The 72,089-nt window shown below is 45.1% G+C and overlaps 2 protein-coding genes across 3 annotated transcripts; one reads left to right on the forward strand and one right to left on the reverse strand.

The window, feature by feature from the left end:
- The first annotated feature begins 6,082 nt into the window (after positions 1 to 6,082).
- Positions 6,083 to 12,970, forward strand: LOC307244314 (mannose-1-phosphate guanylyltransferase regulatory subunit alpha-A). 2 transcript variants are annotated; one of them, XM_080019462.1, is made up of 13 exons: positions 6,083 to 6,177; positions 6,679 to 6,776; positions 6,858 to 6,961; positions 8,374 to 8,566; positions 8,701 to 8,760; positions 9,234 to 9,364; positions 9,531 to 9,545; positions 10,578 to 10,712; positions 10,822 to 10,919; positions 11,010 to 11,056; positions 11,187 to 11,279; positions 11,377 to 11,545; positions 12,011 to 12,970. In XM_080019462.1, the coding sequence occupies exons 1-13, from the start codon at positions 6,138 to 6,140 to the stop codon at positions 12,109 to 12,111; spliced, it is 1,284 nt and encodes a 427-aa protein (XP_079875588.1). In that variant the 5' UTR covers positions 6,083 to 6,137; the 3' UTR covers positions 12,112 to 12,970. The 2 variants fall into 2 exon arrangements, with proteins under 2 accessions (XP_079875588.1, XP_079875589.1); XM_080019463.1 differs by lacking the exon at positions 9,531 to 9,545.
- Positions 12,971 to 13,306: 336 nt separating this feature from the next.
- Positions 13,307 to 46,043, reverse strand: LOC307244371 (rac GTPase-activating protein 1; the record flags this gene model as incomplete). The annotated part of the gene is made up of 21 exons (XM_080019520.1): positions 13,307 to 13,352; positions 13,478 to 13,556; positions 13,777 to 13,873; positions 14,156 to 14,288; positions 18,221 to 18,326; positions 19,509 to 19,707; positions 19,831 to 19,926; positions 20,142 to 20,303; positions 20,739 to 20,884; positions 20,999 to 21,128; positions 22,828 to 22,923; positions 23,027 to 23,080; positions 23,246 to 23,318; positions 23,490 to 23,626; positions 24,123 to 24,325; positions 25,025 to 25,199; positions 41,416 to 41,469; positions 41,841 to 42,076; positions 43,092 to 43,280; positions 44,164 to 44,206; positions 45,936 to 46,043. The coding sequence occupies 21 exons, from the start codon at positions 46,041 to 46,043 to the stop codon at positions 13,307 to 13,309; spliced, it is 2,562 nt and encodes an 853-aa protein (XP_079875646.1).
- Between the last annotated feature and the right edge of the window lie 26,046 nt (positions 46,044 to 72,089).

The raw sequence follows: 72,089 nt of genomic DNA on the forward strand, positions 1-72,089 counted from the left end.
TGGGCGATTCATGGATCAAACACCTGTTGTGAATTTTGCCGTTCAGCTCCTTGTTAGAGAACAGCAAGTTGTGCAAAAAGCACTGAAACATTGACCAGTTGGACATGTGCATTCAAAAGTTTAGAGAAGGTTAAATGAAGTTCCCCTGTAAAGGTTATAGTGCATTTTAAGTTCATCCTGAAATTTCACCCGAATGCCGAATATCCCGAACTTTTTGTGAGTAGTGTACATATATATATAGAAGAGCTGTAGTTTTTGGAATGTGTCGCCAGAAATGTCTCAACATAGTTTTCCTTCAAGAAACACACAGAGACAGACAATGAGGTGAAGTGGGGTGTAGGGTGGAAAGGATAGTGTGCTCTTTGTCGCGGCACTGACATTTGTGCAGGTGTTGCCATCTTTCCCCCTTGAATTTAGATGTAAACATTTTATCTACGACAGAGATTGTAAAAGGCAGGGCACTGATGGTGAGGGCGGAGGCAGGTGAGAATATTTTCTACTTTGTAAATGTATATGCACCAAATCAGGGAACAGAAAGATTACAATTTTGCCTCAGAAATGCAGGGTTACACCTCCTTGGATAATAAAGTACTGCCCAGTGCGTTGCATATCAGCGGATGTTGAGTGAGTGAGAGGAGAGGGAGGGGCTACAGAACCACAAGGTCTAATCCGAAGGATGTCGTATAAATACCAAATAAACAGAAAACAGGAAATCCATGACATTGGATCCAATTTATTCACAAGTAGTAGCAATGATGGCACATTGTTAAAAAAAAAAAAACACTAATTAGGGGGCGCTCTCCAGAGCATGTTTCAGCACAGTCCATATGGACGCACCCACTAAGTTCTTGTTTAACCTTCAAAAGACTGTTTCACAAAGGAAACACATTGGGTTCTACTCCTCCCTCTTCAGTGCTGAGGACTGTGACCGGGCCAGCACTGCACAGCTCCTGCAGGATCTGCCTCAGCTTGGGACGGAGGAGCAAGCTGCCTTGGATCAGGAGATCCCTTTACAGCAGCTTAGACCTACATGGGACAGCTGAATCCCGGACGAGCACCTGGTATCGACGGCCTGCTTGTGGAGTTCTTTAAACATTTCTGGAACCTGGTGGGTACGGATATACTGGGGGTGCTGTTGGAGAGTGTCCGGAGCGGCTCGTTACCAGCTTCCTGTTGGTGTGCAGTTTTAACACTGCTGCAAAAGAAGTTTGTTTTTCTCACAGCAATTATTTCTTTTCGGCCCCAGGTACACAGATAAACAGAAAGCGGGTCCACGTTCTGAAAATTTCTGGTTTGGCATTGCCAAACTGCCTATATGGAAGACAAGGAAGAATCGGATCCAGGAGCAGGGCTCTCTGGACCCGGTCCTCATGCTGACCGGCCTATTGGCTGCTCACCTTCGGGTGGAGTTCGCATTCTGTACCCTCACTAGCAGGCGGGAGATCTTCAAGTCCACCAGGGGGATTGGACAGGTCCTATGTTCCGCACAAGACAACATCCTACAGCTGCAGCTCTGATTATGACCATTAAAAAATTACACATTTATTTTAGTGAATGACTCCAAACTGTCCCATACAGACAGTGTCAGAGATTCATACTTTTCTGACACAAGCGTTGGCGTGTATGGATGAAATGCGAGGCCTAGACGCTGCCGTAATTCCATTAGTTCAGCCTCCCGAGGAGTTCAGCTGTTTTCGAGTGGGAGAACAAGTGCCGTCTTCTTCCGCATGACCATATGACCTATATTGCACTTTTCCCCAGACTTTCTCTCTGGCCCTGACGCTTGTTCATTCATACTCTTAAACAGTGCAGTCCAGCCATCCGAAAGCTAACGACAAGGTCCTCAACTCAGTAAATGCAACCTTAAAACAGATGATCACACGCAAATTTTTTTTTTATGACTGCAGGAAAGAGGAGCAGGGACAGGAGGGCACAGAATGGCTGGCATGTGGACCAACTGACTGCACATCTGGGTTATTTCCAACTCTGAGGCTAAGGAGCTCACTGAAATCCGTGATAACTGCAATAAAGTGTGTTGTGTGTGTGTGTGTGTGTGTGTGTGTGTGTGTGTGTGTGTGTGTGTGTGTGTGTGTGTGTGTAAGAGTGTGTCACTCTCTCCCCCACTGGGAGGCCAAAACCTTGCTCTTCCAAAACAGGCAACTCCGTCCAAGTCAAACAGTTCATCTTCTTCAACTTCAGCCCAACACCGGGGAGGCAGGGATAACAGTGAACACTTTATATCCTCCAACATTTTGCGCATTCTCTGACTTTGTCAATTTTCCGGGAGAAAATAAGACCATGTCAGCAAGAGTCATTGGTGGATTGACTTTCCGAGGATACGATTTCAGCTGTTGTTTAATGCTTAGTTTTAGTACCTGTGCTATAGGGCAAAGCGCCCTCTCTGCTGTTTCAGTCAAATAAGTCAGTAGCTTCACAGAGTGAGGACGGAAAGTGCGCCGCCTTGCCCTGATCCGAGGTAGCCTGGAAGTGGAAGTGAAAGGAGGTTGGGGGAGGGTTGTGTGGGAACGCCTTGGGGATTCGGGAGGGGAACGCATCCAGGGGGGTACGGAAGAGGTGTTCAGTTCCTGAGAGAGAGTGTCTTCTGCCAGGGACACTATCTGTGACTGGAGCTCAATGCCAAGCAGGTCTTCCCCATCCGACTCCGTCTTGGCGGAGGACAGGGGCCAGCACATGTGGATTTTTTCCTCTTTCCGAGACCTAGGAAAGTTGCTCAGCAGATCGAGAGATGTTTAAAGCTGGATCGATCGATCGATTTGTCCGAACCTTGACGTTCACGCCAGAAATCCAACATCACACCGGGTATTCCTCCCAAAACAAGGACCGATCCGCTGTCTGTCCTCGGAGATCTCCTGTGGACCGGACGCTGGGACCCATCCACCCGTGGTTTCCCAGCTCCAACTGCCACGGATGGAACCGCCATGTCTTCTGGTCCTAGGACCAGGCTAAAAGGGGGGGTATACACGAGTGGGCGTGGGACTGACACCACTGGAGGTAACACCCCCTTATCAATGATGTCACTTCACTGTTTTATAGTCTTTGCTGAGAGGTGGTTTTCACTCCGAATTTTTTGGAGTCAATTCAAACTTTAAAGGCTCTGCTCGATCACAGGACTATGTGTGTGTCTGTGTGTGTGGGGGGGGCGGGGGTGGCTGCAGGCAGGGTTTTGTTGTTATCCTGTCTAGGCATACTGAAAAATAAAGAAAATACCAAAAAATATGGCCTTGGAGTCCGTCGTGGTATTTTCTAACACTCATGAAGTCATTTCCTTTCTAGGCGTTAAAGTGGATTGAGTGAGGCATGAAGGGAAATGCAACTTTTTAATCTAGCACAAGTCATATCCCTTTAACTTCAGCACTTTCGGCTCTAATGAAAAAATAATGTTGGTCAGAAAAAATCGAACTGATTGTGTCAAAATCACATTTTTTTTTATAGGTAGTGATGATACGACTCTAGTTCATTTCTGTTTGGGCTCTCTTACTACCATCCGCAGCCTCCCCTACAGACCAGGGAGACATGCGTATATGGTCGTTTGCTGTGGGAGAGCAGCTCAGACACAGCATCCGATGAGGAGCGGGAGGGAGGGTGCAGGTGGCGTTCAAAAGCACAAAAGCACAGTAGACTTCCGAGCGGTGGTCTCAAACTCAAATGACCTGGAGGCCGCTGGCCAACGTGTCTTCTAACAGGGGACTGTGTTGAACTTCAAGGGAAAACCGACCGTTTTTTTTTGTTTTTTTTTGTGCGATTTATTTATTTGTGTTTTTCCCGCTCATTAGTGAATTGCCTCATAATCCCGTTAGAAATAGCTCTCTTATGATTATATTAAATACATCTGTGTGGATTTATTAAGCATTGTGATTTCAAAAAAATTAATAGCTGGTCAGATTTATTATCACAAAATTAAAATTAAAATTGTGATGTGTCCCCCTGGGCCTGTAGTTTGAGACCCCTGCTTTAGAGACTCCTGCTGCGATGTCCACAACATCCTGTGCAAAAGGACCAAAGTGACTTTGCAACGTCAATAAAAGTAAAAGTGGTCATGTTGCTCCTTCAGTCGGTTCATTCTCTTCGTGCGTTTTGTTGTTCGTTGGAATGAACATGTGGAGAAAACACTATTCCTGCTTCATTCTCCTTCATTCTCCAAGACCATTAGAAGAAAAAGGAAAAAAGATAGTGCAAGAAGGATCAATAATACAATCATCACCCATTAGGACTCAAAGGAAGAAAGGAAAAACTGAACAATGTTCAAGGTCATAGGTAGTTTGTCTGGGTCTTAAATGTTCTTTCCCCATTTACTCACAGACTGGTTCATTTTCTATTCTCTCAGAATAATACTTTTTTTTCCTTGCGATAAAAATGTTTTATGAAGGATATCTGTAAATGCACATACTGCCACAATTTCTGGTCTGGTGGCGCTAAAGATAGATCATTTGACAAGCAAGACAATCGTGTTTTTATTATTATTTATTTTTGACATTCTATAAACAGGTTGCACAAACCTTTCTATTTTGTTTGAAACACAACATTTCCTCAGTATAAGCAAGGCCTAAAACACTGCACATTCTAAACTCTAAAACAAGTCACGTGTATCCAATGTGTACTCAGAGACTTTTCTTGAAACTTTTTTCTTTTCTCTAGCAGGCACCAGTTATGGTGCTTGCTCTTGTTCATAGTGAACTTCATTCGTTGGTCCAAACCCCAATTTGAGAGTGTGAGAACACAATCCTATGTCCCAAATTAAAATTAAAAAAAGGACACAGGAGAGAATCCGCTGTTGACCACCAGAGGACGACATGGCAACGTCTCTGCCCCATTAAAGAAAGCGTCATTCCAAATGTTGAGTTAAATCAGTGTGAATGGAGCCACAAAGGAAAGTAAGTGCTCAACGTTCTGACTTGTTATCGGGGTGATCGATGGGCTGATTTGCATAATGGTGCATCATGGGAATTCCACTCCCAATAGATTTGATTTATCTTACAATAACAGCCAACTATCAACCTCTCCATCCTTCCTTCATCTGGATCATGAGTTATTTTAAAGGCAATGTCCGTATCCAAAATGACTGTACAATAATACAATAATAATAATTTGGAGCACTAGAATAATTGCATTTAATACTTGATTTCTGATTCAACCACAATATTGCCTCTGTTGTTTATTCTGGTACATGTTCAGTCTTATTATTCTGTGATGCTTTTAATTTTATAAGTATCCTCTATCCTGTATCTATATTGATTTTCAAAATAGCAAGTCAATTACAAACACACAATTTAAAATTAAAGATTCAAGATTCAGGATTCAAGAGGTTATTTGTCACATACATATACTGTGCTAAGGTCATACATACTATATGCAGTGAAATGTCATGACAACCCGGTGGGTGATTAGGCAAAATAATCTCTAAAGTTCATGTTCAATTTAAAGTATCAATCATGTTGCTAAACGACACTTTAGCAGCAATTCAAATAGCTGTAAATAAAATAATTTTGCAATGAATGCACAATTCATCGTTAATTCATGCGAATAACTTTAAAAAAATGTTATATGAACCTGTACATTCGAATTTAGATCCTCGTTTTCACAGTGTCCAAATAGTGTTCGTTTGTGGCCTTGCTTTATTTACTTCTTTAAACAACATAAAGATACAGAAATAGTCGTAGAATAAAAATAAATAGAATATGGTGTGAAGTCCAGTCTCAGCGTCATTGAAGAGATGATTGGTTAATTGGACCGCAGGCATGATTAAACACACTAGAACGATCTGGCGACATCTTGTGGCAGCACAGGGACATCACTGGTAGTAGAGTGGTAACTTAAAGCGGTAAAACACGGAACTGGATTTCCGTTCTCAATAAAAACAGCAGAGCAATAAATGAGCAAAAAAAATAGCGTATTATTATTATTATTATTATTATCATTATTATTATTATTATTATTATTCCTTCATTCTTGTCATCGAGGTTGCTTCTGCTCCGTTCCTGATCCGATCCAAACCGCGGTTCCTTGTTTTGGCCTTCACCGGAAGCAGGAAGTGGACGGACGCGCGATCACGTGACGTCACGTTCTGCCGTCGTCGTCGTCGTCGTCGTCGGGGCACCGTGTCGGGCTCCCCCGTCGAGATGTTGAAGGCTGTGGTTTTAATCGGGGGTCTCCAGAAAGGTAATGTCCCGCATGGTCCCGCCGTGGATACGTCGCGGCCGCTGGCGTCTCGCTTGTTTTAGTAGCGGCGGTTGTTTCTCAGCGCGGGGTAAGTGAGTCCCGCTGGGCTGGGTATGAGTGACGTGGCTCTAATGAGGGCTTTCCACCAACACCCCGCTCTAGTGATAACACATGAATATTATATATATATAATATTGTATAATATATATATATATATATATATATAATATTGTATAATATTAAGAACGGTGCACCTGTTGTGCACCGGTCTTAATTGTCCTTGCGTATAAACAGTGCTAGTTATTGTTATCCTTATGTCTCCGTCCATCTGTATCTGTCTGTCTGTTTCAATGATGTTTACATTATGTTCAGTCTATACACACAACGTTATGAAAATCACAATCTTCACTGAAGAAATAATGGGACGTATCCAGCATGGCGTTTTACTACCGATTTGATTAATTTGTTATGATTATAACTGTATTTTTTTTTTTGTTGCAGGTACCAGGTTTAGACCGCTTTCATTTGAAGTTCCCAAACCATTATTCCCAATCGCTGGTGTGCCCATGCTCCAGCACCACATCGAGGCATGTGCCAAGGTGGGTGTCATCAACGTCGTCGTCGTCATCAGAGTTATGAATGACACTCATACAAAGACGACGTCGACTCATTGTTTCCAGGTGCCAAACATGAAGGAGATCCTGCTCATCGGCTTTTATCAGCCAAATGAGTCGCTGACCAGATTCCTGTTCAATCAGCAGCAGGAATTCAAAATCTCCATTAGGTAAACACATCTTTTTTTGTTCGACTCTTTGTTTTTCATTTTTTGGCTACAGTTATTGTTTAATTTTATTTTTTAATTGTACGTTTCATTTTGTTATATTTTATTCGTAAATTTCAATTTTTTTTCCCAGACTGTCAAGGTTTTTTAAATGCCGATCGTCTGTAGATACACACCAATAATTGCAATCTGGCATAATAAAATCATTGATTCTTATTAGAAAGTAGAAACATATCTTATGGGCTTCCTGAAATACAGATTATCATAGATTTGGGGACGTGAACGCGCTTCTATACCACGATTCCTTTGAATTTAAAATGCGGTGAAGCAAAGGACTTTCTGACTCTGTATCTCTGTGTTCTTAAATGTTTAATATCATGTGAATCATTTCGATAAACTGTTTACAGATATTTTTCCTCAAGTTCAAGAGATTATTTGTCACATACATACACATACGGTCGTACATATATGCAGTGAAATGTCATGACACCCGGTGATTATGCACAAGCTCTATAAGCTCGAAAATACTCAAATGTGCTTAACGACACGCGGTGCTCGCGCAGGCGGCCGCGCCACAATCGCGATTCTGGGTTCTATAATTATATAATAGGATTAATTGTCTGTGTTGTATTAAATATACATCTAAATCCTCCTAAATGTGTTTACCTTCATAACAGAATATGGAGGCCATTCATCATCGTGAATTATAGGAAAGTTTCCTTCAAAGATTCTGTTGTTTCCCCTTTATTTCCAACGATGCAATTCTTTTGTTTCCTAAAACTGTGTCCGAATTCATAACTGCAAGGTGTCACTTCACAGTTCAATACGGGCGAACACTCACATAAGTCTTGCATCTAAAGTCCATATTGACGTCTCCTCATTCTGACAAAAGGGATCACTTGTTTTGTTTTCAACTTTTTGTTAAACTGCAACAGTTAGTTACTGCAATGGTTAGTTAAAAGCATATGTAGAGCAGCAGCCATGCAGCATGTAAAGATTTGAGGTACTAGTTACAGGCCTGAATGGAGCACCATGAACTTGAATGCATTGACCTGGAAGGGAAAGCATATGAACTGCCTGTGCTTGGGAACTAGCTACAGGCACATCAAAATTAGCATCTTTTAGGTCGAGGCTTGTGAACCGGTCATCCTTTGGATTGGGCGTAACCTAACTGTGTTCAATGGAATCAAGAAATGCACTGTATAATACTGACGAGATGAAGTCCAAAGAAAACGTGTCATAGCTGTTGAACCTTCTTCCATTGGTGCCAAAGCATGTTTGTCATTACATATGTACTTCTTTAATATATGTTAATTGTTTCTTTTTACCAGAGCATTTGTAACAACATTCCTGTAGCAGTTGACGTTGCTCTCCGTCTTTTGAATTGGGCTGCTCCTCTTGAACCCGTGCCGCAGGTATTTGCAGGAGTATGCTGCCTTGGGCACCGGAGGAGGCATCTATCACTTCAGAGATCAGATTCTTTCCGGCGGTCCGGAGGCGTTCTTTGTCCTGAATGCAGACGTCTGCTCCGAGTTCCCCCTGCCGGAGATGCTCCGCTTCCAGAAGGAGCACGGAGAGCCCAGCGGCTTCGTCATCCTCGGAACAACGGTGAGACTTTTCCTCCTTTTTTTGCTTTGTCTTTTAGCAGCTTGCACATCAATACGATGGTCATTATTTTTCTGTTTTTAAAAATCCTCGCTTTGCAGTTGATCTCGGTATTTTCTTTGAATCCCTCTCTTCAGGCAAACAGAAAGCAGTCCCTGAACTACGGCTGTATCGTCGAAAACCAGAACACCCATGAGGTAACGACTGTTACCGCTCATACCATCCTGGTCTGGAGCCACCAAGCTTCACAATGAATCCAAAAATTCATGTGACAGTCAGATTCTAACCCCGAGTGGCTGCTGGGTGACCCGCCTCTAGGTTTCTCATCGAGCCGGCTTTCCTGAAGACCATATGTTCTTGCGACTTCTTTTATTCTTTTCCAAAACGAATTCCTAAAGTAGCACATTTACTGATGGTGAACATCAACATCCAACACTAATAATATAAACACAATATAAATCGCATATATGTAACTTACCCTTTGAATTAGTTTAAACTTCATACTTGGGTTGAAAAATGTAATGCGTCCTGGAGTCTTGACCTGATCCCTAATGTGCGCTGAATCCCAACTCTCTGTAGGCATGAGCCAACTTCCAGTTTGTCATCGTCGTTTGTGGGATTTGGTGTAAATCTGGCTTCAAAGCGCTGGCGCTGCCTCCTCCCCTCCCAGGTGCTGCATTACGTGGAGAAGCCGAGCACGTTCGTGAGCGACATCATCAACTGCGGGATCTACCTGTTCACGCCCGACATCTTCCAGCACATCGGGGAAGTCTTCCAGAAGAACCAGCAGGACATGCGGCTGTGAGTCTGGAGGCTCTGACCCCCGGGGACCTGGTCCCGCCGGTGCCATGAATTCCCTCCACTTTTTTTTTTTTCTTCCCTAATTTCTTCATTTGTCTCCCCCATTTTCTTCCTCCTCGGCTCTCCTTTCTCGCGCCCTTCCCACCCCACTCCATACAATCGCCAGATATCCATACGACGGGTAAGTAGGAGGTGTAGCTGTAGAGCACTTAGGGTGTGGAAGACGTCTTTGATAGACAGTTAGTAGAAGAAAGATTGGGAGATTTGATAGAGTGCACCTTTTATTTTGAGCACCATACCCATCCTGAGCTCACATCTTAAGATTTCCAATATTGTCTCTACTATTAAAGGGCTGAAACCTCCCTTAGAATTAGAGTATATATATATGTATATATATATATATATATATATATATTTTGCTGTATTTTGGATTTGTGGGAACAGCACTTCTGCACACTCACTACACGGAAACCCTCAAGCACTTTCCAGAGTTACTGTTGGCCTCCATCTACCCCTCCACCCCAACCCCCTCTGGACAAACTCCATCATGGACGTTTGACAATTCATTTTAATATTCTTTTTCATCATTTTCTTAACACTACCTTTCATCTTCGGGCTCTAACAACATCCGCTAGCGGGGATGTACTTGTGCCACATGCGGCGTAGACGCCGCCACTGTGGGTTCTTGGGATCACTGTCACTTAATCAACTTCACTTTCAACCCTGCAGACGATGCACTTCTTATTTTAATTCAGTTTGCGAACTGTCCGGTTCTTAATTCGGTGCGATCCACACCGCAGTTGGAGGATTAAAACAAAGCGACTCAAAGACGTTCACAACCGCCGTCGGGTGTGTCGCAAGGAAAGCCTGAAAGTCCTGTCAGTTGGCATTGAGCGTTTATGCATGGTTCTACCTGTTTATAATGAGCTGCTTTCAGTGCATCGATATTCCTCGGGGAGACGCGAGGCACTTATTTCATTTTTTCTAGTCTTTGAAGACAGCACTTCAATAAAAATCATATCTTGGATAATTCCATGATTGTTAATATTACAAAAATTGGATTGTATTGTTGATTTTGCCACCAATACCTTCTTTAAACCCCATCACAGGGTTGTATGTGATCTAATTAAAAAATTAAAAAAGGCCCCCAGATCTATTTTGCACATCTTTTCATCATGAAAAAGTCAACGAGTGCCGCTTTTTTTCCCTGTAGAGAGGAGCCGACCAATGGCTGGCACCGGGCAGCGGCCATTCGCCTGGAGCAGGACATCTTTACCGCTTTGGCAGGACAGGCCAAGCTCTATGTTTACAAAACCCTCAGCTTCTGGAGTCAGATCAAATCTGCCGGGTGAGGACCGAACGGACTCTTTTGGCGCCCAAAAATCAGATGAAATAAGCCATCGGAAAACGGTAAATACAAGTCTGTTATCGCTTTCTGATGCCTCTGCTTTTTACAGGTCTGCAATTTACGCCAGTCGGTTATACCTCAATCAGTACAACATCACTCATCCCGAGAGACTGGCCTTGAATGGGGAAGGAGGCCCCAAAATAAAGGGTAGGTCTAATTTGATTGAAGTTTTATTCACTTTGATTAAAAATAGACATTTGCCACAGGTCCATTGATGGCGACACTTACATTCCCTAGGTAATGTCTATATTCATCCTACGGCAAATATTGACCCGACTGCTGTGGTAAGGGACGCGGCCGTCGTACACCACACTTCATTGTAGAGATGACGGCTCTGTCATTCAAAGATGATCGTCTAGGGGTTGGACTCAAGCACTGCCTAACACCACCACTCGGTCATTTCTCTGCCTCCAGTTGGGTCCAAATGTCTCTATCGGCACCGGGGTGACAATTGGTGCCGGCGTAAGGGTCCGGGAGTCCATCATCCTACATGGCGCGACTCTACAGGTGATCCACGCTTAGGACCTCATGCCAAACGACAACATTTATACGTTTCAACCTGTCCTCCTTAATCACTTCCTGTCTCCTTGTTTTTTTCCATCAGGATCACAGCTGCGTTTTGAACAGCGTGGTCGGTTGGGACAGCACCATTGGGAAGTGGGCCAGAGTGGAGGGAACGCCCAGTGACCCCAACCCCAACGACCCCTATGCAAAGATAGACAGCGAGACCCTGTTCAGGGAGGGGAAACTTACACCGTCAATAACCATTTTGGGTAAATATAAATTTTACCCGAGGTTTATTCATCACATACATACATGCGGTGAATACCTGCTAAAAGCTTCATGGCTGAAATGGCCACAAAAGTATCACTAGTCAATGGAAGTGATAATGGAAGTAAATTAGAGCATTTAAAACATTGCACATGTGCAACTAGGGTTGTAATGACATGGTTCGCCGTTCAATTTCCTGCCACAAAGTATTGTTACACCCCGGGGCGTTTAGGGTGTGGCATGGATTGCACTGTTTCGTTTTTATTCTTTCAATGAGCAAACTGAGGAACAGTTCAAGTACATGACCTAAAATAAAAACATTTTGAAGAAGCCGAGAGGAGACGTCACACTCCCCTCCCCAGCAGATGTGGCCCTAAACAACCGCATAGAGTGCCTATGCTACGGACCGGCCCCGTTTCAAATCATTACACGCAGGCTGTAAATATTGTCGGCTTTTGTGTCCTCAGGTTGCAACGTAACCATCCCCTCCGAGGTGATCATCCTCAACTCTATCGTCCTGCCGCACAAAGACCTCAACCGCAGCTTCAAGAACCAAATTATTCTCTAGTTAATCTTCCCGTCCGCCAAGTGTCACGATGAAGGATGCGGCCAGAGGAGTGTCTGCACTGATGTTGAGTTACTGTATATAAGATGTCAAAACCGAGAAGATACGGGACATTTATTTAGCGGTTTGCCGTGATCTATTTTCTTTTTTTATACATTTGTGCTGCCGTCTTTATGCGTCGTCGGGTGTGAAGCAATATCAGGAAGTTCTTATAGAGGCCAATCATGCTTGTTGATTCACCTTGGAGTTTATATCCCAGAACTTCATATTGAATTACAATACAATTTATGAACCTGGTAAAATTACTGCAGACAACCATGTCATGTATCGGGCTGGATGAAATGTGGTTAGTGAGGACATTTTAAAGACAGCCTTTATGCTCCTCAAGGGTGCCCTTCTGATGTTTGGGAACGTTCCAATTTATACAAGTAGCTTTTTATCAAAGCGTGGCAATTTATTTGCCGTTTTTCCAAACAAAATACATCAGATCTTGGGATTTCAATGGCAATCAAGCATGGCTGCATTTTAAAAATGTCAACTTGGCAGGGGGTAAGGAGATTGGGTGTGCCCTCAAATTAAGGGCGTTTGCATTCCATTACACTGGAGGTTATAGGAATCGGAGGAAAATTTGTTTTTCCCAATTTATAGTGCTGGAACAACATTAAAGTATTTGGCTTTTGAGCACCGATTTTTGCCTCCTGTTCCAAAAGATCCTTATTAACAGCAAGATAGTCTATTAAGCGGCAGTCTGGAACACACTTCACTCATTTCCAATTTGATCAAACTGCAGCCGACACAATTTTGACCATGAGCAGGGCCATGTCTCACACCTCGTCTGCCAATGATGTTGGGGAAAATAAACTCAGGTGGTTTTTTTTTTTTTTTTTGAATCATGACAATTTATTGTGCTTTTCATTGAGCAGAGTATCACCAGGTAAGTGCTTCGAGTCTGCATCATTCAATCCAACAGCTTTCTTTATTGTAGCGACTTACTGAAGCATAACCTTACTACTGTGTACATTATGTGATGTACACATAGCTTAACTAGGCTTTCCACATTAGCTTCATGCGGCCATTACAGACACAATATACATGTATAAAACGACTCCGCTCACTTTAGGTTTATCTTAATATTTGTTGTGCCCTTACCCGTCAAACACCACAACATGAAAAAAAAAAAAAGAAAGTCTCGAGCTTGTCAACTGGGAGATGTGAAGAACTTCCCTAGGTCCACCTTTCCCTTGCTGCACAGAGTTCACGGGAAATAGATGAAGATGAGTGGCCGAGGATTACAGACCAGTGATGGAGAAAGGGGTTAACAGTCTACGTTCAGCGCTTGCAAAGAGGTCACAAACGGCTGTGCACTTACTTTGAGAGAGCGTTGGCAGACTTGTAGAATTCGCTCAGCTCCGGGGACGTAACCGGCTTGAACAGTTTACGTGAGGAGACTAAAAATGTGGGTTGCACAGGGATACGGTCTTTTGCAAGGGACATAAACATCACAGTAGGGTCACACACCAAAGAGAATTCATGACCTCACAAGACATGCCCAGGCCAGGATAATCACCCCACGCTGCATTTAACTCCCAATTGCCAATCTACATTAAATATTTTTCAATTTACATTCATTCCATACAAGTGTGTTTGCATTTAATTATTTGTGCTTACCTTGTCCATCATTACCGTCCACAGTAGAAAAGACTTGACCCTTCTGCAGTAAACGCTTCCAATACTCTTCGGGGAGCGACAACATACGACAAATCACCTAGAGACATTCAGAGTCAGACATTCAGTCAGTCAGACAGTGCATTTTAAGTCTGTCACATTTCTTGCATATTGTTTTTTGAGAAATGCTGGGACAGGGTTTTTTCTGAGATGTGGTTTTCCACTTAAGGTGTCTAACTGGGCTTTAGGAGGCCCTGGGCCAAACACATTGGAGCCCAATTTAGCCTCCAATTGCTCTTTTGATTCCAATGTTCCTGTGGCTGACAGCACCCTTGTGTTGTTGGCCGAAGCATTTTACTCATCCCAGTGCAGACATGCCAACCTTTGGCTGAGTGTTTGTGTCTCTCAAGATGGTCCTTGGGGGGGGCTCGGCCATCCCGTGTCCAACTATAGTAGGTCCAAACACACGGGCCAAATTGTTCTTGTCCATTTGACAATGAGGGCTCCTCATGACTCTAAAAATATAAGGAAGGATAAATTATATAGATGCATGCATATATATGTCTATAGGATTAGCTATATAATAGCAATTGTGGTGATGCATTGCCAACTGTAAGAGTAACACATTTTAATACTGTATTTGCTCCTTAAGGAATGGTCACACTGCTGGCGCACAGGCGCTGCCAATCGACAGGCTGCAATGCATTTCAAACAGAGCCTGGCTTCCTCCAGCTCAGGGGGAGAAGCAACGTTCGGTGAGGAGCTCACAGCTTCACAGCGACAAGGAAAGTTGAACAGATTTCAACTTGATGCAAATGAGCAGCGCCGGGCACCGGTCGATACCCAATAGGAGGGAAGACATGCTCTCAATGGCGCTGATCCTTGGAAAATGGACACCCTGACATTTGTTCATGATTAGGCTATTTGTTTTCATTTATTTTTTATTAAAAATATCCCTTAAACTATGGAAAAAAAATAACACTTCATTTTATGTTTCTCTAATAAGTACAACTCTATTTTAAGGGACGGGTGGCAAGATTAGTCACGTCATTTTTTCAAGAGGTAATTTATTTTGCAAGTAAACAGCTACACCATTACTTTTTTTTTTTTAAATGAAACTGGCATGAGACCTGGCGACGAGACGAGATCGACTTGGCTTCACGCTGCAGCCCCGTTGCCAGCGGTGTGAGCGTACCTTTACAGTGCAACATTTTGGAGCTTTTTTTCTCCCCCCCTTCAACAGTCTAAAGGTTCAGTGCGTAGAATTTAGTGGCATCTAGCAGTGAGGTGGCAGATCACAACCAACTGAATAGCCCTCCCCATGGCGGTGCAACATGGCGGCCTCCATAGAAGAGGCAAGTCCACAAAACTTGCGAAAAATGCAAAAAGCCCTCTCTAGAGCCAGGTTTGGCCATTCGGGGCTACTGTAGAAGAAACATTGAAGCAACATGGCGGCCTCCGTGGAAGAGGACCCGCTCCCTATGTAGATAAAATTGTCTCGTTATTAAGATAATGCCAACACGACTTATTTTCATGGGATTATACACTAATTAAAACATTATTATGCATATTACAGGTGCATCTCATAAAATAAGGATATCATGAAGTTCAATATATTTTGTCACTCATTTCAGAAAGTGAAACCTATTATATAGATTCATTACATGTAGAGTGAAATATTTCAAGCCTTTATTTCTTGAAATGTTGATTATTGTGGCTATAGATAATGAAAACCCAAAATTCAGTGTCTCAGAAAATTTGAATATTGTGAAAAAGTACAATATTGAAAAGTCATGGTGTCACACCCTAATTAGCTAATTACCTCAAAACACCTGCAAAGGTTTCCTGAGCCTTGAAATGGTCTCTTAGTCTGGGTCAGTAGGCTACACAATCATGGGGAAGACTGCCGACTTGACAGATGTCCAGAAAACAGTCATTGACACTCTCCACAAGGAGGGTAAGCCACAAAAGGTCATCGCTAAAGAAGCTGCTTGTTCACAGAGTGCTGTATCCAAGCATATTCATAGGAAGTTGAGTGGAAGGAAAAAGTGTGGTAGGAAAAGGTGCACCAGCAAAAGGGATAACCGCAGCCTTGAGGATTGTCAAGTAAAATCCATTCAAGAATTTAGGGGAGCTTCACACGGAGTGGACTGAGGCTGGAGTCAGCGCATCAAGAGCCACTACGCACAGACGAATCCAAGGCATGGGCTACAAATGTCGCATTCCTCGTGTCAAGCCGCTCCTGAACCAGAGACAAAGTCAGAAGCATCTTACCTGGACTGTGGAGAAAAAGAACTGGACTGTTGCTCAGTGGTCCAAAGTCCTCTTTTCAGATGAAAGTAAATTTTGCATGTCATTTGGAAATCAAGGTCCCAGAGTCTGGAGGAAAAGTGAAGAGGCACAGAATCCACATTGCTTGAAGTCCAGTGTGAAGTTTCCACAGTCAGTGATGATTTGGGCTGCCATGTCATCTGCTGGTGTTGGTCCACTGTGTTTTATGAAGTCAACAGTCAACACAGCCATCTACCAGGAAGTTTTAGAGCACTTCATGCTTCCTTCTGCTGCCAAGCTTTATGGAGATGCTGATTTCATTTTCCAGCAGGACTTGGCACCAAAAGCTGGTTCAATGACCATGGTGTTACTGTGCTTGGTTGGCCAGCAAACTCGCCTGATCTTTATGGGGTATTGTCAAGAGGAAGGAGAAACACTAGACCCAACAATGCAGATGACATGAAGTCTACTATCAAAGCAACCTGGGCTTCCATTACACCTGAGCAGTGCCACAGGCTGATCGCCTCCATGCCACGCCGCATTGATGCAGTAATTCATGCAAAAGGAGGCCCAACCAAGTATTGAGTGCATAGAAATGAACATACTTTTCAGAAGCCTGACATTTGTTTAAAATATCCTTTTATTGATCTTATGTAATATTCAAAATTTTCTGAGACACTGAATTTTGGGTTTTCATTATCTATAGCCACAATCATCAAAATTCCAAGAAATAAAGGCTTGAAATATTTCACTGTGTAATGAATGTATATAATACACTACTCACAAAAAGTTAGGGATATTTGGCTTTCGGGTAAAATTTATGGAAAATGTAAAAAGTTCATGCTACAGTGATATATCATGAAAGTAGGGCAATTAAGTAGAAGCATGCAATGGTGATTTTCTCATCTCAAACAATTTATTGAAACAAAAGCCAACAACAGTGGTGTGTTTACCACAACAAAAAAATGTCTGTCTAACTTGTCATGTGCCCTTGAGCATCAATTACAGCTTGACAACGACGTCTCACGCTGTTCACAAGTCGACTTATTGTCTGCTGAGGCATGGCACCCTACCCACATAGGTTTTCTATGGGATTCAGTCTGGAGAAAGTGACTAGACACCTGCCCACACTGTAACACCACCACCACCAAAGGCTCGTCTGGTGACAACAGTGGCTGATGCATAGCGCTCTCCTTGACGTCTCCAACATCGTTGGCGGCCATCATTTCTGCTCAACGTGAATGGACTTTCATCAGAGAACAGCACTGAAGCCACTGGTCCCTTGTCCAGCGTAAATGTTCCCTGGCCCATGCAAGACGATGATGCCTGTGCCTGGTGGTGTGGTCAGGTATCCTTGCAGGTCGTCTAGCACGCAGACCACGCTGATGTAAACGTTTTGAATGGTCTGATGTGACACTTGGGTGCCTCTCACCTCCCTTACATGTGCCTGGAGTTGAGTGGCATTCATCATCCGGTTCCGCAGGGCACTGTTCACAATGAAGCGGCCATCAGTGTGGGATGTGGCCAAAGGACGTCCACTTCTATGCCTTTCTGTGACTCTTCCAGTCTCTGTTGCAACCTGCTGATGACTCTGTGACACTCTAAGCTCAGTGGCCACTTCCCTCTGAGAACATCCTGTTTGAAGCCTCACAATGGCGAGGTAATGTTGATCAATTGTTAGGTGTCGTCTTGGTCTCATGATGTCAAAATGTGAACAGCATGATGAAGAGGACTGTTTAAATACCAATTCTAATTGAACCAGGAAATGTATTGGTCGATTTATGGATCAAAAACCTGTTTTTTGCCGTTCAGCTCCTTGTTAGAGAACAGCAAGTTGTGCAAAAAGTCCTAAAACACTGAACAGTTGGACATGTGCATTCAAAAGTTTAGAGAAGTTCAAATTAAGTTCACCTGTAAAGGTCAAAGTGCATTTTAGGTTTATCCTGAAATTTCACCTGAAAGCTGAATATCCTTAACTCTTTGTGAGTAGTGTACGGGTTTCACTTTCTGAAATGAGTGACAAAATATTGAACCTTTTCATGATATTCTTATTTATGAGATGTACCTGTATATTACATGTCTGCCAAGACTGTTCTGTAAACTCTACACACTGCACCTTTAAAAAGTGCTTTCAGGCTGAATCAATTGGTACAAGCCATAATTTACAGTGTCTTACTTCTGCAGGTGAAGCATGAGGAAAGCCAGGGTGTCTCTATTAGCCTTCGGCAACTCCCCTACCGTCTGGTACATGATGGCCGCACCGTTGTCTTCATCAGGAATCTCTGGTATAGACAACAGCTGTGAGCTTATAGTCACGCACCAATGAGTAACAGGGCAAAGTACAATTTAAAATGAAAAAGGCCACAAACTGTTTGAAAAGGCTTGTTTTCACATCAATATAGTAAGCTGGAATTATTGAGTATTACAACGAAAAACCACAATCCATGCAGAGGTGCACACACACTGTTTGACTTAAATTTCCTCTATTGCCCATCAGACAACATAATCTAGTGAACAGAAATGAATATGCTGAAAGGACAATGAGGTGTGGGGAAAGTAATGAGATTAGATTCATTTTGCAGTCATCAGGGAGTTGTCGCTTATTATGGAAAGAAAATCCCAAAAGGTTAAGTAAATTCATTTGTGAGCCTGGGGCATCAGGTGTTTCCAGCCGCAGACAGACACGAACATGCTTCAAAAAAAAAACAACAAAAAAAAAAAAAACTAGTTGTGCGTACTGCCGGTGCAATTTACCTAGGCACCAAGTTTGTGCACTATATGGACATTGCGTTTTTTTTGGCCGCCCCCCAAAACTGAAGGAAACGTATTCATGTTGTGGTATTTTGATATGAAGGGCTCTGCATTTTATTTATTTTTTAACCCACCCATGTGCACTAAGGAGATTTTCAGGTTGTGATTTATAGTGTGAATGTCTGCTAGTACGACTCCTCTGTGCAAAGAGGGACATCGTTGAAAGACTGGCTTGCTGGTAATCTCCTTTGTGCAACACCATTACTTGCACACATGCATTTAGGGAGAATGAGTTCATAGATTAAATGTTATCAGTAAACTTTATATCTTTGTATCTTTTTTGCATTGAAACGATGCCAATTTTTCCTTGTGTTGATGCTGCTCTATTCGGCTTTTCTCAGCGCTGTGGCCAAGTGAGGGCCTAGGTCTCAATATGGCCATGTAATCGTTCCCTGCTCTGCAATCACAGCCAAGACAATAAGCCCACAATCAAAAGATTACCCTCTGAACAGGCTCTTCAAGAAATGACAACTCTTGACATTTATGCTTAATGTATGAAATAAAGCGTGAGTTCTAGTGCTTTTCATTTTTCACTTGGTTGAAATAAAAACCAACCATGCCATCTGGAGCTTTAGGACATGATTGTTTTTACATTCTCCCCACAAGATATACTTTAAGTAAATCCAATCCCAAACGTGGGTAATATCTAATACCTGCAGCTTGTATGAAAGTTCTGTGGAGGCGGAAGGTGACGAGTGGCTCCTTGAGCTTTCTTAAGAAGTCCTTGAGAAGGCCACACACAACATGGATGTCGTCCACCTTGCTAAGCATTAGGGACCCTTTGCCGTTGATGCACTTCTCCCGTAACTCCTTCACCATCCGCTCACCCCCGGGAACGCGGTAAATCCCTCTCTGGGAGCGGGAGAAGGGTCGGTGGAGCAGCAACAAGGAGGGCCAGGGAAACAAAAAATATATATATTTTTGTGCTATGAGTCAGATGGGAAATGCACTTGTGGACACGCAGGGTGAGCCTACCTCCTTCAGCCCCCTCCTCTCAATTTCATTCACACACTGAAAAACCAAGAGAGGAACTCGCGGTTGAGTCATGGGAGCAAAGTGCTCTAATGTGTCCTGGGAAGAAAAAATAAAAAGCCAGTTAGTTTCCTATATTGCACCATTGATGTAGAATTTCCAAAAACACAAAAATGAATTCTTTATTCAACAGTGTTCTATTCCTCCATCAATAAGTAATTTAAGTAATTTCTCCCTGGGATTATTAAAGTATTTCTGATTCTGATGACTTGGTGTATATGTGAGCAGATGTCAGTAAAGCTTCGCTGAGATACCCCCGGTCCATGGGCACTGGGAGTGGTGGAGGGAGAGCAGCCGCCGAGGCACTTTGGTTTGCATTCAGGGTGAGCGACCACGCGGCAGTCTCTGCATTTCACCGCCATCTTCCCAAAGCGGATCCTCTTACCGCACGGCACACATGTCTCAGGCCGAATCACCTGAAAAGCAACCGTAACCTGTGGCATCAATCGGCAAGATTGGAAAGCCTTTAAAAAAAAAAAAGGCATTGAGAAGAGAACCTTTTCAGCAAGTGCTTGACAAAACAGCGCTGTTGATACCAACAATCAACGGATCTGTCAAAAAAACATCCAATGAAATCCCATAAACTGTCAGCCCTGTGACAAATGTATAGATCCCTGTGTGGTAAACCAACCTGACAGCTTTTAAAGGGGGTTATTCAGTAAGACACCAATATAGTTCTTTGTTGTTTACATTTAATAACCATAATATTGAAGATTAAAATAAGTAGTCAGAGCCTATGCAGGTGTTAATTATTCCGTCACAGTTAATTTGAATTATCCCGAAAGAATGCACTTGTACTTTTCCTCCTGCTTAAAGATTGGAAAAAAGTAGGCGGTTTGTCACAGTCATACCGTTTTGGAGAAGAACACGTGCCTCGGGGGTTTCTCCGCAATGGGAGTGTAGAACGGTGGCTGGACAATGCTGGGGGGCTCAGGTTCTGGAAACACGCTGGGCTCTGCTACGGCATCGTCATGAGATCCCCATACAGACGTCTGATCTGGGGAGGTGAGGAGGCCGCCTCAAATGCAGGTCTTACACAGGAAATCCCAATTTTTTTCCAACACAGGAAATCCAATCTTTGGCAATTGGTAGGCCGTGACATCGTCCTCACCCGCCACCAAATTACGGTGATCCTCGGATAATATCTTCTCAGGGGCCTCCTGGGTAATGTCGATAACCATGTGAATCGGACCTGTGCTCTCTGGAGTTGTGACCGAGGCCTTTACGATGGTCTCCACTTCCTGCATGGCACAGAGTCATTGGACGGGTCAACATGAAGGATGAGACAATGGCGATCACGTTCAAGTAAAGCAGCTAGAATGGAACAGTGCACTCACTGTGGGGACTAATTATGAAAAACTCACTTTCAGTGCTTGTGCATACATTTGTGGCCTACTACACAAAATGTGAAATAAGACAACTCAGTCAGTTTTCTGTGGGCAGCCTTTGTCAGAAAATAGATTTTTGTACCCTTTGTACGCCACAGGGCCCACAGTAGAATCAGAAGCACCCCCAATCTGAGTAGCTCACCCAAATATTTTAAAAGAAAGATCAGCAAATACCAACTATCCGTGAAGAAACTGCAGATGATGGAAAGTATTAAAATTACATCTGCTGTGTGTTTCTTAAAAACAAAAGAAAAAAAAAAAGTGGTAAATAGACTTAGCTGCGGTGCACAATCCGCTGTGCAGTTCTCCAAATAAAATCAATAAAAATAGTGTCTTTATTTGATATATGTATTTTCTGACATTTATATGAAACAAAATATCCCCGTGTCCGAGAGCCCCCGTCCGGTTTCCAGGTCTCCCACAAGCTTGGAGCACGGCAACAAAAGCTGGAACAAACTTTTGAATGAGACCTTGTAGATCTAATATGAGTGAAGATTCAGAAAATGGATGGCTTATTTCTCATCTAAAATTTGTTCAGAAACAGATTTTGGTGGACTGATAATGTGAAATCATTTTAATTTACAGTGAGACACTCAAACAGAACAACAGGAACAAGAGGAGTATAGAGGCATGTTAGAACGGCTGGACCTGAGTGGTATATTCATCAAAGAACTTCAAAAACATGTTTTGGGGACCTCAGAGACCTAGATTAACTTGTTGAAAAGGAGCATAATGGGCGCCCTTTAAATCCCAAAAACTGTGTGTGTGAGGAACTCTGCCAATGGCAGCAGCCTGGCTACAGCCAATGATCCAGGTGTATTTCCACTTGAGAGCACAGGTGTGCACGTCCGTACAGGAAGGATGATGTCAGTGAGAGAGGAGAAAGGGAATGATGGATGAGACATCAGATGCAAACGGACATCTCTTGGAGTGTGTGTGTGTGTGTGTGTGTGCGCGCACGCACACACGTGTAGGGGCAGGGGATGACAAAAAGCAATTCATCCTGTTCTACAGTTCCACTGAAAGTCTTGCCACACCTGGGAATGCTAATGTTTTGTTAACTGTGAAGCATCACAGGTGTGATGCGAGTGCTTCCCCCGAGTCCCTACCGTTTCTCACTAGGTTGTTACGGCTCTTTTAACACAAGGTAGTAATGCTGTGGTGAATAAATCGACTTAGACCTTTACCGAAACTTAATGTGTTTTTATGCTTTTTGACTAGATCAGAAATGCCCACAGTCAAAGTTGTTTTTATTGCACACCGGCAAACTTTGTACTTTGAGGTATTTTATTTGTTTCAGTTCCGACTGCACACATGTACGCCATCTCGTGTACTCGGCAAATGGCAACTTGGAAAGATTTGTGCGTATGTTTCAATGAATCCTTTTCGAATTACATCCCATTTCTTGATGTCACTTGGACGATTTATGATATAGGAAAGCTTGGCAAAAATCAGCGCAAAGTCCGTCTAAGAGGCAGCAACCGAGTTGGTCCGCTCACACTACAGGTTGCAGCTCTTTTGACAAATAATCCATAAATCAAAAAGGCTTTACCTTTTCCACCGCCTTACTTCCCAGATCTCCAGGACTGTTTCCGAGTCGCCCTCGCTTAACAGCTGCAGAAAAGACTGCCGGTCCCATGGACGAGCGCTGAAAGCACACAGACACCAAACATGGAAACCCTTTTAAGCACTGTTCAAGTGCTCAGATGTCATAAAGGTTGACACACACACACACACCCGCGCGCGCTTACCCTCCTTTCTCTGGCTCTTGATCTCAGGGGCTTAATCAGAGTTGTGTCCAGGTCCTGAACCCGTTTGTACGAAGCCAAAAGCAAAAGTCAACTAAAACCTTCCCTTCAGATACATCGCATTGGTCCATCTTTTTTTTTTTTTTTATATAGCACACCAAAAAAATAAAAAAATAAACAAATACAGAATCATTTAACTTTCCTAAATTGAAATTGACAAACCAAGTCATCATCTGTTCTATCGTAGCTGATATCAGAATGTGACAGGAAAGATGACTCATCGATAACTGACAACCTGTGAGAAAACAAAGATAAAGAATAAAATAAAACATAAATAGACGAGGAGTTTCTAGTCAATTCCAACCGGCATCTAATGATTTTTCTCCCCCGTAATGGAGTACAAAATTAATTTTAAAAAATGAAGCCGATAGCAGGGGAGAGCAGCAGGACGGTTGCTTCCGCTTACCGTTTACTCTTGTGCAGAGTGACGTTTGCTCCCTTGGGGTCGAAAGTGGCCAGCAGAGACTTCTGCTCGTCATTCAGACACGCGTTGGATTTGCTGTCATGAACCAGGATGTCACACATCACGCGCATCTGCCGCTGCTGCAAAAACAAGCTCCAAATAAACAAGTTGAAAAAAGAAAAGAAAACACAAGATAAACAGATCAAGCCTTTGCTGCGTGTTAAGGTTGAGCAGCCATGCAGCAGCAGCAGCGTACAATTAAGGGCTGTGAGAGACCAAAGAGCAGAGCAATTACTGGCTGAAACCCAGTGAATCATGAAACCACCATAAAACTGTCCAAAATGAATTTTTTTAAATAAAAAAAGAAAAACCCACCAAAATATAATAGTAAGAAACAACCAAGTGGCCCACATAGTAAGCATTGTGTAGGTTAGCATTGGAATTAATTATTTCACATTCTGTATATATGTGCATCAATTCATTTCAGACATTCTATGGCGATTTGATGAGATCGACCCTACCGGGTCTATGGTAGCCCATTTTGATGGGCTTGTATCAATACTAGTGTTTTAGGTGTTTGAAGACAACTGTGACCAGACTTTTTTTGTTTTTTTTATAAACATAATCCCACCGCACCAGGTACTGGTAGTCAGACTCGATCTTGTAGCGCTTCTTGATCTCCACGTCCACCTGGTTGCGGGCGTGTTTGAGCTGGACCTCCAGGGCGGCCTTGGCCACGTCCGACTTCACCAGCAGCTCCTTGTACTTCTTCAGCTCCAGCTCGGCGTGGAGCCACTTCTTCCTGTTGCCCTCCAGGCTCTTCACCACCTCCGCCAGCTCTGGAGACAGCAGTCAGTGCGCACACACACACACACAAAACAGTCAATCAATAAAAACAATTACCAACCAAGGGTGTCTGCGGGTAGCAGAGTTGAGTGCGAGACATTTTAAAACCCTCAAGAAACATTTTAGAGCAATCTTTGGACAATTACTAATCTCTAATATTGAATTGAGTCCAGGTAACAATTCAGGCAAGAATAAAGAAAACGTCTATTCATTTGGTACAGTGTAGAGTTAAGTATTAGACAGAACTAGGGTAGGTGATGAACTAGATTGTTCCATAAATTACAGTCATAACAGTTTTATTTAGGTCAGGAAGCAGTGTAAGTGACTAGGTACTATAAGTATAAAGTAACGTATAAAGCGTTGGGCAGATTTGGGGTTTTAACACATCAGGAATGTTGACTGACGCAGAACAACTCCACTCATGTTGACACAGCGACACGCACGGACGCCTTAACTCGAAATGTTTGTTGACGCGGAAATGAAAACCACATAGTGAAATACAGGATTATCGAATGACTGTTAGGGCTCAATTTAACCCATTTTAAGGCTTTTTTTTTTTTTTTTTTTAGGACAGGGGGGCAGGATCAATTGTGTCAACCTTAACCGTCGAGTTTTTACTCATTTCACGTCACGGCGCCATCCTTCCACCCGGGGACTTCGCCCGCCCCCCTCCCGTTTCCAGGCGGTCTCACCAAGCTCCGAGCTCAGTGCGCTGCCCTCCATCTTTATCCTCTCCAGGCACAAGGCCAGACTCGGCTTCAAAATCGCCCGAGAGTCCTCCATTTCTGCTTGGCACGGCGACTCTCCCCACCCACCACCACCACCACCCAGCGTGCAGGTGCACCTCGTCGTGTTTGGTGACGGCGTCTGGTGAACGAATTACGGCCGTTAATTGAGGGCGCAGGTGTGTGTGTGTGTGTGGGGGGGGGGGGGGGGGGGGGGGGGCGGGGTCTGACCACGTGACATCGGCAGCCAATCAGAGCAAGCTGCCGCTCCAGCGACTCCCGCGGCGATGAAAAGCTCGTCTCGTTTTTCCAGATCCGGTGCTTGAGGAGTCGCTCGATGCCGGTGATCGGTTGGTGGCGTGTAACGGACGAGCGAGGGAGGCCGAGCGGTGAACGATAAGCGAGAGTCAGAGGAGCGGTCGGTGGAATTCCCCCCCCCCCCCCCCCCGGTAATCATCATTTCGTTCTGTCAAAAACTGTTGCTGAGAGAGGTTGTAGGTCCCAGACAGTCTTTTAGCCAAATCCTCTCAAAGTGCAAAGTGTGGATCCGCCAACATTCATGAGTTAACTTACGTCGAAATAAATCTGTTGGAGGAATGCAGAGCGTAAATCAGCCATAACACGTTCATTTAGTCCTCCGAAATGAATGAATGGTAATTATTATTATAACAAGCCGGGTTGGGTTGAATGCAGAGGCCTCATTTCACCAGCCACCATCCAAAGCGTGTGCATGTGTTGTAGTGTGGCGTGATAATTAAAGTTTCTTCTCTTCTCTTGATGTGGATCTTTTAGTTCACCGTCGGGGCTCAAGGCTCGGTGAAAGCCTGTCGCCGGCTTCCCATCCCAAAATACCACGAGCACGGCTCCAGTACCGCAGCCATTAGTTTGCTCAGCTGGACATTTGCCATTTTTCCATGGTGAGAGTTTAAAACTTCCTTTCCATTGTGTTTGCAAAGTGCGCACAAATAAAGAATAAATAAATACACACAGTTGATTCATATAAAAACAGATTTATTGATAATAAATATGGAGAGACACCCAAGATTCAAGATTTTTATTTTTATTTGTCACATACATATACATACTTCCATACATATATGCAGTGAAATGTAATGAACCCAATGCCAGCGATGACGTCATTATTTTATACGTAACTTATTGACTTAGTTTTAAACCAAGTTCCGTTTGACGCAAGATGTCGCAATCATTTGTGAAGATTTCGCACACTCAACACAACAAATGATTTGTTGCGTTCGGTGTAGAGCCGGCGTGTGTGCCGGCGGCAGTTACCGACCAACAAACAAACTATTTTGCCCAAGTGACTCCCGACTCCAGTGTCATTGAAAATATTTTGTTCAATACGGCCAAATGGTTTGCAAGTCTTGCCTCACTATCTTAATAGGGACCGCCATGTTTGGGGGAATCCATCGCATTGACTGTGAATGTCGGTCGGCATTTTCGAGTTAAAAGACGTCTTAGAAGTCTTGTTAGGTGAAAAACCGCCACAGAAAATATTGCAAACATCTCTTGTGAAACCTCGGCCCTTTCTTTTTCTCCCTTCCTTTCTCCATTTTTGTACATTTGGTATATTTTAGCTACTTCTCTATGCAACTGAATGGAAGGGATCCTCCAAAAACGGCAACAGAGGCCATAGCAACCGTCAAACTTCACCTCCCTATAATTGCATCCATGCAGTGTTTCAACAGGTGAACTTTTACCGTTAAAAAAAGTTGTTTGCTAGAAGAAAAGTGATGGCATTGACTGTGTAACGGGCGTCACGGGAAAAACATGAAATAGCTCAAAAAGGTGTCATTTTCGATCACTAGTGGCAGCATGTAATTCATGTAAGCAAACTCCATTATGTGAATCTATGGAAATATCTACTAGAGGGCGCACTAATGACAGTTAGTTCAAAACAGTGTTGCCTGATACCGAAAACAAAAAAATCGTACAAGGACTCCAGAATTATCGTATTTCGTATTTCATTATTTATGAATTTATTATTATTATTTAGTTCACGTAAGATTAATAATTAGCATAGTTCCACATCAGCTCCACTTCAATATAATGAAGAAAACCTGTTTCAATTATCGTACATTTAGGGTTTTTTACAATTATTCGTACAGTGGGCCCAATTATCATCCAACAGCGATAATTTTCGTACCTCTGGCAACGCTGGTGCAAAATGAATTGGAGTCAAAAATAATGACTGACTGTAATTGACTGTATTTCAAGCAAGATATTTTCTTCTTTTCCGTTGACTTCCATTCGAACAGAGGTTTTTCTGAAGCACTTGGCCATAATGGTCGCCTTTTTCCAAAAAATATTTAGCGTGAACGAGTGTCCGCGTTGCACACGGTGCTTTTTTTGTTTCGTTAAATAAGGAAATTGAGTTCAATTAAATATATCTAAAATAAAAACGCAATGTTTTTATTTCCTTTATTCAGAGGAATGGGACACATGGGCCCGCGATCACTTTATTTGTGTGTTTATTTATTTATTTATTTGTTTGTTTGTTTGTTTATTTATTTATTTGTTTATTATATACCATTAGATTTAGTATAAAATAGGGATGATCTCAAAAGGAGGACGAATGAGCGTCCAGACTCCAGCTTATGGCTGCGCCGGTCGACGGACACAGTATTTCAATACTGGACTGCCAGACCTCAAACCTAACACACTGTCCTAATAAAGACAATGTGTTTTTATTTTACATGTAGAGTCAGGAGGGGTCAGGCAGGAGAGCACCAAGTGAAACCTTCAAGATTCAAGATTCAAGAGATTATTCATAATGTGGCTTTGGGATGCTTTGTGGGGTTTATGTAACAGGGTGGATAGTCCAAATGTAACCTTCTGTAATATTTATCAGTCATGCACACCCTCACTCTGGATTCCGGGTGCCGCGGAGGTGAGTAGATGGAACACTAGTCATTCCACTGCATAATGCAACACTGTTCACGGAGGGCGGCACTGTGATTATTTGCGTCATTTCCATAAGATCATCATTTTGCACATTTCTCACATTTAAAAAAAGGAAGACGCAGAACACCCTGTCCTCGAGGGACAGCTTTGCCTTGCTGGTAGCAGCTGTCAGAGCGCTCCAGCACAGTGAGACTTACGGCGCCTTGTCAAACTGTAGTTACGTTCGACCAACAAATCAGCCTCTCGCTTCTCCCAGGGAGCAAGGGGACGAATTGGAAGGGATTATATATTTGAGAGACAGATCAGTGAGCCACCGTAGCACTCTATCAGGCTCTCAGAGGCTGCTAAATCCTCTTTGGAAAATTCAAGTTCTCGGCTAGTCAGTGTGTGCTGAAGTTTGATTTAATTTCCAGTATTTGATCTAATTCATTGCCCTCCTTTTCTTTTCTTTTCATTTTTTTCATAAATATGCCTTTTCTATTGCGTTTATTTAGTAATGAATCTTCAGGGGATCGCCACAGGCTGCATCGAAGATACTCCTTTTTGTCTGAGGTTTAATGGAGCCTAATAGGGTAGGCGAACAATTGAATCTTATTTTTTTTATGTTTCTCCTGAAATCCGTTGGCTAACTTTACCTTCGGCCTGTTTTGTTCCCAACTGTTCCGCCCCTTGGCAAATAAATACTGCATTTTCCTTGTTAAACGATGCTGGGGGGAGTTACTGCTGGGGAGCACTCGGGTACCCCCAGCAGAGGGCACTGTGGGTGTTTGTTCTGGGCAAGTTGTGTGTGAGTAGTGTGTGAGTGGTGTGTATTTCTGGCTGACCCCTACCATTACAGAGTTTGAGCACAGCTCTGTTGTGTTTGGCCGACCTTAGGCCTGCTGCTGGGTTTTTGGAGATCCCTCTGCAGCTGTTCGGTTTATCTAAATGAAAAAAAAGAAACACTGAACAAATTCATATTTCATAAACTCCGCCAGGCTGGGAAGGAGTTTTGTAGGTTTGGATGCCACAGTCAGACGCATGCCCAAGCTGAATTACGGTTGTTGACTCTCCCGTGATATTTCACGACTAAGAAATCAAGGGGTGTTTTTTTCTATCTTCTTTGGAAGCTTGGAAGTTATCGTATTGTGTCTTAATCTCGATTCACACCGAATCCGAAAACAGACAGTCGGATCCTACCCCTAAGCGGCCGTCGGATGAACCGTGTCCGGTTTTCGCCTCACAGAATACAGAACGTCAGAGAAAATGGGCGAGCTCATTTTTTCCAGTACAACAGCCAGTAGTTTGCACAGCTGGACATTCACCATGAATGACAGTTAAAAACCCCCTCAATCTAGTGTTTGCAAAGTGCGAGAATAAATTCACACAATTCACTTATCTAAAAGATTTATTGATCGTGAATTGGGTGACAGCCGATGTTAACGTTAAAAATATTATTTTATATATGTGACTCATTTGCTTGCTTTTACACCCAGTTCCAAATAAAAAGTGTGACGGACCCATTTCAAAAATACATGAGTAAGGTGTATGGAGGCGTGCATATGCAGAAACCACAGGGTGGTCATAGGGGATCGTTTATTGAAGTCCACACACGTAAATCGAGCATTTCGATGTATTCTTTTATGCACCGCAAGTCACAAGCAGCGTTAAGGTTTAACCGTCGCACACACACACACACACACACACACACACACACACACACACACACACACACACACACACACACACACTCTCGCTGCGGTTTTGGTTGCGTTTGGTCGGCGATATAACGGCAGCGTCCGTGAGCCCCGTGACAAACAGGGCTGAAGCGCAGGGCTATCTAAGATCTACGCAGGTTTTAAACATTCTTAAGAATATTTGAAATGCACAATATTACTCTTATCATTGTCATGGAAATGAGACTCGATGCGTCTGGCAGAGGAAAAAAGGAAAGCAAAGTCCTCCAGGTGAGCCTTGAGGTGGCCACTTTCATCATCCAAATTCTATGACAGTACGTCAGTTTAAATGAGAACAGGGCCAGAGCCGTCTGAATGGACTCTTTTGTGTGCAGCAAGTTTTGATATCTCTTTGTCCGTTGCGCACTGCCTTCCATCCAATCGACCATCATTCCTCTACTGCCACTGTCCCTTAAACTTTGATATTACTTCCAGCCATGCATATGCAAAGGCTTACTTTCTTATTAATTCACCCCCTTCCCCTTAAGCTCCGGTCCACATATCGCTCTACCCGGGCATTTAATTTCCCTGTGATTCTGAGAAACATTAGTTTTTATTCCCTCTAAAATATAAATACTTACGTCTTGCCACAGAGATAAAAATGTCATTCTGATTGAGAGAGTTCAATTTTAGCATTTATAATAACATTGTTTAGAAAACACTCAAAATAATCAGCGGACGATAATAGGACATTATGATTCATTCGGCCCGTCGATTTAAATGAGTCGGAGCATCTATTTATGAGACTCATTTCTTTCTGGGAAAATGACATTGCAAGTAATTGTCTTCCTTAGAGTAGTTAATGTTGGAAAGAGAAAATGTTTATCATCGCAGAAGTTGGTCTGTTTGTCTTATAATTGAAATTGTGCTGTTTGTCAGCTAAATATGATCTACAAAGCAAGTACAAAGTCTATCTTTTTACGAGGGATTCTATCAGGACTCTAATTCCATACCTGCTATTTATAATCAAGGAAAATGGATGGTTAAGTTGTGAGCTCATTGCTATCAACAATTGCATTTGTTCTACAAAAGCAGCCCCTGGCTAAATCGGTTGTATACCTGTGAAGGTACAGTACAGTCACTTCACACCGAATCCGTGTACCCATCCGACAATCGGATCCTCCCCTAGTGGCCGTCGGATGAATTGCGTCTGGGTTTTGCATCACAATGTGAGGGAAAATGGGAGAGCTTTCTTTTTTTCAGCGAGGAGCCTGATCACTTGGACATTACCATTTTTCTATGAACGAGAGTTTAATACACCCTTTATATAGTGTTTGCAAAGTGCGAGAAAAGATACACTAACTTCTATTAAAATAAATTATATTAGTGTAAAATGTATTGATAGTGAACATGGTGACATTCATCATTAATGTCAATAACGTCGTTATTTTATATACGTGACTTATTTATTTAGTTTTAGGCCCAGTTCTAATTCCAAAAAAAAACAAAACTTGACTGATGTCACTTTTGGTAGTACTGTCGACCCAAATCATGTTACATGAGTTGAAAAATTCCTTTTTCAATGCAAGTCACAGCTCCTGCCGCTGCCAATGTCATGTACATGGTTCTGCTGCAATTTGAAAAAGAAGGTTATAATAGCTTAAGAAGAAGCTTATAATTGATTGCAACTTTAGAATTTTTTTCTTTTTCTTATTTAAAAGCATCTCAGGCCACCAGGCAGCCGCTTTCATTTTGTGGTGTTTTCTTCTATTTGACAGCTTCCATTTCTCCCTTCTTTTCTCTTGTAACGATTCTCTGAAATGGCTGTCACAAAAAGTCAAAAGCACAACAACAAAACAGCCCCGAGAGCGTCGGGTGACGCCAAGCATGGAGACAGGACAAGGTGGCAATCACCAATTTGAGCGCTCAAAAAAAATAAAATAATTACAGTGATGGTGTAAAAGCTCAAGTTAAAAAGCTTGTCAGACACACATACACAGACACTAACACACATCTCCTACAAGTTAAGCCATCAAGGAACCGATTATTTTTCTGACTAAATATTTATAATATTTGTCCTTCATCTGCGTCTGCTTTTTTCGAGCGCCAGGCAGTGACTGACTATTTCTGACGGATGAAGCGTGTGAAGTCTTAGTTTAACATTAAACAGCTCATTGGATGCGGGGAGCCCATTGGGACTCTACGCCATCTCACCCCACCTCACATCCTCAGCGTTTTATCGACTATGTTAAGATCACATGCTCTGGCTGGGATTCTGTCAATCCCAGAGCGTCTTTAAGGATGGATACTAATGTCTTGAACCTGACAGCTCAAAATTAAATGACTGACAGTCTGCATTAGCGGTCGATTAATGACAGACAGAGACTCCTTTAGTCAGAGTGGTACAACCTAGCCTACGGTACGCTGTGGCTTTTTATTAAACATACTGTAGGCTTGGTTAAGATGAAATATCACTCAGTTTACAGACAATAGGAGCAGGTAAGATAAGATAACACTTTTTAAACACTTATCAACACTATAATAACACTATAATAATAACATCCATCACATTATTTTGATACTGTATTTTTTATACTATATATATATATATATATATATATATATAGACACACACCTTTTATACTTTATATTATGTGTTATTTCAATTTTAATGTTTGTTACCATGTGATACAAACTGCCTTCATGGTGTCATAATCTCCGCCTTCATCTACCTTCCCCACCCCCTCCTTACCTGTCCCATTAGTCCAACTCCATTCACCTGCGCACACAGCTGTTCCCGATCTGTAATCTAACCACTATATATGCCTCTCTCACCAGTCACCCATTGCCAGTTTGTCTTCGATGCTTGCACCAGACGCTCCAGCGTTCTCTGGACTGATTCCCCGCTACCGACTCTGCCTCGCTCCGACCACGTATCCTGCCTGCCCCTCCGCCTGTCTTCTGTCTGCACTCCTGGTTATCGAACCTGCCTGTCCCCGACGATGTATCCTGCCTGCTCCCTGCCTGTCTTCCGTCCGCTCTACAAATAAAAGACATTACCAAATATCCCTGCCTGTCTTTGTGCTGCAATTGGGTCCTAACCACACCCGTTACACATGTCCCATAAACCTATATTAATTTCATTATTTTGATACTTTAAAAAAATATCTACATTTAATTTTTTATTTTTTTATAACCGCCACCAATACCCCTCTTTGGAGAATGATCTTACCATGTTTTGGTCTATAAACAACAAATCAGTACTCCAAGAGGGGGGGAATCACCACAGGTGAGACAAATAAACATAGAACCAAACAACAACATACATTGTACATGGAAAAACATAAGCATTGAAACATCGGACAACAACATTTATCGACAAAACAGAGTTAATTAAACTGGAACAACAAATCGGCACGTGGCCTCTTCCTGTCATAGTTATTGCAGTAAATGAGGGAGGAAAGGAGAGGGGTGTAACCAGGAGGGTGTTGTGAGTGTGTTCAAGGAGGGTGATGGTGGTTTGTGTGTGTGTGTGTGTGCGTGTGAAGTGTCCACTGGTGAGAGCACAGGACTTGTGCCAATTGCCTCTGGTGTATGAGGTCTGTATTATATCGTACGCCTCCAAGCAGCGAAAAAGGCCCCGAAGCCACCCCTGAGGCCCACAGCCATACAGGCACCCCACAGCCTCATGAAAGACCCAAGCACCCTGCCCTGCAGCCACAGAAGACCCCCCAGCCCCCAAAGCCGGAAGCCCGCGGAGCAACACCCACGCCGGGCCCTGGGGGGCATAACCCAGTCCCAGAGCACACGAGAAGAGCCTGCACCAATGAGGTGCACACATAAAGTAGGAGCCTCTTGAAGAGGCCTCCTCCAGCCAGTTGACAGCCGAATTGCAACCAAGTTTTAGCCAGTTTCCAGCCAACCACCATGGCTGTCACCATGAGATAGCGCTAACTTCACAAAAAACATAATCACATTCCAGACAGAGATTTCAGAATTTCACCCCAGACCCTGAGGTCATCTTTCAAAGTGCAATATGAATGAGAACAGGTCTTAATAATTCATTTGAATCTATATGTTGCACAGCTGTTTAATTTACATTTTATTTTTTTTTTAAATGGGGATGGTAGCTCAGGAGGTAGAGCTGGTCCTCTAGTAATCTAAACGTGGCTGGTTCGATCCCAGGCTCCTCCTGCTAGCATGCTGTAGTGTCCTTGAGCAAGACACTTAACTCCTAATTGCTCCTGATGGCTGCGTCCATCGGTGTTTGAATAATTGTAAGTCGCTTTGGATAAATGCAATGTAATGTTAAATTACAAAGTTGAATAGCTTTGTAATGAGAGCACTCAAACTAGGTCATTGACCAATACTTGATTACAATGGAAGGATCATTACCATTAACAAGATTCTTCATCTCAGAGCCAACTCAACTTTAATAATACGTAAAATAAGGGTAATTAGTGATTACAATAGAACAGTTAATTTTTAAACAAAATTTTTAAATCTAAAATGGAAAGAAGTCGTGTAGTGTAAGTAATATAAAGTAGTATAAAGTATTTACCTAAAAGAAAGACAAAATAAAATCCAGACAATTATGACAGTGAGTCATCTTGATAGTGGACATCTTAAATAGTGGTGGGCCACAACAATGCAGTGTTGTACTGAATGGGAAGATAGACACAGTGTTGTAAGACAAAAACTGCAATATACTACTAAGAGGTAAGACAAAACAGGTATGCAATACTTATATAAATTAAAGTGACTAGTTTTAAAGAAGCCTATCCTAGCCTCCTTTTAAAGTGACCAAGTGTGTGGATTTATAGTTTCTAGTCTTCGGCCTTTTGATCTCATATTTAGGATTTTTGAACTATCTAATTATTATTAAATATTACAACAAATTTCTGTATTTGAGACTCTGTCAGTGAAACGGTCCCCCATCAGACCCCCCCATTATATAGATTGATTTTCTGAATTTGAAAAAAAAACAACAATGGCACAGTAAAATGTTAAAAATCAATCAATAAATGTCGATGGAATAAAATCAACAACAGGGGTATAATAGTAATTTGTACAAACGTTAAAGAGACTAAACAGTATCTGGGTCCTTCTGAACACTCAAGATTCAAAATTGTTTTGCTGTTGATACAGTTTAAACTCCATGGTTTACTTCACGGATTAGTTGCCAACTATTAAATAAATCGCCATATGATAGTAAAGTGGATTTTGGTCAATGGGTCTGCGTTTGCAAATATATGGGTTAGGTGTTAGGGCTTACAAACCTATTGGGTGACAGACGATGATCAGCCATTAAGTGTAAACAAAGAGATTGCCCAAGGCCTTGTCTGCGGTCTGCTGTAGACTGGAAGGCTATGAAACGAATTATTATTAAAAAAAAACGAAAAAAAAAAAAAACAGAAAGTTGGAAGCAATAGGTAAAAAAACAAAAACATGTGATAAACAATTACGGGTGATACAGCAATAAAGATAAAAATGATCTCATACAATCAATCGTCATAATGCACAGTTGGTCAATTATACTTGAATGTGTGCCTTAGTTGAAGTTAAGAAAAGCAACAGGGATCGATAGATACTAATAATATACTTCAAATAAGTATTTCCATAGAGTATTAGTAATAAGTAATAGTCACTTATAAGGTGCGCACACAGTACAATGTCGGACAAAATAACCCCTCGCTCAAATTTTCAGAGTTAGGTTCACCTTTCACACAATAAGTTGCAGACAACAAGGTGTTGAAGATAGTTTGATTGTATTCATATATTTATCATTTACAGTAAAGCAGCAGAAATGTTCATTATGCCAAACCGTCATACTGTACACATTCTGTGAAACAGGCACCGGTAGTTCATCCTTGGATTTTCCCCTAACCCTGGTGTTAATGAAACTTACCTTAACTTACCTCCAGCACTTACCCTTACAGAGTAGAAGTCCTGGCTATTAAAATATCAACGGCAAAGTTCTTTTCCAAGTCCTTGAAGGATTTAAATGTATATTTAATACAACACAGACAATTAATTATATAATTATAGAACCCAGAATCGCGATTGTGGCGCCTCCCCTTGCGGCCGCCTGTGCAAACACCTTGTGTCGATTACGCACATTTTAGTATTTTTAGAGAGGGCTTAAAGAGCTTATAGAGCTTATTTTACGTCATCACCGGGTGTCATGACATTTCACTGCATATATTTATGACCGTATGTATATGTATGTAACAAATAATCTCATGATCTTGAACTTGAATTTGAGGTAGGGTTCAGGCTTTTATTTGTTTGTTCGGATCACAACCCCGCCATTTAATAGAGGCCCTGTTTTTAGTTGAGTAACTGTTTATATTTGGGGAAATATGGTAACTCAAATACCTGAATTACCTTATCTTCTAAACCTTACACTGCTATTATGTACATTATCACCTCAATGCTTACCCTACTATTTGATGTTGTTTTTGTGTCATTCATTGTCTCAAGCTCATCCTGATATGTCCCCTGCTGTAACAGCCCTGCACAGCATCGGACTTAGCAGAGATTAATGAGAAGGGACAGAAATGTGTTCAGCTGTGGCTGAACCACATCTAGCCAAGCCTTGTAACTGACTGTTTTGTGGACACGACAAGAAGAAGAAGAATCGTCACAAAGAACATAGAGGAATGTTTTTCTGAAAGTTTTGTGTTTATTTTATACAAGCACAGTATGGAACCAGATGAGAATGGCACACTACTATTTTTATATGTGTGTTTGTGTGTGTGTTTGTGTGTGTGTGTGTGTGTGTGTGTGTGTGTGTGTGTGTGTATATATATGTATGTATGTATACACATATATCAATATACATGTATAAAAAGTTAGGGATATTTTTCAGGTGAAATTTATGGAAAATATAAAAAGTTCACGCTACAGTGGTATTTCATGAAAGTAGGGCATTTAAGTAGGGGGGGGATGGTAGCTCAGGAGGTAGAGCTGGTGGTCTAGTAATCTAAAGGTTGCTGGTTCGATCCCAGGCTCCTCCTGCTAGCATGCTGTAGTGTACTTGAGCAAGACACTTAACCCCTCATTGCTCCTGATGGATGCATCCGTCGGTGTTTGGATAATTGTAAGTCGCTTTGGATAAAAGCGTCTGCTAAATGACTAAAAATGTAAAAAAATGTAAGTAGAAGCATGCAATGGTGATTTCCTCATCTCAAACAATTTATTGAAACAAAAGCCAACAACAGTGGTGGGTTTACCACAACAAAAAATGTCAATGTCTCAATAACTTGTCATGTGCCCTTGAGCATCAATTACAGCTTGACAACGACGTCTCATGCTGTTCACAAGTCGACTTATTGTCTGCTGAGGCCTGGCATCCCGCTCTTCTTGAAGGGCGGCCCTCAGGTCATTGAGGTTCAGGGGGACAGAGTGACGAGCCTCTACATGGCGACTCTGCTGATCCCATAGGTTTTCTATGGGATCCAGGTCTGGAGAAAGTGCAGGCCACTCCATTTGAGGTACCCCAATCTCCAGCAGCAAGTTCCCTAATGATGCGACTTTGATGAGCTGGAGCATTGTCGTCCATGAAGATGAAATAAAGGCCTGTGTTGTTCATGCAGGGGCACAATGACTGGATTAATGATGTTATTCAGGTAGTATGGGCTTGTCACTGTACCATTCACAAAGTGTAGGGCAGTTCTGTATTGACTAGACACACCTGCTTACACTGTCACACCACCACCACCAAAGGCTCGTCTGGTGACACCAGTGGCTGATGCATAGTGCTCTCCTTGACGTCTCCAACATTGTTGGCGGCCATCATTTCTGCTCAACGTGAATCGACTTTCATCAGAGAACAGCACTGAAGCCACTGGTTCCTCGTCCAGCGTAAATGCTCCCTCGCCCGTGCAAGACGATGATGCCTGTGTCAGGGTTCGCCCGGGTCCTACCGGCATCGGCCACTAGATGCCGCCAGTACTGCCTTCTCAAGGTTGCTCTGCTTCACCTATTTCTGTTCCTGATTACTCTGCCTAATTAGGTTATATGTTTCACCTGTGTCTCGTTTGGTCGTCCCTATTTAGACCCTGTCGTTTGTGTCCTCGGGCGCTCAGTCTTGAGTTTGTCTAACCTCATGACAACGCTCTTGTTCCAAGCTCCCGAGACTTCTGATTTGCGTTTGCCCAGTTTTTGTACTTGTTTTGAGTAAACCTCTATTTTTGCCACCTCGCCTCTGCCTTGTTCTCTGCACCTGGGTTCACTCAGCATACCTCCTAACAGCAAGACTGAGCCACAACATGGACCCAGCAGAGAGTCAGGCTCCAGAGGTGGAACGCCTGCGAGTGGCCTTGACGCACCAGGGGACTGCGATTGGCTGTCATGAGCGGGTTCTCCAACAGGTCCTGGACAACCTGCAGTCGCTCGCCCAGGACGTCCAGCAGAGCCAGGCACAGGCTCCACCTATGGCCCCTGCGCCAGCGCTGCCTCCCATGGACCAGCGTCCTCCAGATCACCGCGAACCACGACTGCCGGCGCCAGAGAGGTACGACGGTGACCCAGGAGGTTGTCGTGGTTTTTTGACACAATGCTCCCTGGCTTTCGAGCTCCAGCCTTCACAGTTCCCCACACAGCGCTCACAGGTGGCATACGTGATCACGCTACTCACAGGCAAAGCACTCTCCTGGGCCACAGCCATCTGGAATCAGCAAACCCCGGCCTGCTCCAGCTACCAGGCTTTTGCCGGGGAGATGCGCCGAGTGTTTGACCACTCAGTCAGTGGGCGGGAGGCGTCGACACGGCTACTCCGGCTCCGTCAGGGGGGACAGCGTAGCGGACTACGCCATTGCATTCCGCACCCTCGCAGTGGCGTCTGGATGGAACAGCGAGGCACTTATCACGGCCTTCCAGGAGGGTCTCAATGAGGGTGTCAAGGACGAGCTGGCATCCCGGGAGGCGCAGGAGGACTTGGACACGCTCATCGAAAACAGCGATTCGGGTGGACAACTGCCTCCGGGAGAGACAAGGGGAACGCCTTTTTCCCGCTTCACCAATACCAGCGCGCAGAGCAGCTCTGGGGACGAGGCCTCCCGAGCATCTCCGGGCTGTCCCGAGCCCGCCTCCAGCCTCGATGGAGGAGCCGATGCAAGTAGGCAGCACACGGCTCTCTCGTTCCGAACGTGACTGGCGGATGAGGGAGCGCTGCTGCTTGTACTGTGGGATCCCGGGGCATTTCCGTTCTTCCTGCCCTGAGCTCTCGGGAAAAGCCAACTCTCCAACCTTCTCTCCCGAGCTCGAGACGACCAGGGTCCTGCTGGCTGCCTCCCTCGCCTGGGGAGATCAACATCACTCCCTCCAAGCTATGGTGGATTCCGGCGCTGCAGGTAGCTTCCTGGATGTAGGGCTAGCAAAAGCCCTAAAGCTCCCTCTGGCACCTCTGGAGCATCCTCTCACGGTGACAGCCCTGGATGGAAGACCACTGGGTTCCGGTAGCGTGTGCCATCTCACCGCCCCCCTTTGGCTGTCACTGGAGGGAAAACATTCAGAGGTAATCCAGCTCCACCTCATCCACTCTCCTGAATTTCCACTGGTCCTGGGCTACCCATGGCTGGCCCGTCACAACCCACATCTGGACTGGGCCTCCGGGCGTCTCACCGAATGGGGTCCTGCCTGCCACACCACCTGTCTTCGTTCTAGTCCATCTTCTCACCCTCTCGAGTCTCCTGTCCGGAGTTCCTGTCCGTGTCCTGGCTCCAGTCCGTATTCAAGGTCCCATCCATCCCGAGTTTTCACGAGTGCCCCACGAGTATGCTGATCTGAGGGAGGTCTTCAGCAAGAGACGGGCCACCAAGCTTCCTCCCCATCGGTCCTATGACTGCGCCATCGACCTTCTGCCTGGCACCTGCCCTCCTCGAGGACATCTCTTCTCTCTCTCTGCCCCTGAGACTACAGCCATGGAGGAGTACATCCGGGGGGCGCTCACCTCAGGTTTCATCCGCCCTTCTACCTCCCCGGCGGGCGCAGGTTTTTTCTTCGTGGGTAAGAAGGATGGCGACCTGCGTCCCTGCATTGATTACCGTGGTCTGACAACAAGATCACGGTCAAGAATCGCTACCCCCTTCCTCTCATGTCCACATCTTTCGAGCAACTGCAAGGCGCCACCATCTTCACCAAACTCGATCTTCGAAACGCATACAATCTCGTCCGTGTCCGCGAGGGGGATGAGTGGAAGACCGCCTTCAACACACCCATCGGCCATTATGAATACCTGGTCCAGGATTTCCGCCGTCACCACCCGACACTCCCTGGAGGAACGAGGGGGTCCTGTCAGGGTTCGCCCGGGTCCTACCGGCATCGGCCACTAGATGCCGCCAGTACTGCCTTTTCAAGGTTGCTCTGCTTCACCTTTTTCTGTTCCTGATTACCCTGCCTCATTAGGTTATATGTTTCACCTGTGTCTCGTTTGGTCGTCCCTATTTAGACCCTGTCGTTTGTGTCCTCGGGCGCTCAGTCTTGAGTTTGTCTAACCTCATGACAACGCTCTTGTTCCAAGCTCCCGAGACTTCTTATTTGTTTTTGCCCAGTTTTTGTACTTGTTTTGAGTAAACCTCTATTTTTGCCACCTCACCTCTGCCTTGTTGTCTGCACCTGGGTTCACTCGGCATACCTCCTAACAGCCTGTGCCTGGTGGTGTGGTCAGGTACCCTTGCAGGTCATCTAGCACGCAGACCACGGTATTGTAAACTGTTTTGAATGGTCTGACGTGACACTTGGGTGCCTCTCACCTCCCTTACATGTGCCTGGAGTTGAGTGGCATTCATCATCCGGTTCCGCAGGGCACTGTTCACAATGAAGCGGTCATCAGTGTGGGATGTGGCCAAAGGACGTCCACTTCTATGCCTTTCTGTGACTCTTCCAATCTCTCTGTATCTCTGTTGCAACCTGCTGATGACACTCTAAGCTCAGTGGCCACTTCCCTTTGAGAACATTGAAGCCTCGCAATGGCGAGGTACTGTTGATCGATTGTTAGGTGTCGTCTTGGTCTCATGATCTCAAAATGTGAACAGCATGATGAAGAAGACTGTTTAAATACCAATTCTAATCATCAGGTCTCTTGCTCGGCGACTGGGGCGACGCCAAGCGTAGAGCCAATCAGTTTCACCAATCTTCTCCATTTGGGTCGGTCCAGTGCTAGGGACTCGGCTTCAGCAAGCGACAGGTCCATTTGGTGTAGGTCCCTGGTGACGGCATCAATCCATCGGTTGCAGGGGGCACCGCGGGGGGTTTTCCAGCCAGCAGCTTTTGGTGGGAAGTGGAGGATAGCGTGAGTAGGGTGTTCCGAGGGGAGCCTTTTGACATGGCCATACCAGTGCATCCAACGCTGTGCTGCCAGGTGAGACACAGGGGGCTGTTGGGTACGTTCCCGCATCATGATGTTGGAAACCCTATCTTGCCATTTTATCCCCTCTATTGAGCGCAGTGCTCTGGTGTCAAAGCCATCGATTCTGGCAGCCAGGGTCTTGTTGAGAGGCCAGGTTTCTGCTCCGTAGAGGAGGATGGAGAGGACTGAGGTGTTATAAATCCTTAGTTTGGTTGCTCTTGATATGGAGTGGTGTCTCCACAGCGGCTTCTGGCACTGGCTGCCAGGGCACGTCTCCGGTTTATTTCAGGTGAAATGTTGCCATCGTTGGTGATGATGGACCCGAGGTAGGTGAAGGAGGTCACAAACTCAACCTCCTCTCCACTGATATGCAGTGGAGGGGGGGCGGCACCTCCAATGTGCATTAAGTTTGTTTTGGGCCAGCTGACCTTCAGACCCAGTTTGTTGGCTTCCTCTTGGTAGGTTTCCAAGGCTTCTTTTAACTGGTCAAGAGTGGAGCAGAATAGTGTGGTGTCGTCCGCGTATTTCAGATCTGTGAGGGTGTAACTGCCTAGTTTAACCCCAGGAATACGTGCACATATCCGTTCCATCAGGTGGTCGATGATGCAGTTAAAAAGGTCTGGTGCAGCTACGCATCCCTGCCTCACTCTGCTGTTGATTGGGAACCAGGTAGAGTTTGTGCCATTGACACGCACACATCACTGTAGAGCTTTTGGAAGAGAGAGGTAATCTTTCTTGGAGCTCCAAGGATGGTGAGGATCTTCCAGAGGGAGGAGTGGTCCATGGTGTCAAATGCTGCCTTAAGATCAAGAAAGGCAATGTAGAGGTGTCTGTTTTGGCGGACCTCGTGTACCTTCTCAATGATGAGGCGGAGGGCAGAGATCTGGTCCGCTGTGGAGCGGTTTGGCATGAAGCCCGCCTGTTGGGGACGTCTTTCGCTTCTAATGGCCGGAAGGGCCCGGGTGAGAAGTATGCGGGTGAAGATCTTGCCTGGGATAGACAGGAGTGTGATGCCTCTGTGGTTGTTGCAGACCATTTGATCACCCTTGTGTTTCCAGAAGGGGAGGATGATACCCCTGGTCCAGTCTTCTGGGGGGTGATCAGTTATCCAGACATGATCGATGATTTCGGTGAGCCAGTCAATGGTGTTGTCACTGCCCAATTTCATCATTTCAGCTGTGATGTTGCAGATACCAGGGGCTCTGTCATTTCTCAGTTTGGTCAGAGCTTGGATGACCTCTACTTTGGTGACGGGGTCTATGCTGCAGTTGTCATTTGCGCTGGCATTTTCAGATGAAATGTTGAGAGTGGGGTCAGTTGGGGTGCGGGGTGATGCAGAAGGTCACTGAAGTGCTCCTTCCAGTGGCTGATGCATTCATCCTCGGAGTTCAGTATACCCTGTGCGTCCTTTACCTGGACTGCCTTCTGTGGGGGGCCTGATTTCACTTGCCTCAGGGTTCGATACACTTGGGTGAAGTTGTTATTTTCGGCGGCAGACTCCAGGCATTCTGCTTCTCCTTGCCAGAATATCTCCCTGTCTACTTGTATCGCGGTGTTGTGTATGTGATTTAGGCGACAGTATTCAGTCATGTCGCCCCAAAGACGTGCTGCTCTACGGAGCTCTCTGATTTCTAGCGTTGTTGGTGGTATCCAGGGGCGCCTAGATGTATGGTGAGGGCGTCGGATGGAGTCAGCAGCTGCCTGGTTAATTGTGGACACGAAAAGGTTCCAGTTGGTGAGTTCTTCTTTGGCCAGGGCATTATACCGGTTGGAGATGGAGCGGGTAAACACTGAGGTGATGGTTGCATCCTGGAGATGAGAGGATCTCAGTCGGGGTGGTGCCCGTGATGATGGAACATCTTTTAACTTCAGTCTCAACTGGGCAACCAATAATCGGTGGTCCGTGTTGCCGAGCTGGGCTCCAAGATACACACGGCAGTTGGTAACACTGGATTTCCAGCGACTGGAGATGATGATGTGATCTAAGGCCTTGCGGTTTTGCCATCATTGCTATACCATGTCCATTTGTGTATGTTCTTCCTGGGGAACCATGTGTTTACAATATATAGGGCCCCAGCACTGCATAGATGCTGGAGGCGGTCACCGTTGTTGTTGGTGATGGGATCTGGAGATTCTGGGCCAATGATGTTTTTGGTCTGCGAGTCCCGTGAAGCAGAGGAGACGGTGGCGGTGAAGTCTGCTAGCACAATAGTGATGTTATGAGGGGGTATCTGCTGGATGACCAGATGCAGTTGATCAAAGAAAGCGTTCTTTGCCTGGTCGTCTGCGACCTCTGTTGGTGCATAGGCAACAATGACTGTTAACTTGCGGTGTTGGCAGTGGAAACGGGCGGTTAGCAGCCGTTCGCTATATATATATCGCAATAAGGGATTTCCTAACATGGCATGGCATTAGTAGGGTGACACCATATAGCCCTCCGTTGTCATTTGAGCCGCTCCAGATGTAGCTGTGGTCTCCCTCTTTCTTCTCACCGCTATCGCCCAGCGTGATTCGCAGATTCCCGCGATTGAGATGTTGTAACGAGACAGTTCACGAGACAGAAGAGTAGCGTGTCCTGTGCATCGAAGTGTTTGCACATTCCATGTAGAAACACAGAAGGGATGTCAGAGATTAATTGTTCGTGAGTCAGGGGCATGCAAGGGTCGATACCAAGGGGCAGTCCAGCTATTTCTGATTGGTTTCGTAACAAGGAGAGGTTCTCTGGAGTAGGTTGTTAGCCCACTGCCAGATAGCCAGCTGGGGGGGGCTGCCCCCTTAGGGCCTGCTGGCCTGCCCCATTTCTAATTGAACCAGGAAATTAATTTGTCGATTCATGGATTAAACACCTGAAATTTGCTGTTCAGCTCCTTGTTAGAGAACAGCAAGTTTTGCAAAACGTACTGAAACACTGAACAGTTGGACATGTTCATTCAAAAGTTTAGAGAAGGTCAAATTAAGTTCACCTGTAATTGCATTTTAGGTTCATCCTGAAATTTCACCCGAAAGCCGAATATCCCTAACTTTTTGTGAGTAGTGTATGTATCTATGTATGTATATATGTATGTGTGTATGTATGTCTATATATTTTATATATATATATATATATAGGAGTGGGGATTTATCATCTGGGACCTCACCATATGACGCAACGTGTTTTCGCACATGGGGGGTCTCACCGAGGGGCACCAGGACCTGGGGGAGCTCCCCGAGAACCTGGCACTGTTGACGCGAATGAGACATCATCCAGCGGGGTTTCAGCACGAATCCGTGTTGTGTTTGCTCCGTGACGTTCACCTATTTCACCTTATCAATCAACTGAAATGCGTTTCCGAACAAATTTGAGGCGAGAAATAATCAACCCAGTTGCTGAATCTTCACTCATATTAGATTTACAAGATATCATTTAAAACTTTGTTCCCACTTTCGTAAAGCATGGGCTCACTCACTCTGCGATTTTCTGTCTCATTCAATACACTTCGTAAAATTAAATAAATATATAGACAATAAAAATACTATTTTTATTTTATTATTTCTCCCATCACCGGCACATCCATCATTGAAGGTTCAGTCCCTGTCCTGGAGCAGGAGCTGAATGAGTTTCTCAAAACGGAGTTCTAAGAACTACGATTGTCCCGACAGTAGTGCCTGCAGCACGGACACAATAAAAGGGACTGTTCTTCCAACAAGTCCATAGAACGATGAAAAAGTTCCTGGGGCGCGAAAACGCATGATATGGCGAGTTTTGTGATACATTAAGTATTGCGATTAAATTTGTTGCAATATTTCACTTTTTTTTTTTGGTAAATTATAACACCTGTTCCACACAGTTACACACAGTGCTTTCATTAGTTTCATTCAATTAAATACATCTACAAATATAAAAAATATTCATTCGCTCAAACCATTCGTTCTTTAAAATCAGAAATTAGTTTATTGATTGTATTAGATGTACAGAACATACATTCTGTTCCAAAACATGTATATTTTTCATTAAATAAACAGGAATATTCCGTATCTGCGAGTTGCTTTTCGTTTTGAATCATTGCTCCCCCCCGGTGGACAGATAAAGCATTGCAGCTGCTTTTCCACAAATGCAGCCCAGGCGGGTTCCCAGGCGCGGGCGCGAAATTACGTCATGGAGGGGGATATAATTACAGCCAAGGTCCAAGCACAGACCTGTCACGGTTGTTGTATGGATCAGCCACGCCCCAATCACTGGTCTGCCTAGGCTCTGTCATGCTCCAGCTTCCCTCTCCAAGTGGCTCTAATGTACAACCCACCCCCACACGCAGGCACAAGTAGCAGCCACAGGAGTGGAACCTGGGCTGGGGATGCCATGCACAGACCGCAGGCCCGGAGCCTGCCCCGCAGACGAGCCCGCAGTGCCCCCATGCCCGAACGTGCTCCGAGCAGGGCACCTTGATGTGAGCTCTTGCAACTTGCCAGCAACCGCAGGCCGCCAGTTATGTGGGCCCTCCACCACCCGGGGCACCCGCCCGCAAAGAACTCGCGCAGCGGGAGCAAAGGTCAACAGCCGCCCCCCGGTATTTCAATACTTTTAGACACAATTTGTTAGATATATATATATATATATATATATTTTTTTTTTGCTAATTTAACTCAACAGCTGCTATAAAAGTAACAAGTACTCCTAGATAGGAAACAGAAAAGTGCTCATAGTACTGTCGGCAGAACAAAACAACATAATTTAAAAAAGTACATAAAAAATGGGAAATTCAAAAATTCAGAAATTTCATATTTTTAAAGTCATAGTTAGAACAACTTGGAATTCCAAGTTTAATGTCGGAATAATGTCGAGAACAAAGTCAGCGCACCACTTAGTCTCCCTGCCCCTCCTGGACGGACTCGGTTCCCTTCCCCCACTGAAGGAGCCGGGACAGAGCCCTCGTTCCCGGATGCGCCCGGAGCGCCGGGCTCTGAGCCACACCATCAGTTTCTCCGGACACACCCAGAGAGGGGACAGAGCCCCCGTCTGGGACAGAGCCCCCGTCTGGGACGGTGCGTGCTCCCGGGGAATTAGGCAGCCGCACTTCATATGCCCTACGTCCCCAGTCCCCACACCCAAAACATTTCCGTGTACTGCTCCGGGGAGCTGCGCAGCATGAGCACCTGTCCGCAACGACTGCACGTCTCAGCTCCTTGCTTTTGCACCCGAGCAGGATGCAACTGGGGAACCCTTGATATCACCACCCTGATGGAGGGCAGCACCAGGGGCGACACATGCACAAACAGGGCGTCCACCGAGAGGGCACTCTCCACCAGTCGTACCACGTGGTGCTCCTCATTGAGGAACATCACCACTGCCCCACTCATGCGGGAGGCGAAGGACTGGTTCTGGGGGCTGACCTCATGGACCACGGCCTCCAGAACCCACGCCACGCCGTGAGCGAGAGACCTGAACGCCATGACAGCAAAGCCCGTAATGGCTGTATTCTCACAATGTATTGTGACTTTAATCTCAGAATTGTGACTTAATTCTCAAAAATTGATTTTCGAGAGTTTATTCTCAAAAGGTTAATTCGACTTAAAGTCGGAATTCCTAGTTCATTCTCGAAAGGTTATTTCGACTTTAAAGTCGGAATTCTGGATTTATTCTTGAAACACAGGGGTATTTTTTTGGAGTGGGTCTTATTCTCTTCTGCACAGAGCAGTCAAACATTTTGAATGTGATTCAGATAAAATCTGCCAAAAAGACAGTGCGTCTGTAAGAACAGAAATTTCACCTTGTGGAGTACTTTGCTTAACGCTGCAAGCCTTTACGACATTGATTTTTTTTGTGTGTGTAAGTGAGAGTGTGTGTGTGTGTTGACTTTGCCTGCAAGACTATTATGAAGGCAATGCGTTATAAGTGGGAGAAAGTGTTGCACCCTGGGAATCCTACGGGAGCCATTATTGGCATCGCTGATGCAGGAAATGGATTCAATGTAGAAAATAATACCCTTGAATAATTAATTAGGTTGGTTTTAAATGAACAACTTACACACCGACTGCGCTCCGAGGGGGGGTTTGTTTGGAGTTGCAAGTTCAACTTAAAAATCTATTGTTTTCTTTCTTCTCCAGACTGAGGGTTCACACTCATGGGGTGTTTCTGTCTAATTCAAATTCTAATTCTCTCAGCTAAGTATGTGCATGTGAAGCCCTTCAATTCTCTCACTGTGATTGAGGACAATATACTTTAAATACATCTTGTCTTTAATCCTATGAGGTCAGCTTTAGGGAACATGCAACGGTGATCCTGGTACAATGAAAACATTTCAATTTAGTAGGGGAAACGAATTTTACTCTTAATTTCACGCTTGGTACCAGGTAGAAAGGATTAGAGTTTGGACAAAAGATGTTTCCCTGGTGGGTTAGGAGAAGTGGATTTGGACTCGCGCAGTATGGGCAGTATAGACGTAGACGTAGACGTAGTCTCAAATTACAGATGTGTTTTCCAAAAATCTATTTTGTCCAAAATGTCTTAATAATAGCCTGTAGGTTCATCCAGACAAAGTCGTTTGCCTGTCACTTTAATCAACAAGGAGATTCCAGCAATAGCTCGACAATTGATAGTGACTTGAATTGCCACATTTTATTTCCCATTTTGCCCGCTTGACAGAACATTCATTTTTTGATCCAGAGGTAAGGGTTAGCTTTTTATGCAATATCATTTTACAGTAGGAGCCACTTCGAGAGGGTAGCTGGAACATAACAGAGCCCAGGCAGATCCGTGGTTGACCCATGCAGGGTCACTCCTTGGTCCCTGCTCGGATCTTGCCTGTAGAAGTACTCCTCACTTAACGACCTACCTGGTTAACGACCGTCCGGACTTACGATCAGCTCTCCGACCAGTCTGTATTGTACGCTGCATACAATACCGTGGCGTCTCAGCGTCAAGCATCTCATCTCATCACTGCTCTCAGTCTCAGTCTGTCAGTATTCACTACGCTAGCGTTGGCAATGGCCACGCCCCCTTACCGTGAAATAACACGGGTCCTCACTTATCGATCAATTCGCTTTACGACCTGGTTGTAGGACCAGAACTCGGTCTTTAAGTGAGGAGTACCTGTAATGATATCCCCCTCGATGACATAATCGACACATGGGGCCCTGGAAGGCCCCCAAGCTGCATTTGTGGAAAAGCAGTTGCACGCTTTATCTGTCCACCGGGAGGAGCAGTGGTTCAAAATGTAAAGCAACTTGCAAATGTGGATAATCTTGCGTTTCTTTATGTTGAGAAACAGAATGTATTTTTTGTACATCTAATAGAATCAACATAAACATCTCTGATTTTGAAGAATGAATGATTTTAAAGAATGAATGAATCAATATATTTTTTAAATGGTAGATCTATTTAATTGAATGAAACTATTTAAAACACCATGCATGACCATGTGTAACAGCGACACCTTGTCAGTTACTCCCCCTTATTTTCAAATCCCAATTTTGACAGGTGTGGGCTTTGCGCACCTCCCTGCCCGAACCCTGCTCCTTCACCTGGGCGAAGAGCACTTTGCTGCGGAACTATTCATCCATCAATCCCATCCTATCTGATCCCGAACCTGCGGCACTGTGTGGCTCAGACAATTAAAGTTTATTTCTAAAAGCCGTTCAGGCGGATCGGGGAACCGCACCTCACTTTAAATTAGATATTTTCTATGTAATTTTATTGTTTTACTGATATTATTGTGAAATATCGGAGGAACCGTCCCTTTAATTGTGTCCGCACTGCAGGAAGTACTGTAGGAACGATCATAGTTCTTACAACTTCATTTTGAGCAACGTATTTCGCTCCTACTCCAGGACAGGGACTAACCGGCACAAAGGAACTTTCAGTGATGTAAGTGCCGGTGATTGGTCCAGACCTCAGACCACGGTCCCTCGGACTAATCCACCCGGTCAAGTCGCATCGCTCTGGGTGGGAACCAGCCCACGTATACTCAGCGGTAATAAAAAATAAATAAAATAAAAATTTGTATTTTTATTGTAGGTGTTTTTATTTCATTTTACAACTTTTATTGAATGAAACAAAACATCCCCATGCGGTGTTCCGATGTGACCCCATGGCTTACCAAAGTCGTAACAAACCTTTCAATGATATCTTGTAGATCTAATATGACTGAAGATTCAGCAACTGGATTGATTATTTCTCTGGACTGGTAAGGTGAAATCAGTGAAAGTTAAGGAGTAAATACAACACGGAACTTGTGCTGAAACCCCTTTGGATGAAGTCACATCAGCGTCACTTTAGCGCTCCAGTGCGAATACAATCAGAAGAAAACCAGACACCTTCAAGGTGTCTGGCTCTCGGGGACCTCCCCTGCTACTAGTTCCCCTCGGGGAGTCCCCACAACTGTTCGGTGCGAAAACGCCACGTCATATTGTGAAGTCCCAGGTGATTCCCACCCCTATTTGAGACAAATACGAGTGGGAATATATATATAATATATACTGCATAATTAGAAATCAAGATCAAGATCAAGAGATTATTTGTATATTATTAAAGACCCTCGTTTTGAAATCAAAAGGCCAAAAACTAGAACCTATTAATCCACACACTTGGCCAGTTTAAAATTAAGGAAAAACTGCTGTTTACATCATCTACCATTAGTCAATTTAATGTATCAAGTATTGCATTGCATACCAGTTTTGTCTTAACTCTTGGTAATACATTGCAGTGTTTATCTTACAACACAGTCTATCTTGCTATTCAGTATGACACTGAATTGTTGTGGCCCACAACTATTTAAGATGTCCACTATCATGTTGACTCACTGTCATTATTCTCTGTATTTTATTTTGTCTTTTAGGCAAATACTTTGCATTATTTATACTACACCACCTCTTTTGCATTTTAGATTTTTTAAATATTGTTTTGAAATAGTATTTAAATATTCTTTAAATTCTGTTTTTAAATACTGTTTTATTTTACGCACTATTATGCCCTTATTTTACTTATTATGGAAAGTTGAGTGGCCTCTGAGACTAAGAATGTCATTACTGGTAATGATGCTTGCATTGTTATCAAGTGTGGAGGTGTGTTCTGACGCAGGGCCAGGGAATGAGGAAGAGGAGGCAGGAGGAGGCGATTGGCGTGTATTTATTCTCAGTCTTTTTAAACAAAAAGGTGCCTCGTGGGACAAATTGTTAACTCAAGGGCGCGCAAGCCAAATAATGAAAAAAGTCTGCGCTCTCAGCGCTTTAGTGGGGTCCTGCCGTGTCGTGTCCGGAAGCTCACGTATCGGGATCCCTCGCCCGGTCAAACATGTTCTGCAAGCATGCCGATCCTCACTACGGGGACAACAAAACATATATAAACTGGTTTTGGGATTGGACGAATCAGCAGCAGTCGCTGACCGGCCCCCGGGACTGCCTGTCTGCAGCAGCGGCTTAACCACGCCCCCTTGGTCCGCCACATCAAGTATTTGACAATAAACTTGAAACTATAATTATATAGACCTTGTTTGAGTGCTCTCATGACAAAGCTATTGAACTATGTAATTTAAAAAATGTAAATACAAAAACAGTTTCTATTTTTTTTATTAAAAAGCTGTGCAACATGTAGTTTAGAATAAAGCATAAAGACCTGTTGTCATTGATATGACAAAAACAATTTAACTTTGAAAGATGACCTCTGGTCAGGCTTAAAGGACAATATCTCAGGTCCACTGAAATCTCTCCCTGAAATGTGATTGTGTTTTTGTGAAGTTAGCACCATCTCATGGTGACACACTGCAATTGAATGAATGAGCGTGTTTACAGTTGAAATTAACCAAGCCCTGTCAGGACACATGTGAGAGAGGGGAAATCCCGGTTGGTTAGGAGTAATTGACTGGGAATTGGCTGGAAACTGACTGGAAGCTGCTTGCCATTTGGCTGTCAGCCGAAAGACCTTCTTTAAGTGGCTCCTACTGTACTTTCATTGTGGCATTGTTGTCCAGTCTATCAACAACTACTCTCGTCAAGTGATCTGTGTCATTTGCAACTATCGAAACACAGCTTGAGCAGTAAATAATCTTTTCTGTATGGATATCTTTAATGCGCTGTATATGAGATGCGAGGATGCGCATTAGGTAAGCAGCAGCAGGATTGTACAGGAGACAATTCATGGATAAGAAGGTATGCCTGTGTCTTCCATCTGCTCATTCCAAAAACAAACAACTTTGGACCTTTAGTGAGAGTTGACAATTGTCATTTATATCAGGCTGCCACATTAAAGAATGTTGGGGTTGTGCTCAGTCCACTTCTTTATCAAAAAAGTAACAAATGGTCATAATGAATTGCTTTATTTGTAGGCTGCTTTTTGAGCTTGACTTAAACAGGCCCGTGAGCAATTGCTTCACATTATGTCCAAGCCAATTTTATTTATCTCTGTATTTATTAAAAAAAACCCATTGTCATTGGTGTTGTTTTTTAACCCAGTAAAACACCTCGCTTAAGGGCACATAGTTTCACTGATTGCTTTCATAAATGATTTATAACGTATCTTTGTTCATTGGGTGGCTCTATGCTTTTATCTGGGCTTAAATGTAACTGAAGGGAAAGAAAGCACACACGCACGTACGTCTTTTGTTAGTTTTTCCGAGTGCAAGTGTCCCCCCCAGACTGTGAAATGACTTTCAAGGTTGAGCAGCACTCATCAGTCCCTTTAAGGGATGCTGGAATTTTATTTATTACATCTTTTCATCTGTTCGTCTGAGATCCCCTCCCCTCCCTCGTGGGGTTTAACCATCATTTTGCCCCGGCATGAAAAGAAGACGCAATTAGTGGGAGAACAGGACCCGCATGGATTGCGATTGAAAACGACAGAGGAGAGGAAGGGACCGCTGGGATGCGGGGCAAATTTAGAAAGCTGCTGAGTGGCTGGGCCCCGATGGCTGACTCTGCTTTCAGCACCGACGCAACTTTCTAATCTTTCTTTGTCAGATGTCTTTGTTCAGTGTTGAATAAAGACTAAGTGGTGCGGTGTATATTAATGACGTGTGAGAATAAGTCCACCAGCTTGATATTATCCTGAGGGGCGGGGTGGTCTCATATTTGTTTATTGAACACGTTGGTACCTTGATTTGTGTCTTGTTAACAAGATGCAATTGATGCAATTGAATGAAAAAATCTAAAGAAAAGGGATTGGTTAAAAAGGGAAGGCACACGCTTATAAAATCATTCTGTCCTATGAGCCTGGTTCACCCCCTGTACAGGAGTGTGTTTCGCACAGTCACTTTGTTCCCTGGTTGACTGTGTACATTTTTTGACACCGGTGTCGCTTGAGGCCACTGCAGAGACAGCACGGCAACAGTTACACTACTCACAAAAAGTTAGGGATATTTGGCTTTCGGGTGACATTTATGGAAAATATAAAAAGTTCACGCTACAGTGATATTATATCAGGAAAGTAGGGCATTTAAGTAGAAGCATGCAATGGTGATTTCCTCATCTCAAACTATTTATTGGAACAAAAGCCAACAACAGTGGTGGGTTTACCACAACAAAAAATGTCAATGTCTCAATAACTTGTCATGTGCCCTTGAGCATCAATTACAGCTTGACAGCGACGTCTCACGCTGTTCACAAGTCGACTTATTGTCTGCTGAGGCATGGCACCCCACTCTTCTTGAAGGGCGGCCCTCAGGTCATTTGAGGTTCTGGGGTACAGAGTTATGAGCCTCTACACGGCGACTCAGCTGATCCCATAGGTTTTCTGTGGGATTCAGGTCTGGAGAAAGTGCAGGCCACTCAATTTGAGGTACCCCAGTCTCCAGCAGCCGTTCCCTGATGATGCGACCTCGATGAGCTGGAGCATTGTCGTCCATGAAGATGAAATTGTTCATGCAGGGGCACAATGACTGGATTAATGATGTTATTCAGGTAGTATGGGCTTGTCACTGTACCATTCACAAAGTGTAGGGCAGTTCTGTATTGACTAGACACATCTGCCCACACTGTAACACCACCACCACCAAAGGCTTGTCTGGTGAAACAGTGGCTGATGCATAGCCCTCTCCTTGACATCTCCAACATTGTTGGCGGCCATCATTTCTACTGACGTGAATCGACTTTCATCAGAGAACAGCACTGAGGCCCACTGGTCCCCCGTCCAGCGTAAATGCTCCCTGGCCCATGCAAGACGATGATGCCTGTGCCTGGTGGTGTGGTCAGGTATCCTTGCAGGTCGTCTAGCACGCAGACCACGCTGATGTAAACGGTTTCGAATGATCTGACGTGACACTTTGGTGCCTCTCACCTCCCTTAAATGTGCCTGGAGTTGAGTGGCATTCATCATCTGGTTCCGCAGGGCACTGTTCACAATGAAGCGCTCATCAGTGTGGGATGTGGCCAAAGGACGTCCACTTCTATACCTTTCTGTGACTCTTCCAGTCTCTCTGTGTCTCTGTTGCAACCTGCTGATGACACTCTGTGACACTCTAAGCTCAGTGGCCACTCCCCTCTGAGAACATCCTGTTTGAAGCCTCACAATGGCGAGGTACTGTTGATCAATTGTTAGGTGTCGTCTTGGTCTCATGATGTCAAAATGTGAACAGCATGATGAAGAGGACTGTTTAAATACCAATTCTAATTGAACCAGGAAATGTATTGGTCGATTCATGGATCAAAAACCTGTTGTGAATTTTGCCGTTCAGCGCCTTGTTAGAGAACAGCAAGTTGTGCAAAATGTACTGAAACACTGAACAGTTGGACATGTGCATTCAAAAGTTAAGAGAAGGTCAAATTAAGTTCACCTGTAAAGGTTATAGTGCATTTTAGGTTCATCCTGAAATTTCACCCGAAAGCCGAATATCCCTAACTTTTTGTGAGTAGTGTATGTCAATGAAATCCTTTTTGAAGTCGGGTAATTTTCCAAATACAATAAACTCCCAAGACGGCGTGCCTCCTTCTTGTTGGAGCACTCGAGCCCACATGCGGTTGGCCGCGTGACTTACGATACTGCCAGTGCATGGAGTAGGAGATCCCCCTCCGAGCCCATATAATTCCGGAAGTGCGGTGCGTTTCCAGTAGTCTGAAAGGCCTTTTTCCTTGCCATTGATGGTATTAAAGTCCTTGTGAAGTGAATTCAGTTATTTATTCCGAAACACATTATACATGTTAGAAAGTAATTGACTGAAAACAACACAGAAAAGACTGTGAACGATAGTACTGCTCGCGTGTAAAGCGGTCATACACGGCATGGCCCCTCCCCCTAACACTATATAAACACCAGGTTGGAGTTGGAGCATCAGTGGTGAAATAAGCTAAGCTAACAGCCCGGAGGTTGGGATAAAGCACTGTTTTGGGACTAAATACCTGGAGTAAAAGGCGTCTTCAGGGAGACCATGAACTCATGCCAAGTCTTGGCGCTGATCCCGTTGGTGCTTCCGGGTGCTTCCCAGCGCGATGGACATCAGAGCTTCTCTGCTCCCTCGTAAGGCTTGACTGGGACAAAAAATTGGCGCTGGCATTTTTTGCCCAGATGGCCTGGGTGTGTGTATGTGTGTGTGTGTGTGTGTGTGTGTGTGTGTGTGTGTGTGTGTGTGTGTGTGTGTGTGTGTGTGTGTGTGTGTGTGTGTGTGTGTGTGTGTGTGCGGGCGTGTGTGTGTATGCGTGGGGGGGGGCACGGGAGTGCGTTCTATCGATTTTCACATTATTTTTTATGTGAAATATTTTTTATTTACTTTTCTTTCTGCATGGGTAAAAATGTGCATACCTGCTAACATACACTCATCAGCCACAACATTAAAACCACCACTAATAACCACTAATAATATTGTGTAGGTTCCCCTCGTGCCACCAAAACAGCTCTGACCCATCAAGCCATGGACTCAACAAGACCTGAAGACCCTTCAAGACCCTACCTGTCCTGTGGTATCTGGCACTAAGACGTTAGCAGCAGATCCTTTAAGTCCTGTTAGTCCCATGTTCAAGCACATCCTAAAGATGCTCGGATCCCAAAGAACTCCGGCCATCCACATGATGTAAAAGCAAATGTGATTCATCAGACCAGGCCACCTTCTTCCATTGGTCTATGGTCCATTTTTGATGCTCACGTGTCATGTAGGTGCTTTTGGTGGTGGACAGGGGTCAGCAGTGGCACTCTGACACTCTGTGGCTACGCAGCCCTATACACAGCAAGCTGTGATGCACTGTGTGTTCTGACACCTTTCTATCATAGCAGCATTAACCTTTTCAGCAATTTGTGCTACAGTAGCTCTTCTGTGGAATCGGACCAGACGGGCTAGACATCTCTCCCCATGCGCATCATTGAGCCTTGGGTGGCCATGACTCTGTCGCCAGTAGTAGGCACTAACCACTGCATACTGGGAACACCCCACAAGATCTGCTGGTTGGATGCTCTGACCCAATCATCTAGCCATCACAATTTGGTCCTTGTCAAAGTCGCTCAGATCCTATTGCTTGTCCATTTTTCCTGCTTCCAACACATTAACTTCAAGAACTGACTGTTCACTTTCTGCCTAATATATCCCATCCCTTGACAGGTGCCATTTGAACAAGATGGGCAATGTTATTCACTTCACTTGTCAGTGGTTTTAATGTTGTGTATGGTTTCATTCTGTGAACGTCATATTTTTATGATTTGTACACTCCTTTATAAAGACAAAAAAAAACCCACTCTGATCATGCTGTGGAGCTACAAAGCTCTGAGCCACGGCATCTGACACCAGAAACAGAGAACAGAGGGGCGGGGGCTAGTAAGAGATGTGATCGGGCCAGCCCAGTGTCAGTATAGAAAATGAAGCAATGGGCCGCTGTCCCTGCTTTAATTTTTTTATTTTTATTTTTTTATAAAAAAATATATCATTCCCAAGGTGCGCCGGCCCCCCGGGAAAATGCCCGGTATGCGAGATCACCAGTTCAACTCTGAAGAATGGCATTTTGTGATTGTAGTTCATTAGTTGTACAGTTTCCATGATTGTTCATTTTTTTTATTTTTTATTTTTTACATTGAGGAAGTTTGTTAGTTGAATGAGTTCCTTCCCCGGGTTGACTATATGGAAAATGTATCATTAAATTAAATTTATAGAGGATTTATTTCCCCTCACCCGTCAACAAAATCTGAATGTGCTTCTGTTTACACAGATCTACAATCTATTGACTGCAGGAGTCTTGTTATAGGAAGAAATGGTAATGTCATTTGTCGAATCCATTATTTCGCTACCTCCAGAAACGACATGGCAATATTAATTAGCTGGGCGTTATAATTCAGTGAAGCTAATTATATACAAATCACACAATTTCCCTACCTATCCGGACCGATAAGAAGTAGAAACCCAGCAGCCTCAGCTCAGTTAGTTGAGGGCTGATTTTTGGCATTATGGAAAATCTCAAATTGACCGATTATAAAACCATTATCAGTTTAATGAACAGCCATTGTTGTCCGGCGATTTTAATATTTGCACAATGCAGCAATAATAAACAATCAGAATGAGAGGATTAGACATTGCTTCCTCTATTGTGTTGTCTACTCGGACAGACAATGGAATACTCATGGTGTATCGCCACTGATGATTTATGATTATCAGTGAATAACTTCTACAATGACCTGTTAAAAGTAGACTGCTACTGTATACACTTTTGGAAAATACTGTTGTGGGGGACTCTACCCACAGATACAGGTTCAGGGTGGGAGATGGAGACTTTCGGGCACTGAAGTACCGACACAGTGGGAGTTTTTTCAAACTTGATAGGAACAAAAAGGCTTGCTAGCCATAACTGGAACAGGAAGCAGTATAGCATTCATGGGCATCAGGGTCCGTGGGTTGCGATCTGGTCCGTAGGGTCTCGTCTTCTGCACCCCCTCACAGTGAGACAAGCAGCACGTATGAAAACTATCCCAGCGTGGTCGTGCCAATCAGCGCCAATGGGACTGATTAAGCTGACCCCTTACGTCCCCTCGTCTGCCACAACCGTAGTGTGTGTTTTTAATAGCCCAGATTAAAACATGTTGTTCAATGTTGATACAATAATGCTTGGTAAATATATATATATATATATATTTTTTTTAGGGGTGGGGGGCATGATTCTTCATGTGATGACATACTAGCCAATCAAAAGAGAACACTGCTTTAAAAATGAATGGAGGTTATTTGGATTATATTCAATAATTCAAATGTGGAAGGTTCCCCAGGGCCAATATGTAGAAACCTGTTGTAAAGACGCGTTTCTAATCATTAATGGCATAAAGTGTCTTATATTTAATGTACTTTAGGATCAAAAGTAAATAGCTGGTATTACATTTACTCAAGTGTCGAAAGTTAAAGTAGATGCTGTGGAAAAAAAGTCTGATTTATTTTTTGCATTGAGCTTAATTTCATTTTGCTCTGATTTTATTATGGTTGTTCAGAACATGACACAATCACAACTGAAGGAACTGTATAATACAGGTACGCCTCACTTAATGACTGGTTGGTTCCGGTCTTACGATCAGGTCGTTAATCGAATTGGTCAATAAGCGAGGACCCGCCCCCTTAACGTTATTTCAGTCTTTGAGATTGCAAACTGTAGTGTAATAATACTGACCGACTGTGGGAACAACACTGAGAAAGGGTGAGATGCGCGATGCTGAGATACCGCGCTGTGGACAATACACCGCAGTATTGTACACAGCGTACAATACCGACTGGTGGGAGAGCTGGTCGTAAGTCCGAACGGTCGTTACCTGAAAATCAGTATGTTTCAATTATATTTTGCTTTGTAACAAGGATCCATATTTATTTGTATAATTCATTATTGAGCTTTTCAAGAACACACTTTCACAATAAAAAAAAAATCAAAAATAGTGTTATGACCATGGGAAATGAACTGCACGACACAGAGACAGCAGACAGATGGAAGTTTAACAAAGGTCTGTTTATTTGAGGTCACTGGGTGGGGAGAGAGTTGGGGGAGACCTGGTCGGGCTGGATCGGGTGGATGGCAGGATGGCAGGTAACCAGACGGGGCGAGGCAGGACAGGAACGGTGTGGATGTGGAAGGAAGGATCCAGGTTCCGGACAGGAGGACAGGGAGCCAGGCGTGACGAGGCAGGGTGGGAACAGCGTGGATGGGTTGGACAAACTGATGATCTGGCAATGAGTGGATGGAAAGTCTGGGAATACGTACTGATGTGTTGATGGACCTCACCTGTGTGGGACTGAGCAGGTAGGAGGAGCAGCAGATGGGACCATGAAGGAGTTAGAGCCTGACGACCTGTCTATGACGAATAATATACAGACAGACCTAGACAGACATAGACATAAACATAGACATAGACCGACATAGACTGCTCCTAATGGATCTTTGAGCCTGTGCCCATGGTGAAAGTATGAACACCACCTTAAGAAACTTACATTCGAGACTCCATCACGCTGAACATAAACATGAACAAGTACATAAACAAGAACACAACTAAAGGAACTATATTAGAAACCAGTGTTTTAGCTTTGTAACAAGGACCCATGTTATTAATAATGACACTGTCATTAATTTAAGTTGAATAATTTGTGGTTCATCATTAGAAGGAGTTGACTTTCAAAGTTGCAAGAATCCAGCCTCGCTCTTCTTGGGCAGAAGACACTGCAATGCTGAATAGTTTTTCACAGGCCGCTGAGGCAGGTAGAGGTGTGTTCAGCTACACAGATAGCTTGCAGACAGCTGGGGAGGATTTCACCAAGTCCATGTGATCTGATGAACATGCCAAGTATCCATTCATTTGTTTGGAGCAATCTTGTGGAAGTCCTCTTCATCCAATGTGCTGGACCTGGTGGAACCACCTAGCTGTAAGGAGGGTTCTTACATGTGCACTTTGATGTATTCAATACTTGAAATACATGGAGGATGAAAATATAAATGATGGTATCAGTAGAACTCTCCCAACATACTGTATCATGACCCCAATTTAAGGTTTTAAAGGGATAATGGGAGTTACTGAAGCTGTATAAATACAGTTCTATGAAGGAGGCGTAGCCCCTTAGGGTTTTATAATCCACTGACCCCCATCAGTCTTGCTGAATTGGTTTCGAGCCCCCTTCGTCGTGGCACTACGAGGCACTACCTTAACAAGCCCCAAGTGCGTAATGGTCAAGGGTTCAGGTTGAAGCAGCCAAAATGGGCAGGGAACATGATCTACTCATACTGCGACCCTGGTGATCCATCATGGCCCACTAAAGGGGTGGACACTACACACACTGTATCCACAGAGAAAGTGGTAGCCACTAAACACAGGCAACACAGCAGAAATTTTAGTATTTAGTCTATGAAAGAAAATTTCAGAAATAAGTTCACTTGGCCACAACGGTGAGCACCGACTGAGAAACTGGGGGCTGAGAAAAAGGGGCATGGTCAGGCACCGGCTGCGGACACCAGCACAGTTCCCTTTCCCGTGGCTGCCAAGCTGCCTCGAATCGGCCCAATCAGTGCCTGCGCGACGCTGATTGGTCCGACTCAAGGCAGGGAGGTTTTTTTAATGTTTGTCTGTCCTGCAGAGGGGATCAGCGCACCGGCTCGTCAGCAGCCCAGCAGCGTAACGCCAATCCACCTGCCCCCGAAAGGATCATTAACCCTTACCTGTGGGCAGGAACGCTCACAAGTGGCACCTGAACAGGGACCCAGGAGGGGCAGGGCGCCGAGTGAAAGGCGCCCCGGAGCCGATCAGTGGGACTATCTCCGCTGCAAGTTGGGGCGCGTCCTCGCCATCACAAGCTCCCTGCAGCACACCGTGACCGGCTGCTGGCCTGCCACTGCCGGCCGGGAACCAGCCGGAGGACCAGACCTGCGGATATTCACACGTATCCGATGGTCTGGCTAGAAATTCGTTATAAGGGAAAAAAAGCATAGGGTACAGGCTGCGGTAAGTTCCTGCCTGTCGCACTGCCTGATTTTGGGCACGGATTGGCCAGGGTTTGACGCATTGATGAGAGGGGCAGGCTGGGGGAGTGCATTCATGGCTGGAAGGGAAATGTGAGTGTTGCGTGGCACACGGTGATGTGGAGCGGTCGTCGGCGGGCACGACGGGTGCAGGGGCAGCTGGAAGTAGGATCTCCCCAGGCCCCTTTCATATTGACCATTTTCCACTGGAGCAGTCGCGAGATGACACCCTATGCGGGGCCATTGACGGGGTAATTAAAATCGATGGCGTATTGACGCGTCCAGATGCCGTGCTCATTCACCCGTTTTTTTCGTTGATTAGGGACAGCTTATATCGAGTGAGCCATGACAGTCAGACAGGAGAGGAGATAACCCAGTTGTTGGTGCCAAAGAGCCGCTGGCAAATGCCCTTCCAGGCGGCTCACCATAACCCGATGGCCGGTCACCTCGGTTACAAGAAAACACGACAGTGGATAAATGCCCATTCCTATTGGCCGGGCATTTGGGCAGATGTACGTAAATGGTGCGCTGCATGTCCTGAGTGCCAGTTAGTCAACACTCTGGCTACGACAAGCATGCTGTTGAGACCCTTCCCCCTAATCGAGGTCCCGTTCGAAAGACTCGGTATGGACCTCATAGGGCCGTTAGACCACAGTGCCCGATTTGAGTTAGTCCTAGTGGATTATGCAACCCAGTACCCAGAAGCAGTGCCCCTGCCCAGTATTATGGCAAAAAGTGTGGTGCAGGTGCTGTTTCAGGTCATCTCCCGAGTCGGGATTCAGAAAGAAATCCTAACCGACCAGGGCACTACCTTTATGTCACGTACAGTCCTGGAACTTTATGTTACTGGGCGTCCACTCAATTCAGACCAGTGTTTACCATCCCCGGACCGACGGCCTGGTGGAGGGGTTTAATAAAACGCTGAAAAACATGATTTGAAAGTTTGTTCACGACGATAAACATAATTGGGAAAAGTGGTTGGACCACCTGTTGTTTGCGGTGCGGAGGTTCCCCAGGCCTCCACAGGATTTTCTCCCTTTGAACTCCTCTTTTGCAGGATACCTCAGGGGGGTGCTAGACCAGATGAAATAAAACTGAGAGGAAGGTTCTAGCACCAGTAAGAATTAAATACAGTATGTTATGGACCTGAGAGCAAAGTTACACGCACTGATCCAGTCTTTATCACAGGAGAACTTGCTCGGGGCTCAGCCATGTCAGCGCCTCTTATTCGACGGTGTTAGTGTTGCTCCCTACGTCCAGCTCTAAATTGCTTGTGAAGTGGCAAGGGCCTTTGGTGGTCACACGGTGGGTTAGCGAGGTCGATTATTATGTTGAACGGTCTGACAGGCAGGGGGCGACACAGATTTATCACCTAAACCTCTTTAAACAATGGAGGAAGGTCACGCCGTCATTGAGCAGGATGAGTTGGGGCTGGAGGTTCAAAAAGCGGCCGTCCCTCTCCCTTTCTGTCTGCAGACCGACGCGTCAAACAGAGGGCTGGGAGCAGTCTTATCCCAGGAGGTGGGAGGGAACCAACCGTCCGGTGCTATACCTCAGCCGCAAGCTCTCAGAGCAAGAGTCGAGTTAGTCGAGGAACAGCACGGTGGAGAAGGAGTGTTTAGCTATCAAGTGGGCAGTCGGTTCCCTTCGCTACTACCTCCTGGGACGAGCTTTCACCCTCCTGTTTGGACCACCCCCTGCATTAGTGGCTCCACTGCATGAAGGACACAAACGCCCAGATCCCTCGGTGTTACCTGGCTCTCCGAGTCCTTTCTGGGTGGTCCATAGGCCGGCGGTGCAGATGGAGGTGGCTGACTTTGTCTACCACTCCGGGGGTCAGGGGGGAGTTGGCTGTTGGCCGGACCGCGGGATCGGCACACGGGCTCGTCAGCAGCCCAGCAGGGGAACGCCATTCCTCCTGCGCCTGAGAGGATAATTTTCATCCGCATTATTATAATAATAATCATCAGTTGTTATATATAATTGTGGCCAGCGTACCTTATTGTGAAGGTGACAATAAAAACTCTTGCCACGTTGGCGCACTACGGCCAGAAAGACTCGGACTCCCTCTCTAAACCCTACCTGTGGGCAGAACTCCCACAGGGACCATGTAGAAATGTTGCTCAGGCAGAAAGGATGTCCCAATACCTGAGCTGATTATCAGCCATCATGGGCCCACCACCACTAATGGTTGGAGCTATGTGAACCAAGGTGCCCCGAGATGATCGGGGCCTACCAGTATCATCGACACATCGACACCGACAGCCCAGCACTTGGTCTATCAGTGCCCAACGATGGGAAAGCGTAAAGGAGACCCCTCGACCACGGGTCTTGTGCAAACACATCCAACCCCAGAGGGGGTCGTTTGCCCGTGGAGGGAGAACCACAGGGGACACTGAGCAGTCTCTCTTGACACAAAAAGGTCGGGTGGAGGACGCCACTCTGGCTCGGGGCCTCCTCGTGACATGAGGTCCACACTTACGCTCAGATGGCCGGGGATGTGGCTGCCCGACAGAGAGCGAAGTCATAGCAGCTGCTATCTCCACAGCCCCTCGGCTGTGTAATCAAGTGCTAGTGACCTCACACCCCCCTGAGAGTTGATGTGAGCCACCATAGCCCGGTTGTCTGACCTGATAAGAACATCCTGGCCCTGTATCAGGGTATCGAAGTGCTTCTTGACCAGTAACACAGTCTCTAGTTTTATGTGGTGTGTGGACGCACACCCTTTCTGAAGGTGTGGGGATCTATCCAGTAGGCTAGTAGCGTCCCTTGGTTTCGGCACTAACGGGACAGGGAAGTAGTCATTCTTCAGGTCAATGCTTGTACAGAAATCTCCCTCATGGACTCCCCACAGCAGCTCCTTCGTGGTAAGCATGTAAAACAGGCGAGTCGCTATGTGGCGATTCAGGGGGACTAGATCCAGGAATGGACGACACCTCCATATGCTTTGGAACCAGAAAGTCGTTTGAGTAAGGTCGGTGGGCACCGAAGTTCCGTGGGGGCACCACTGTCATGGCTCTCTTGCTGAGGAGAATCGCTATATCTGCATTCAGAGCTGCAGCCTTTTCCAGTGACATAACCACTGACCACACCACACCTTGGAAAGTGGTGGGGTTCGGCAGAATTGTAACAAGTAGCCTCCTTGCAGTGTCCTGCCCATCCAGGTAGTAGCGGTCAAAAGAGGACATGGCAGGAATCATAGACTCCTGCTCCTGACACGCATATGCCTCCCCCCACCATCAAATCCACCACTGTTGCCAATGGTGATGGAGGCATGGGAATACCCAGGAGCCCCGCAGCCGAGGTAAGGAGGCTGTTGAAGTCTACCCGGAGAGGTTGGACCGACCGCTCCCTGTAGGTGGAGCGGGTGGCCTCAACGGAGGGCCTCCATCGATCAGCTCATCGCCGGGAGAAAAGGTCAAATGCCTAGGTGGAGAGGGAGGCCAGGAGAAGGTGTCCCCTTTGTCCACTCTGAGGGTGTCTTCGTCGTCCATGTGGGTGGAAATGAGAGGAAACGGTCTACTCGTCTCCGCGACGGTCCAGTCCCAGCGGTGCGTGTTCTCCAAAGTATTCCATGCAGCGGGTCTGCACGATGGATGGTATGGCATGGCAGGCCTCGCACAGCGGCAGATCCATGAGCACAGCGAAAGCGTGCTCTGATCCCAGGCAGATAAAACACCTGCCTCGGAATTTGCATGACCCCTCCATCCCAATGCATAGGCAGGGGGCCCGTAATTATCTCCAAAAATTTCAGCTGAAATTGTGAATCTTCCAGATTTGTTCCAAAGTGCATTCCACTTGCGAAATGTTAAACGGGAAACTTTTTTGTAGGCCTCATTGGATGTTTCTGTTGTCGGCATTGCCGTAGATATTGGATTGCTCAGTGGCGATAGTGGTGCCGCCCCTAGCGGTCGCCTGTGCCAGCGCTCCGGTTACTCTTTCACTTTTTAGTATTTTTTTTCCTTTTTTTTATCATAATGTACGCCAAAAAAACATCGACAGTTACCTCATACGACCGCGATGCACTCATGGTTATAAAAATTTCCCTAAACGAACAACTTTGGGACTTTTTTCCGTGGGAGCAGAGTGGCTGGCGGAAATCCTATGCGGGAACACTCTCAACAACACAACAACAAAAATGGAGCCTCTGTTCCACGAGCGGGCCCACGGAGGAAGCACCGAGGTAAACGAGGCGGCATTCGGGTCAGAATGAGGATGCAACCTTACCGTCCACCTCTGCCAAGCATCCTTCTTGCTAACGTCCAGTCCCTGGAGAAATGGATGAACTTCGAGCGAGGATTACCATTCCAGCGAGACACGAGAACTGTTGCGTCCTCTGTCTGACCGGAAACATGGCTGAACCCCTCTGGTTGCCGGATGAAGCCATACGTCCAGCCGAGGCCTTCTCCGTGTTCCGCGGCGACAGAACGGGAGAGTCGGCGGCAATCCAAAGGTGGAGGCGTCTGCCTAATAGTAAACAACCACTGGTGTAACACAACAACACCAAATTCCTCTCCCACTCCTGCTCGCCGAACCTGGGACAGCTGACCATACTATGCCGTCCATTTTATCTCCCCCGGGAATTTAGCACGGTCATCATTACAGCCGTTTATATCCCACCTCAAGCAGACACCGACGCAGCTCTGTCGGTTCTGTACGATGTGTGTGCGGATTTCAGAACAGCGGCTGTGGTGGTGACTGGGGACTTTAACAGGGCCAACCTTAAAAAAGTTCTGCCTAATTGCCACCAGGGGAGACAAAACTTTGGACCATTGTTACACACCGTACAAGAACGGATACAAGACCGTCTCGCTCCCTGCTTTCGGGGGAAATCAGATCACGCCACGATCTCGCTGGTTCCTGTTTACAGGCCTCTGATTGTGCGGGATCTGGTGATAACGAGGGAAGTGAAGCGGTGGACGGACCAATCGGAGGCTACGCTTCAGGACGCTCTGACTGACGTAGACTGGGACATGTTCCAATCAAGTTCAAGTGACGTCAGGGAGTTTACGGAGGTTGTAGAAGGTTTTGTAACTACGCTAGCGGATAATATCGTTCCCACGGTGAAAGTTCGGATATTTCCAAACCAGAAACCATGGGTTGATAAATCCATCCGCTGCGCTCTGAATGCTCGCACAGCCGCTTACAACGACGGTCTTGTATCTGGTAATATGGACAATTACAAAGCGGCGTCGTACAATCTGCGGAGGGCGGTGAGAGACGCCAAACGGACATACAGAGAGACTGTGGAGCTACAGATGGAGCGGGGGGACACAAGACGCTTGTGGCAGGGGCTGCGGACTATTACGAATTACAAGAGCAGCTCCTCCCCAGCCACGAGTGTGGACGCCTCCCTAACCAACCAACTGAACTCCTTTTATGCGCGGTTTGAGTCTGGCAGCAACACCGCTAGCTCGCCGGCTAATTGGAGTTACACCGCTGGGGATGAGCGCGCACTCTCAGTGTCCGTGCAAGAGGTCCACCGTCGTTCCTGTCCCAAAGATCGCCTCTCCAACCTGCCTGAATGACTACCGTCCGGTGGCCCTCACCTCGGTGGTCCTGAAGTGTTTCGAGAGGCTGATTAAGGATTACATCTGCGCCTCCCTCCCCCGCACCTTGGACCCGTTGCAGTTCGCGTACCGGCAAAACAGATCCACGGATGAGGCGGTCTCCCAGGTACTGCACACCACGCTCACGCATCTGGATGGCCAGAAGGGGGCCTATGTGAGAATGCTGTTCATCGATTATAGTTCAGCTTTCAACACCATAGTCCCCACCAGACTGGCTGTCAAGCTGATGGAGCTCGGACTGAATGCTCCGCTTTGCGCCTGGATCCTGGACTTCCTCGCAGCCCGCCCCCAGGTGGTCAGGGTGGGGAAGTACATGTCAAGCTCCCTCACCCTGAATACAGGATCCCCCAAGGGCTGCGTCCTCATCCCCCTACTGTACTCCCTGTACACACATGACTGTGTGGCCAGGTCCAGCTCCAACACCATCATCAAGTTTGCTGATGACACCGTTGTCGTGGGCCTGATCACCGACTGCGATGAGAAGGCCTACCGCGAGGAGGTGGCTGACCTGTCACTCTGGTGCCAGGACAACAGCCTCCACCTGAACGTCAGCAAAACCAAGGAGCTGGTTGTGGACTTTAGGCGTGGATCACAATCGAGGACGCACGCGCCCTTGTGGATTAATGGGACTTCTGTCGACAGGGTGAGCAGCTTTAGATATCTGGGAGTCCACATCACAGAGGACTTAACATGGACTGTTCACACAGACACTCTGGTGAGAAAGGCGAGGCAGCGTCTTTACCACATCAGGCAGCTGAGGAAATTCCGGGTCTCGGTGAGGATCCTCAAGTCCTTCTACTCTGGAGCAGTGGAGAGCATCCTGACAGGCAACATCACTGCCTGGTTTGGGAGCTGTACTGCCCAGGACAGGCGGGCCCTGCAGAGGGTGGTGCGTTCAGCTGAACGTACCACTGGAACTACCCTCCCCCCCTTGCAGGAGTTATACACCAGGAGGTGTAGTAGCAGAGCTCGCAGGTTCATGAAGGATCCTCATCACCCCAACAACGGACTGTTCCAGCTGCTGCGGTCAGGCAAGCGCCTCCGCAGTCACACAGCGAGAACAGAGAGACAGACAGTTTTTTTCCGCAAGCCATTAGAACTGTCAATGCTGACCTCACCAGGGGTCCTAACTGAGCCATACACTAGGCTCCACTACCTACTGTACTGTATGTAGCATACTGTACCGCATACTGTGTCACTGTTCAGGGTTGTTCGTGATGCCGTATTGCTGCGCCGTACTGTTGAATACTGTGCTGTATTATCCCAAACACTACCTCATTCTATTCACATTCCACTTTAATTCACATGCCACTTTTATGCACATATCTGTATATACATAGGCATATTCCCTCCATCTATTCCATTTTATTTCATTTTTTATTTTTATTGTATTTTATTCTATATATTTTTATTTTATTCTACAAGTATTCAACTTATTGTATTACATTTTAGGAGTCAGTTAGTCGGTCTAATAGAAATAAATTTTTTATTTTATTTTTTCCTAGGACAGTGTGCTATCACCGGGTGCGTTGCATTACATTTCACTGCATATATGTATGAAAGTATGTATATGTATGTGACAAATAAAAATCTTGAATCTTGAATCTTGAATTGAGTAGATGGCAAGCACAGAGCTGGTGCTGGTTCAGTAGCTGGTACTATTAACCATCTTCATTCAGGAGCGCTTACACGTCAACAAACTTCAATTCTTCACTCCCCTCTTGATCCTCTTACGGTCTCTTCCTCTGCTGGCTGAGCTGCATCACCACCACCAACACCGACAGCATTGTAGTTTTCATCTTCACCAAAAACTTTAAAAGCTTTTAAGAAGCTTTTAAGTTGTTGTTCTCACAATCTTAACCCTTATTAGGGCTTCATGATATTGTTTCAGCATTGTCATCGCGATGTGCCCATGTGCAATAGTCACATTGCAAGATGTGCAATGTCAAGTAAGGCAAATTAACTAGGGTGGACACCTGTCCAGTTTCAGGTCAGGAAGTCGGGTTTTGAAATACCGCTACAAAATCACCCCAATCATTCTAGAATGATGAATTCTTTCCAAATAGAGTTAATCAAGTCATCTGGTGAAAATTCCTGTGTTTTTTCATATCGCAATGTACACATACACACTGTGGAAGTTTCACCATCACAAGCCAACCAAGTGGTGCTTTCAGGGCCCTCCAGCACAGAGACACAGACGACAGTGGTTGTTAGCACCAGTTTATTGTAGACACAATCCTGAGTGTGTGTTGATGGGGTTTTCAACCTACTGCTCGTTACCCCAACCAATGAGTATCAGGTGTGGCCTCCCCCCCCACACCACCACCACCACCACCAAGCAGAAAACAAAAAAAACAAAAACTTTGAAGCAGACTCTGACACAGGGTTCCAATACCTTAAATATTATAAACAACAAACTCTGAAACAGGGTTCCCATACCTTAAACAAACTAATGTCCAATAAAATTTAACTGGTCCCCTGGAACACCACGGTTGACCGGCTTCCTTTCCCCAGAGCGACGATGCAGACTCCCACCCTCTCTTCTGGAGCATGTGACCTCGAGCTGCTGTGTTGGCTGGTGAAGGTGTAGCCGGTCTTGGCCTTCCAGAGGATCTGGTGCCCCGGAACACTGCAGTCGACCGGCTTCCTTACCCCAGAGCGAAGATGCAGACTCCCCTCCTCTCTTCTGGAGCGTGGGACCTCGAGCTGCTGTGCTGGCTGGTTAAGGCATGGCTGGCCTTGGCTTTTGTGGGGGCTACTTGGAGGGGTGGCCTGGCTGCTGGGCTGCTGGATGGTCCCAGCAATGGCTGCTGGGCGGAGAAGCTAGCTGCCAGCGGTTACCTGTGGTGGTTGCTGCGCCGCCTGTTCCTCCTCCGCCGGACCCCCTAGGTGCTGCTTCTACCAGTCGTGAGAGGGTTGGTGCTGGTGCCGTCCGTTGAACTGCTGGTGGCTCCAGGGTGTCTTCGGACAGGCCTTCTGTGTCCCTTCCCCATGCCGGAAAGTCCCTGTTCAGGCGCCAGTGTGACAGTTTCGCCACCACACGCCATCCAAGTGGCGTTTTCAGGGCCCTGTGGCACAGAGACACATACGACGGGAGTTGTTAACACCAGTTTATTGTAGAGAGTGCGATAGCTGGAATTAGACCAGGAGCAGATTGAACGTGTCATGACACAGGCTCCTATCCTGAGTGTGTGTTTGGATGGGGTTTTTAACCTCCTGCTCATTAGCCCAAGCAATGAGCATCAGGTGTGGCGGCTCAAACCATTCCATCCACATACCACACATACATATTTCAGAAAAAAAATATTGCCATGTTTTTCCAATATCGTGGAGCCCTCCACCATATATCAAACTCTCAGAAAGGATGTCATTGACCATTTGAGTATTTGTTGAGACTGTCTGGGTCCATCCATGGGCTGTAACGCCAATGAAGCTCCGTCCTCTGCCAGACCAGCAGTCGGTGATGGTGGCGATATGGTCAACTCTTTCTCACGGCCTCAATCCCCACCTTCTTCATTTCCTTGCAGGAGTCATCAATCTTTGAACACAGTTTGGATCTCGATTTTTGTGTTAGGCTACTGTTCCGTCACTAGGTTTCAATGTGGTTCCTTTTCGACAACAGAGAATGGCTGGAGCCCTTGGACCACATATTACACCTCAGCTTGTCAGTGGAATTTTGAGAAATGGTCTTGTTGCTCATTAATGTGTGTCTGCTTACAGGTGTAAAGAGTCTCGGGAGTTTGTTTTCTCTTTGTGATGTTAGCCCTGTATATTTCTTAAGCAGGTGTACATGCTTTCTCTTGTCCCTTTCACACAGACATCGTCTCAGCCCTGTTTCGGCTCTGTGACTGCCTCCGCTGCCGGCTCAGCGCCAGATCAACAATGCCCCCGCATTCCGTGTTTGTACTTTTTACACAGATGGCGGGGCTGAATAATGGCACAACATTCCCGCCCGAAAGAAGGCCATCACTTAAGCATCTTTAAAATTAAGGAATAATGTATCTTGTAGCTGGCACTATTGAAGGGTGCAATTTATTTAGTTCCATAATTATCAACACATTTTACAACTTATTTTTTCAACTGCAACTGTAATATTCACTTTACGACTTTATAACTTACGAGGGGATGACCAAAACCTAACAATTTGAATAGTTAGGATAGGATATATATGCTTCACATCTGTCCTGCAATTTTAATACCAATTTTTTAATAGTTTCGAACTAGGGCTGAATGATCAATGAATCAGAGAATGACAATGATCAAAGAATGATCAAATTCAAACTGACATCTAAATGTACTAGAACGCAATTTTCAAATGGCAAAGACTGCGATAAAAAAAAAAAAAAACATAAAAGAAAGTGAAAGTTGTTTTTTTTATGTTACACAACCTAACCAATATGGCTGTCCAGGGCTAGCTCTTCCTCCAGGCAAGACAGCTGCCTAGTGAGGCGTCCCGAGGGGGAAATTTGCGCACCCATGTCCCTCTCCGACGGTACCAAAGCTGCGCGTGCCAGCGATGCATGTGCTGCTGGCAGAGCCTGGAACACCTGTAGAGTCCGGATGGAACCTCTTACAGACCTCTGCGTCTGTTTATTTTTGTTTTCTTTACCTTTTATTTTTAAATGTAATGAGCATAAAGCTGTTCCTGACCGTATGGAGCGGTGCTCAGACAAAACTCATTCACTTGCGCGCACAAAGAGGATTTAATGTGAACATATGCGTGCAACATTTTTATAAAAAATAATACATTTCTGCTGAAACACTGTGTATTTTTTGAAAGTTATTTTCGAGTCGAACAACAAGGCTCAATGTCAAATGAAAGAGTCAATATTCTACGTGATTGAATGTTTTTCTTTTTTCTATTCAATTGTTTAATAAAGATACGTTATTTATATCAGTTTATGCATCAGTTCATCTAATTTCATTATAACACGTAGGCCCCGGCCTACAGGAAAGAACAGTTTATATGTTGACTGTATCCAATGTTGTGTTGGTCATACTATCAAATAAATGATTGCATGTATGTAATGAATAATACAGAGGATAAGGAACTTAAAAAAAATAATTACATACTAAATTGCAATCACAATATTGATCTAAAGAAATTGCTTTTGATTGTTTTCCCAAACCGTTCAGCCCTACTTAGAACACATACATACCCACATAAATCTTACTCCAAACAACATACCACCAGACCCCAGGGTCTGCGGAGCAGGAAGGGCTCGAGTGATTTGGGTTTGACATGTTTGGAGCGCTCACACCCCCACATCCGGCAGTTTTAACAACGGTAATTTACCAACAGCACACATTGAGCACTGGGGTTTCTGAGGTGGCAGGGAACTGGTGGGTTGGTGTGGGGGTGTGTTTGGCAGCAGGGCGGCCAGGTGGGCCCCCTGCACCGGGTGCCAGCGGTGGTGGAGGGGCCACATATCTGGCTGTCTGCGGGCGTTGGCAGCGGGGGAGGCTGACGTCAGGGTGTCCTGCACCATGCTCACTCAGCTACGTGGGTGGGTGCTCAGGGCCTTTGGCCGGGTGGGGCCTCTGGCCGGTTGTGCTATGGCATGCCTCGCGCTATGGCATGCCTCGAGTTTTGGTGGGCATGCGGGCTTGTCTGCAGGGTTAGCAGTTCTGGCAGGTTGTCGGTCTGTCGACACGGGATCTGGCTCTGGGCCAGTGATCCATACCTGGCACCCGTGGCCCGGGTTCTGCGGTTGCACACAAGGTAGAACAAGCCCGGAGCAGATGAAAAACATCTCCTCCGGGCTTGTTCTACCTTGCCCACTAAGTAATAAAACTGGTATTTTTCAACCCCATCGCCTATGTCTCTGTGTCTCTTTGGGCCCTGAAAATGCCTGTTTGTTAGCGTGCAGCAGGCGGAACAACTACAGTGACAAAACCTAAACCGTACCTCGGCGACAGAAAAATCAAAATTGCGATCTCCTCCTTATCGTTTAAAGTTTTCACACCAACCGAAATCATAGTCCCTGTCTGAGTTTTATCTACACTACAATCCACGGTGGACTCCCACTGTTACTCCTACAGATGCTGCGTTCAAGTCACGTGGGAATATATGATCAAAACGACTTGCTGCTTTCTGCTGCTCATGACATCAATCTGTTTTTTATTTCCATAACTATTCTACTTTTATTTGAAGTTATTAATAAATATATATTTGGAAATGGCTTTGAACAAAAGTGCCAGCTCAATGACGCAATGAACCTGAAATGGTGTACATTTCAGAGTTAATAAAAACACATTATGGAAGGAATTATGCGTCACAATTCACAAATACATATAATGCAATAAATACAAATGAAAATGCGAAAAGATCAATAAATACTACAATCTAAAAATCTGTATAAAGGTTTAAAAAAATAAGAGACATAAATGTATTTCTAAATCCACAAATAAATAATGTATTACTTGAATTGTGTAAACCATTTTACAAATGAATGTAACTGAGCAGAATTAACAGGGAAAAAATATTGCTGAGATACGTTTTGCTGTCATTTCTGGTCACACTGCTTCTGTTCTCTCGTCTGCTCTCTGTGTCTGAGTTCCACCGTGGCTGGGGCTTAGGATATATAAAAAAATGTTCACATTACAATGTCTGAATATTCTTAAGAATTAAAAGTTCATTGCTATTTGTAATGGTGTACTTACATTATTTTGCTATC

The sequence above is a fragment of the Zeus faber genome (genome assembly GCF_960531495.2).
Source record: "Zeus faber genome assembly, chromosome: 18".
Lineage (NCBI taxonomy): Eukaryota > Metazoa > Chordata > Actinopteri > Zeiformes > Zeidae > Zeus > Zeus faber.

Coding starts and splice junctions, on each gene's coding strand:
- LOC307244314 (XM_080019462.1), top strand. CDS start 6,138: ATGTTGAAGGCTGTGGTTTTAATCGGGGGTCTCCAGAAAG. Junction 8,567..8,700: donor TCGTCATCCTCGGAACAACG/GTGAGACTTTTC, acceptor CCCTCTCTTCAG/GCAAACAGAAAGCAGTCCCT. Junction 8,761..9,233: donor AAAACCAGAACACCCATGAG/GTAACGACTGTT, acceptor CTCCCCTCCCAG/GTGCTGCATTACGTGGAGAA.